The sequence below is a fragment of the Gossypium hirsutum genome, chromosome D01, assembly GCF_007990345.1.
Source record: "Gossypium hirsutum isolate 1008001.06 chromosome D01, Gossypium_hirsutum_v2.1, whole genome shotgun sequence".
Classification (NCBI taxonomy): domain Eukaryota; kingdom Viridiplantae; phylum Streptophyta; class Magnoliopsida; order Malvales; family Malvaceae; genus Gossypium; species Gossypium hirsutum.
The window spans coordinates 743451-811247 of record NC_053437.1 but is presented as its reverse complement, the minus strand read 5'-3'; the positions used below and the strand labels follow the sequence as shown (position 1 = coordinate 811247).

The 67797-nt window shown below is 32.7% G+C and overlaps 13 protein-coding genes and 1 pseudogene across 18 annotated transcripts; 4 read left to right on the top strand and 10 right to left on the bottom strand.

Annotated features, from left to right (window-relative positions):
* Positions 1-2296: 2296 nt before the first annotated feature.
* LOC107928838 (metacaspase-1) lies at positions 2297-6045 on the bottom strand. Its single transcript, XM_016860113.2, has 5 exons — positions 5601-6045; positions 4391-4721; positions 3475-3586; positions 3187-3375; positions 2297-2448 (listed from the first exon to the last, which is right to left on the bottom strand). The coding sequence occupies exons 1-5, from the start codon at positions 6034-6036 to the stop codon at positions 2389-2391; spliced, it is 1128 nt and encodes a 375-aa protein (XP_016715602.2). The 5' UTR covers positions 6037-6045; the 3' UTR covers positions 2297-2388.
* A 3525-nt stretch (positions 6046-9570) lies between these two features.
* LOC107928873 (14-3-3-like protein) lies at positions 9571-11918 on the top strand. The gene is made up of 4 exons (XM_016860147.2): positions 9571-10196; positions 10734-10856; positions 11415-11531; positions 11613-11918. Exons 1-4 carry the CDS (start codon positions 9711-9713, stop codon positions 11670-11672), a joined length of 786 nt encoding a protein of 261 aa, XP_016715636.2. The 5' UTR covers positions 9571-9710; the 3' UTR covers positions 11673-11918.
* Positions 11919-13681: 1763 nt separating this feature from the next.
* LOC107928870 (uncharacterized) lies at positions 13682-16061 on the top strand. The gene has a single exon (XM_016860142.2). The coding sequence runs from the start codon at positions 13982-13984 to the stop codon at positions 15965-15967; it is 1986 nt and encodes a 661-aa protein (XP_016715631.2). The 5' UTR covers positions 13682-13981; the 3' UTR covers positions 15968-16061.
* Positions 16062-17553: 1492 nt separating this feature from the next.
* LOC107928871 (phytolongin Phyl1.1) lies at positions 17554-19724 on the bottom strand. 3 transcript variants are annotated; one of them, XM_016860145.2, is made up of 3 exons: positions 19567-19724; positions 19093-19199; positions 17554-18613 (listed from the first exon to the last, which is right to left on the bottom strand). In XM_016860145.2, the coding sequence occupies exon 3, from the start codon at positions 18515-18517 to the stop codon at positions 17687-17689; it is 831 nt and encodes a 276-aa protein (XP_016715634.1). In that variant the 5' UTR covers positions 18518-18613; positions 19093-19199; positions 19567-19724; the 3' UTR covers positions 17554-17686. The 3 variants fall into 3 exon arrangements, with proteins under 3 accessions (XP_016715634.1, XP_016715632.1, XP_016715635.1); XM_016860143.2 differs by having other exon boundaries at positions 17554-18502; positions 19567-19709; XM_016860146.2 differs by having other exon boundaries at positions 17554-18632; positions 19567-19703.
* A 2049-nt stretch (positions 19725-21773) lies between these two features.
* Positions 21774-23560, top strand: LOC107928800 (INO80 complex subunit C). Its single transcript, XM_016860075.2, has 3 exons — positions 21774-22039; positions 22728-22795; positions 23109-23560. Exons 1-3 carry the CDS (start codon positions 21868-21870, stop codon positions 23238-23240), a joined length of 372 nt encoding a protein of 123 aa, XP_016715564.1. The 5' UTR covers positions 21774-21867; the 3' UTR covers positions 23241-23560.
* A 385-nt stretch (positions 23561-23945) lies between these two features.
* Positions 23946-28132, bottom strand: LOC107928910 (phytosulfokine receptor 1). 2 transcript variants are annotated; one of them, XM_041086638.1, is made up of 4 exons: positions 27894-28132; positions 27274-27347; positions 25758-26100; positions 23946-25676 (listed from the first exon to the last, which is right to left on the bottom strand). In XM_041086638.1, exon 4 carries the CDS (start codon positions 25670-25672, stop codon positions 24731-24733), a length of 942 nt encoding a protein of 313 aa, XP_040942572.1. In that variant the 5' UTR covers positions 25673-25676; positions 25758-26100; positions 27274-27347; positions 27894-28132; the 3' UTR covers positions 23946-24730. The 2 variants fall into 2 exon arrangements, with proteins under 2 accessions (XP_040942572.1, XP_040942571.1); XM_041086637.1 differs by having other exon boundaries at positions 25758-28122.
* On the bottom strand, positions 24081-24584 carry LOC121214069 (phytosulfokine receptor 1-like). The gene has a single exon (XM_041087811.1). It carries the CDS (start codon positions 24582-24584, stop codon positions 24081-24083), a length of 504 nt encoding a protein of 167 aa, XP_040943745.1.
* A 484-nt stretch (positions 28133-28616) lies between the features above and the next one.
* LOC107928909 (uncharacterized) lies at positions 28617-30907 on the bottom strand. The gene has a single exon (XM_016860200.2). The coding sequence runs from the start codon at positions 30648-30650 to the stop codon at positions 29046-29048; it is 1605 nt and encodes a 534-aa protein (XP_016715689.2). The 5' UTR covers positions 30651-30907; the 3' UTR covers positions 28617-29045.
* Positions 30908-32110: 1203 nt separating this feature from the next.
* On the bottom strand, positions 32111-37338 carry LOC107928962 (phosphatidylinositol glycan anchor biosynthesis class U protein). The gene is made up of 14 exons (XM_016860278.2): positions 36972-37338; positions 36819-36866; positions 36677-36737; positions 36546-36578; positions 36257-36381; positions 36019-36153; positions 35102-35178; positions 34737-34960; positions 34584-34640; positions 34334-34502; positions 33592-33649; positions 33427-33512; positions 33140-33196; positions 32111-32563 (listed from the first exon to the last, which is right to left on the bottom strand). The coding sequence occupies exons 1-14, from the start codon at positions 37123-37125 to the stop codon at positions 32468-32470; spliced, it is 1380 nt and encodes a 459-aa protein (XP_016715767.2). The 5' UTR covers positions 37126-37338; the 3' UTR covers positions 32111-32467.
* Positions 37339-39233: 1895 nt separating this feature from the next.
* Positions 39234-41602, bottom strand: LOC107928883 (transcription factor GTE7). The gene is made up of 3 exons (XM_016860160.2): positions 39957-41602; positions 39667-39871; positions 39234-39587 (listed from the first exon to the last, which is right to left on the bottom strand). The coding sequence occupies exons 1-3, from the start codon at positions 41373-41375 to the stop codon at positions 39529-39531; spliced, it is 1683 nt and encodes a 560-aa protein (XP_016715649.2). The 5' UTR covers positions 41376-41602; the 3' UTR covers positions 39234-39528.
* Positions 41603-47010: 5408 nt separating this feature from the next.
* On the top strand, positions 47011-49830 carry LOC107928944 (putative polyol transporter 1). The gene is made up of 3 exons (XM_016860256.2): positions 47011-47230; positions 47775-48121; positions 48670-49830. Exons 1-3 carry the CDS (start codon positions 47080-47082, stop codon positions 49747-49749), a joined length of 1578 nt encoding a protein of 525 aa, XP_016715745.1. The 5' UTR covers positions 47011-47079; the 3' UTR covers positions 49750-49830.
* A 1324-nt stretch (positions 49831-51154) lies between these two features.
* LOC107928945 (polyol transporter 5-like) lies at positions 51155-53319 on the bottom strand (annotated as a pseudogene).
* A 2011-nt stretch (positions 53320-55330) lies between these two features.
* On the bottom strand, positions 55331-59602 carry LOC107928950 (polyol transporter 5). 3 transcript variants are annotated; one of them, XR_005909146.1, is made up of 4 exons: positions 59270-59602; positions 57919-58265; positions 55655-57404; positions 55331-55559 (listed from the first exon to the last, which is right to left on the bottom strand). XR_005909146.1 is itself a non-coding variant. In XM_016860261.2 (3 exons), the coding sequence occupies exons 1-3, from the start codon at positions 59427-59429 to the stop codon at positions 56310-56312; spliced, it is 1602 nt and encodes a 533-aa protein (XP_016715750.1). In that variant the 5' UTR covers positions 59430-59602; the 3' UTR covers positions 55331-56309. The 3 variants fall into 3 exon arrangements, 2 of the variants coding, with proteins under 2 accessions (XP_016715750.1, XP_016715751.1); XM_016860261.2 differs by having other exon boundaries at positions 55331-57404; XM_016860262.2 differs by having other exon boundaries at positions 55331-57404; positions 57919-58284; positions 59270-59506.
* Positions 59603-60075: 473 nt separating this feature from the next.
* Positions 60076-63258, bottom strand: LOC107928949 (polyol transporter 5). Its single transcript, XM_016860259.2, has 3 exons — positions 62945-63258; positions 61522-61868; positions 60076-61421 (listed from the first exon to the last, which is right to left on the bottom strand). Exons 1-3 carry the CDS (start codon positions 63102-63104, stop codon positions 60318-60320), a joined length of 1611 nt encoding a protein of 536 aa, XP_016715748.1. The 5' UTR covers positions 63105-63258; the 3' UTR covers positions 60076-60317.
* Positions 63259-67797: the final 4539 nt, after the last annotated feature.

Genomic DNA, 67797 nt, shown 5'->3' with positions numbered 1-67797 from the left:
ACCAGATTCATTTGTTTTTTTGATAAGATTCGTTGTGGCAAAGTAACTTAAGTGCTATCCATAAAACATAGGATCTAAAGGGCGGTTCCTATTTTCTAAAAATTATTTATATTTATCTCTCCCCGTTACCAATTCAGTTAAGAAAAAAACTAATACATTCTTGCCGATTAAGTCTTAACTCGAATGGCATCAGGTATTATTATCAGTGCATGAGGACATTGGTTCGAGTACACTGAAATGCATTATCCTCCTATTTAAAGATTTTGGAGGAATTATAGGTAACTCTAAGCATTGTATAAAAAAAACAGATATTATAAGAACCGGTCGCATTTTATTATTATTATTATTTATATCTATACTTATTTATCCCATGATTAAGTTGGCGTTACGGGTTAAGTTGAGAAAAACTAAATTATATTACCCCTTCTATTAAATGATTACTAATTTTCTAAGACTTATATTTAAACACTTTCTTGTGTTGGTATCACCAGTAACCGAGTTACCAATTCAGTTATAAAATTACACAAATACTCCACCTGAATTCATTATTAAATAATTTTTAAAAGAAAATATTATATTCACATTGCGGGTATGATAAAATCTAATATTATTTATACTTGTTATATAAAACTTTTGATTGGGTTAGTGTCACGAATTAACTAAGTACTAACTCAGTTGAGAAAAGATTAACATGTTCTTTCTATTAAATGATTACTAATATTATCGTAATGATATTTTATTTTTTATATTTTTATATAATTTTAATAAAAAATTATCGTTGAATAATTTTTTCTAAAAAAATAAAATATTCTTATTTAATTTATTTTGAACAATAAATTCCAAAGTGCAAACTTTTGGATCATTATGGGGAATTAGATTCTGCGTTGATTTTAAACAATAGAGGTCAAATCATGACCTTTTTTCAACATTATAGGTAAAAACACTTCTTTAGTCCTTCTAAATATTTCAATATTAAACAAGTTAGTTTTTTTTTTTAAATCGAAGCCATTTTATCCTTTTCAATTTTGAATGCGAGAAATTAAAAATAACTAATCACAACAATTAATATTTTTCGTTAATTATACATAATTTTAATTGATATAATAATAAATTAAGTTATCAGTATTTGTATATTTTGTCAATTTGATCTTGATTCTAAAAAATAATCTGAAAAATGTATAAAATTTTAAAACATAAAGAATATATACAAAAAGATCGCTAGCTTCAAATATATATGTAAAAATAAAATTTTGAGGGCTAATTTTTTTATTAAAATAATCGTATTATGTAAAATTGACAGATTAACCGTCTTAAATACTCACTTTTGAAATTGAGAGAAATTAAATTGTTTCAATTTTTTTTAGAAAAATCAAAGGTGTTTGTTACCAACATGATACAAATTATTGTATAATAATGAAACTCACCATTTTAAACAACCATGGCAATTGGCTAAGGCCACTTGTGAATGAAGAATCAAACCAAGAGATACTACTTAGTGGAAGAGAAATCACTTTTGACTCACAAATTAGAATTTTTGGCATATCAATATATTTTCCTTTTTTAAATTTTGAGATCTGTTTTTTATACTTTAGGTTATCTCTTTCTCACTATATATTGAGGGTTAGATTTTTTTAAAATCAAAACTAAATTAATACGATGTATAAATATCGATGGTTAAAGTTATTATGTCAATTTTAAAAATTGTCATCGTTAGTCAACTGGTAACCTGAAAAGATAAATTTGAACCGTTGGGTGATCTTCTTGTAACTTTACATAGTTGAATGATCATTTTGTAACTTTTCATAGTTGGGTGACTGGAAACAAAAATTTATTAATAGTTGAGTGGCTACTAATGTATTTTATCCTTTATATTTATACAATTTTCAATAAATTAAGTTGTGTTACATAAATTATTGTCATGTTCTTATATTCACGTGTAAACGTCGAATTGGTTCTTTATTGAAAAATCATTTTTTAAAGTCGTGAACAACAAATCAGAGTAATGAAAGATGCTAATGAACTTAGTTCTTTATATAAGAAGTGAATAATAACATGTTAATGGGTAAAAGAACCAGGGAGACTCTTGTATTAAGAGTTAGATTGCGTTTTTGTTCCTTTTACTAAAAAATGGGTAAATTAGTCCCTGTATGTTAGATCAAAAAGTAAATTAGTCCTTTCTATTAAAAATCTCATCCATTATCATGTATGCATCATGCTGACATACAGTGATTTTGACAATAGAAATACGTGAAAATTTTAACAAAAATTGGGATTCAAATCCTATTAGCATATATATATATATAACCTCTTTGTATACAGTGTACAAAGTTTTCTTCCAACAGCACCCTGTTGCTTCAATGGCGGATCCAATATAAATATAAAATACAATTACAGTTTAAATTTCCTCTCGTAAACTGGAAACTCTTCAGAAGCTGAAAGCAGAGGCTTCTGTATACATTCAAAAGAAAACAAAGTGTCAAAGTCAGGTTTCTTAACTTAAATTTGAAATTATTTGATTCTTTTTAATAATATAAGGACTAAATTGAATTATTTAATAGTAGAGGGTTTAATTGGGTTTGATTCCCACCCGCAAAGTACATTCACCCTTATTATATTATTGCTATTGTTCAAAAAAGGTTAAATTATGCTATTAGCCCGTTTACTAAACATAAATTGTGGATATAATTTCTATACTTTGGTTTGAACATTTTTAGTCACTGTATTTTTTGAATTTCAAAATTTTATTCTTAATCAAACGGTAGTCGTTAAATTCATGAAATTCTACTATTTTCAAAATCTTATATCACAAATATATGATCACATGTACTAAATCTACAATTTTACGCATGATACAAGACTAATAGCTAACAAATTTAACAGCTACTGTTGAGTTCATGATTGAAAATTTTAAAATTCGAAAAGTATAAAAATTAAAATCGGCCAATTTAAACAGTATAACGACTAAATTTGATCAAATTAAAGTATAAAAACTAAATCCATAATTTATGTATCATACAGAATCATTTAACCTTAAAAAAACTATTAAACAATAATTCGGGTCAAATCAAATCAATCCAAATTCATAAATAGTTTATCTAGAAACTCTTGAATAAGTTTATGCACAAGTGATTGTATTATACTATTATACATATCTATCTCTCTCTCTCTCTATATATATATGAATACCTGACTGAGATTGGGACCAAACAATTTGCTTAATATTCTTGAACCACCAAAGCATCCTTGTTGGTTGGCATCTTCAATTCTCGTCTCAATTTGGTCAAGTAGGTCTCCATATGTTATATCTGGGTTGCCTCTCACAACATCTATTAAAATATATGTCATTGCTCCATTCATTGTATTTGAATTTAAAGCCTACATGTGTGTATATATATTGTTATTAGAAAGGAATTAACTCGAGACCTAAAGTCAATAAGAGATGAGAAACCAAAGATAAGTTGGGGAATTTCTTACAGATGTATCCGCAGCAACTTGATTATCTTCGCAAGCACTTATAGAATACGCTATGCCACCACTTGTTTTTTTTCTCACGCCTGATGGAGGACGATTATCAATCCATTTTCCCCTGATAAAATCTAGATTAGGATAAGTATCGGATATATATATATATATTTGAATATGTATGGGATGTAAATACAAAAATCTGATTCGATCAACCTAATTTAATCACAAAAGGTGAACAATTTGAACTCGTCTAACATGAATATGAAATTACACGGAATGGAAAGTAAATTAAACTCCAACAATTCAAACATGAAATCACCCGAAAACAAGATAACTCACACCTAAAATAAGCAAAACTTGAAATGATCTAAAAGCCTTTAATGACCTGAATCCAGAACAAGCCAAATCGAAAATGACTCAAATTTGAAGTATTCAAGACCCCAAATAATGTTAAACTTAAAAAAAAACCTTAAATAATATTGATTAAGTCTTGGCTCAGTCGATACTATTATTGTTGCAATAAACTAGAAGATTAGGGTTCGAACCTGCTTAAGCAGGCAATTTCCACCACTTTAAGATTAAAGGGCTTACAAGTAGTTTAAACATTGTATAAAATAACTCAAGTAATCTGAACCCAAAATGACACAACTAAAAAGAAAATCATGACTCAACCCCAAATGACTGGAACTCAAAATAATTTGAACCGAAATAATCCTATCCTAATCATTAACTCAGTATTAATTTGAATTGAACTAATCCAATATTTATTCCATGGATAAGTATATATAGTTATAAGACAAACTTTAGTAAAACTAGATTATAATACATGTATGATGTGAGTGAAAAACTTTGTATAAAACATATGTCTATCAAAAAGATTATATTAAAATAACTTAAAAAAAGAATTAGGGTGTCTTATACTTACTTGTCTCTTTCATAGACATGCTCTAGATCAAGAATAGTTCCGCTATGGCAAGCATCAACAATGGCGTGAAGCGTAACACCTTCCGATAATGGCTTAACAATGGTGGCGTAAATGTCATTGTCGACAATCATTCCTTCTCTAAGGAAATCAACAGGGCAAATGGTTTCGTCGAACCCATCAAGTTCATCATCGTTGAAATCAGGTTGTCGTAACCCGTGACCGGAGTAATAGAAAACCAATGAATCTCCCTTCTGACAACCGTTCACCAGCCATTTCAAGCAGTTCTCGATGTTAGCCTTCGTTGGAATCAGTCGAGTGTCTGATTCTTCCTCTGTGGGTTGAATCAGATATTGTTTTTTGTTATTAGGGTTGAGAAAAAAAACAAAAACAAAAACCGAAAATTGACTCTGGCCTAACAGTTCAACTATCAGTTTGGTTTAAAAAACAATAGTTTGGATGACTTTTAGAATTCATCCTTATAGTTATGGTTACCAAATCGAATCTTATTTTTATTTAATTTATAATTAGTTTTAAAATATTTCATTATGAGAAAAATATTTCGTATTTAAAATAAAGACAATAATGTAAAAAAGTATATAAAAATATTTTTAAAAATTATATAAGAACTATTGATGATTTTTATTTACTTATAATTTCTTTTTAGAAATATTAATGAAATACATTTTTAATTTTCAAAAGTTATAAAACAAAATCATTTTGTTAAAATTAGTCCAAAAATTTAAAACCTAAAATTACGTTAACGACACCAATGACTAGCATTATCAATTTAGATCTATTATTAACATTATGAAATAGAGGATCAAATCATAATTAAACCAAAATTAATTTGATTTTAAAAAGTTAATATATGCCATAAGTCTTTGTATTTTTTAAAATTTAAAATTCAGTCCTTATACTTTCATTTTTAGGAATTTAGTCTATTTACTTTTCAGATTTTAAAATTTAAATTTAACTGTTAACACTATTGGATTTTTTATTATTAAATTTGTTAGTATGACAATTTAAAATAAAAAATTATCACTTGGTAGCTATATAACTTAAAAATGGTATTGTAATGAACTTAATTTTAACAAAAAAATTAACCGTGTTAACAGTTGAACCTAAATTTTAAAATCTAAAAAATATAAAAACTAAATTCTAAATTTTCAAAAATACAGGGACTTATGACATATTTTAAAAAAATACTCACCTGTGAGCACTAAAATATTTCGCTCTAGAAATCCGTACGTTTGAGTCAATAAAGTTTTCATGTTCATCACATCGTTAATGGTCCCTTTAAGCTTATACTTCCATTTCTTGTAACTCACGCCACAAAGCACCGCTCGTTTCTTCGCCGGCAGTTGGTTGACGGAGTGGTCCAAAGCACAAAGCTTGGACGGCGGCGAGGATGATGACCCCGATGAACCCGAAAGTCTCTGGGTGTTACCGAGCAGTAATTTCCTCAGTTTCTCCATAGATTTGCCTATCAACGGCGGAACTATCTTCCCCTGCTCTCGGGAAGTCGCCGGCGACGGTTTCTTTATAATTGGATTGAGCTCGCCGCATTGTGGGCAAGTAATTTTCTCGGCATAGGCCGGCGCCGTTAGCTTTTGCCGGCAACGGAGGCACACGATTTTGATTACCATTTCATCGGATAAAAGGTTATATTTTTCTTGAAGTTCTAATTCAACATTTCAACTCATCTTATATTATTATATGAGCAGATGTTAAGTTTTAGCCTCAATCCCTGTACTCTTCCAACTTTTAAAATTTAATCCTTTTACTTAATTTAAAAATTAAAAATCTAATTAATATCACAATTTATACATGTTAAATTCGACTACGATTGAAATCAATCGGTATAATTCGCAAACGATGGCAATTAGACCTAATTTAGAATAAATACATATATTGGAACTTAAACCAAAATAAAATCCAGATTAAAAATCCATGTAACATAATCACACATAGTGAAATTTGAACTTGAAATTGCATATATATTATTGAATTATTGGACTAATTTTTAGATTTTGTAAAGCACAAAAGCCAAATTCTAATAAACGAAAATAGAAGGACTAACTTCTTAATTTTCATAAAATAAATGGACGGAATTAATAATTAGACCGGTATTTTAACTTGTAATCTACTTGGATTGTGAAATAGAAAAACACGTAACAAATATATTTATAATATTTACAAATAATGTTGGAATAAAACAATTAAAATTTATTTTTAGGTCCTCCATATTTTTGATTAATTTACATGTCATTCTATTATTCACTTATGGTGTATAGAACTGATGCACCTACGACATATCAAATATTTTTCGTTTTAATAATTTTCGATTAAGTTAATACCTAACACCAACTCAATTAAAAATTTAATATAAATATTATTTAAATAAAGTAAAATTTTCCACCAAACTTTTTTATTCTTTATTAATAGAATAAAGAGTAAGAATCAGATGCATTTTCTTTTTGAAAATAAGTTATTTTCAAATTCTATTCACATTTCCTTTTCTTCTTCTTTTTTTTTTCATTTTTCATATTTTTAACAAAAATTCCATTTTTTAAGTTAATCTAACTTTAATTTTACCCATGCCCTTCTGCATAATGTCAACCGAACTAAAACTCAATCGACATATTTAACTAAATAATTAGACCCTAGTTTTTTTACTTACGGTTGAGAAAATTCTAGTAATTATCTAATTAACAAAAAATTATATGATTATAAAAAATCTAATTTAAGAACATTTTAGATTGTGTTGAGTGTATTTCTTTTTCCTCTCACTTGAAGACGGTCCATCAAGAATATTCTTAATTTCTACGGGAAAAAATCAATCTAATAAGTTAAAAAACTATATTTATTTTATACAATTTGAATTTTTATTTAATTTTTAGGATATAAGAATAAATATATATTCAAAGTAGTAAAAATAATTTAAATAAAATTTTAAAAAAATATTTTTTAGTACAGTTTTTTTTAAATTTTATTAAGTAATATAAAAAAAATCATGACCATTTTTTGAAAATAAATAAAAGAATCCAATACTTAAATTTAATATGAAAAATAATAATAATAATAAAACTATGTCGAACCGAATTACTATGAATAATTCGAAAAAAACCCGATCCAACCTAACTCGAGTCGAGAGGGAGTTTTATAAGAAGAAACTTTAAAATATATAAAAAAATTAATCAATAAAAGATATATATACCTTACTTTAAATTATGGTCCACGTATGTATAGGCAACCGAATATTGTTGTTTTTAGTATTTCATGTGACTTCCCATTGCCGACACAAATGATACAACCATTTGTTATTTCAAATACTTCATAATTATGCCACGTGGAATAAAAGTTACGTAAATATATATTTATAACTTTTTTTTGATAAAAATAGGAATAATTTTTCTAAAATAATTGGAAGTCGTGCTTTTTTTATTTAAATATAAATTTATATAAAATAGATAATGTAATTTTTGGCCCCTAAACTTTACATTAAATCTATTTTGGCCATTGAATTTGGATTTTTATCAAATTGATTGGACTGAGATTTACCAGCTCAAATCAATGGGTTGAATCAATTGAATTAGAGACTGCTTGAAACTAGTAACAATCGAAAGTTAGGACAAAAACCAAGAGTTAAGAATGTTGAACCAGTTTAATAGTTTTATTATTTCTTAAATTTTAATAAAATTTTAATTATGTTTTATTTAACAGTTGAACCGATCAAACCGATTAAATCGAAAATTAATGGTGTGATTGGTTTAATTGTTAGTCCTATTACTAGAACATTGTTTGCGACACTTTAAGATTGTACTACATCCTGAAAATTTATATAGCAATTTTATTTTCAAGTGATGATATGGTACAATCTCAAAGTGTCACGTTATTATTATTTTTTCAAACAATTAAAATAAATCTAATTTCTAAGTTTAAATACTAAATATAAAATTGTCAAATTCATAATTCAGAAATTATATTAAAATATCTTTATAAAAATTGTAGGTTCCACTAGAAGGGTGAAAGTGCAATTAGAAATAGAGGTTAAATTCCTTAAACAAGGACTACGATCAATGGGATCATGACACGGAAAAAGGAAGATACATGATATCACTTTACTTGGATGTACCATTAACATGATTAATTTTTAGACTAAATTTTATAATAAAAGAGATAATTTTGGTATCAAATTGAGACAAAATAAAATTTTAAATACCAAATTGTTATACTCAAGTTAAAACAAAAAAGAAAAGGGAATCTTTAGTCCTTCAACTTTGCTATTTTTCTCAACTAGGCCCTTAAATTTTTTCTGGTCTATATTAGTCTTTAAACTTTACAACATTTTTCAATTTTGGTCCATGTGATGACATGGTATTCTAAGATTTTGCTACACCATCACATAATTTTTAATAAAAATACCATTTTTAGTTGATGGTATGACACAATTTTTGAGTGCTACGCTATCATGTGACCAAATTTGGGAAAAATCGTCTAGTTAAATGACTAATGTAGTAAATTGGATAAAAAAAATTAGGGACCAAATTTTAAAAATTACCAATTCAAGGACTAAATGTGGCTTTTATCTCAAGAATGAAAAACAAATAAAAATAATAAAAAAATTAAAGGATAAACTACACTCAAGGCCACTAACTATTAGTAAATTTTGTTTTAGTCACTTAACTTCAAAAAGTTATAAAATAGCCATTAAACTATTTGAAAATTTTCATTTAAGTCATTGAGCTATTTGAATTTTTTTATTTAAGTCACTGAGTTTTTTTTTTAAAGTTCGAATAGCAAGATCTAAGCAACAATTTGATGCTCGGTACGGTGGATCAATATTTATTTGCAAGTAGAAGAACATAACTTAGATCCAAGTCGATCTGACGGTTAGTGTCAAAGATCGAAGAAGAAAGTTGTTTGGATTTTCGCTTGCAAATTCATAACGTTCAAAGCTATTTCATGAAAAAAAAAAGTAAACTGTAGAAAAGAATGAGAAAAAGAGCTTTCGATTGATGCAAGTGGTTCGAACAAAGAATGTCATATAACAACAATTTTAATAGTTCAGTGACTTAAATGAAAACTTTCAAACAATTTAATGACCTTTTTGTAACTTTTTAAAGTTAAGTGATCAAAACATATACTTACCAATAGTTAAATGGCCTTAGGTGTAATTTATCAAAAATTAGAAAAAAGGAAAAAGAAACAGAAACAAAAAGTCAAAAGTTGCTTTCCCTTCTCCAAAACACAACCTCTCAAATCCCTCTGAAAAATCCTCTCAGATTTTCTTTCCATCCCAACATCCCCCAAAATCACCATGGCCGCTACTTCACCACGTGAGGAAAATGTCTACAAGGCGAAACTCGCCGAGCAAGCCGAGCGCTACGAGGAGATGGTTAAGTTCATGGAAACCGTCGTTTCCTCCGTCGTTGCTCCCGACGAACTCACCGTCGAGGAACGGAATCTCCTCTCCGTTGCCTACAAGAACGTGATCGGCGCCCGCCGTGCTTCCTGGAGGATTGTTTCTTCCATCGAGCAGAAAGAGGAAGGACGTGGCAACGCCGATCACGTCTCCATCATTCGTGAGTACAGGGCCAAGATCGAGGCTGAGTTGTCTGAGATTTGTGCCGGAATTTTGAAGCTTCTCGAAGAGAAGCTCGTTCCGGCTGCCGGGAACGGGGATTCCAAGGTCTTTTATCTGAAGATGAAGGGAGATTACCATAGGTACTTGGCTGAGTTCAAGACTGGAGATGACCGGAAAGCCGCTGCTGAGAATACGCTCTCTGCGTATAAATCTGCTCAGGTTTGTGCTCATTTTCGTAATTTGTTCATTTCCTTGCCTTGATTTGATGTAATTTTTTAAAATAAATTTGTGCTTAGATCTGGATCTGCTTTGAATTGCTTAGAAGACATAACATTGAATTACAATGGAAAGTTTATGAAAACTATCAAGAAGAAAATGATCTCAACACTATGGGTTTTAAATTAGTATTATATGGGTTTTCACCATTTCTATGATTTGAGTAACTGTAATTCCTGTTAGACCAAAGCGAAATTGTGTTTTTGTATCTAAAATGCTGAACCGCAGTCAGTCCTCTTAGACTCCACACGGCGTAAACTTCAAAATGCCTTCAGTAGTTTGTACTAATCCAATTCAAACAAAGATATTCGGTGGTTCAATTTATTGATCCTTTTCTTGTCTTGGTAATGGTTTGCCTTTGGATCTGATTTCACATTTTAATAGAAGATTTTACCGAAGTGATTATGATTTATGTGTTTTATCCATAGTTCCAGTCTTTTATTGCTTTTACCAGCATCTTTTTGTTCTGCTTTCTTTCAGGACATTGCAGTTTCCGAGCTCGCTCCAACTCATCCTATTCGTTTGGGATTGGCTCTGAACTTTTCTGTCTTCTACTATGAGATCTTGAATTCTCCGGACCGCGCTTGCAGTCTTGCAAAACAGGTAGGATAACAAAGCTTTGGAATTTTAGTTTACTCACTATATTCACGTTGGTCATCTAAAACATTTGAGAAGGGGAGCTTGGGGGTTTATACTTCTGAATTGTATTATCTTTGTTACTTGTGCTTTTCATTTTCCCAACCGTGTCATACATATTCGGATATAGGGATAAGGATAAACTACATTAGTAGTCACCCGACTATGGTTTTTTCTGTTTTAGTCACCTAATTTTGATAAGTTACAAAATGTTCACTCAACTATCTTGGATTTTTGGGTGTCTCCATTTTTACATTAGCCAACTGGTGATAAAAAAGACAAAATTGAATAGTTGGGTTACCAAAAAAGAAATTTACTAATAGTTGGGTGACTTCTACTTTAGTTTACCCTAGAGATAATGATCTTGCAAATATATGGAAAAACTTGCATATCATCGGAAACATACCCATATACGATACTTACCCAAGGAGTCCAAGTAAATATAAACCATTACAAATCTATATTTGCTCTTTATTTTTGTATTCAAATTCTATTTAGTCAACAATCTTTGTTTCTTTTCCTCAGGCTTTTGACGAAGCCATCTCGGAGCTTGATACTCTCGGAGAGGATTCATACAAAGACAGCACTCTGATAATGCAACTTCTTCGTGATAACCTTACTTTGTGGACCTCGGATATGCAGGTTAGAATGCGCACAGTTGGTTTTAACTTTTCTTATATCGAATTCTTTTATTAATGATTATTTATTTTTTTATCTATTTAGGAGGATGGAACGGAGGAAATCAAAGAAGCCTCCAAACCTGAGGATGAGAAACAACAGTAAAATCCGTAATCTTCGAGTTAGTATTTTACTTCTCTGGTTGTTTTTGTATGGAGAAGTTGATTGGTCCCACTATCCCTTCAGTTTGCCTTATATTTTTAAAAAAAAAAAACTTGAAAATACTGCTAAAAGTTTCTTGGTATTTCACTATATATATATTTAGTTGAAGCTTTCTAATTATAGTGGGGGCATTGTGCACTATTTTCCTAATTGTTTACTTCACAATAATGGAACTGATGATTTGAGATATTTTTCTAAGCTTAATGATTTTGATACTACTGTTGCTTGCATTGGATCGATCGCTTGGATGTTTGTGATTATTATTTTCAATTGAATGTTTGTTATCAAAGTCCTTTGCCTGGATCCAACACCTATCGGATCTTGTGGATGGAGAAAACAGTGCTGGTAGGACTCCAACCCTACTCCGAATTTAGTACAGATCCAATGTGACCATTGAATACAGAGTAGTCTCACATGTCTTTTCTTGGGGATGAATCCCAACTGCTTGGTCTTTCTATATTATTTTACTTGGCTTTGAGTACGAGTGTTGGATATGAGTATGTGATGGGTATAGGTATATTTAATATTTCCTATTGTTTTTCATGCATTTCGAGGATTCTTGGATAATCTTATTATCATACTTATGTCCGATTATGCAGAGGGAATCGGGGTTGGACACATCTATATATATAATGTGTTTGATTGGGTTATTCCCACGAGGTAATTGGATACTTAATTCAGTTGGCAAATAATTTAAACCTTATTTCAGTTACAAAGCTCTTTATTAAGAGTTAGATTGTATTTGACTCTTCTACTAAAAGCTTGACAAATTAAGTAGTGATTTTGTTAAATTTTTTATTCACTTTTACCAGTAAAAATAAATTATTATATGTCCAAGGTATATGTGGCTTGTCACATGTAACTGATTATTAGTTATTTTGTCAATAACGCTAGTTTTTAACAATAGAAATGGATAAAAGTTTTAATAGATTAATTTTTTTCTTTGTTCTAATGTACCAGGATTTTTTTTTTTAAAGATAGTAGCCCCCAAAATATTATTTCCTTTTTAGATTGTTTTTATTTTATTTTTATATTTTATATAAACTCTACTAAAATCAATTAATAAGTCTCCTTAAACTACCCCCCACTTATTCACAGAACTTCTGTTTATATAACGTCCAAGCCATACTTTAGTCCTGGTTGAAATTATGTTTAAGAGATTAAACTCCTGAATATGGATTAACTTTTAAGCATATAAAGAGTATTAGAAATTTCATCGAAATTTAGATACACAAATTTATAATATAAATGTGTGTCTACAAAAAACAATAAATAATAAAATATATGGTTTAAAATTAATTAATAATAATACATGAAATATGTACAGTATTAAAATAAAAATTATTAGATTAAATTGTTTAGATATGCAATTGATGGATATAATAAAGCGTGCATAATAAATTAAAATGTATAAAAATAAAATTTTAATTTAATGATAAATTAAAATTTTTACTAATGCAATTCGATTCAAATCTAAGTGCAAATATATGCAATTCAGTGTGGTTTGAGAACCATATGAGTTTATTTTAATAAAAAATAATTATTCTTCAAAACATATGTATATAATATTATTTTTACATTGCGGGTGTAACAAGTTTTAAAATTAAATTGTTTTTAGTAAAGATTTAATATTTTTTCTATAAAAAATTAGGTACTTTATTGTAAAATTTGGAGGGTTTTTTCCTTCACTTTTATTGAAAAATAAAACTGAAATTAATGCTAAAAATGAAAAAATAAAACTAAAAAGATAAAATGATGTTTCTAATCCAAATATTCATTGTAAAATTTCTAAGTTAATTTTCTTTCTAAAAAAATTAAAATTAATTTTTAAAAGAATAAAAAAAATTAAAAAAAGTAAAATGAGTGATAAAAAATTTTATTAAAATTGAGTGACAGAAATAAATGTATTTAACTGTGAGGGACTAAAATGATAAAAGCATATAATCGAAAAGAATAAATTGTAATTTTTTTATTTTTATGCCTAATATCAGAACTTATGAATCCAACTTTGAATTTACCTTTTTTTAACATTAAAATTTAAATGACAATAACACGCCTATACAGTTATTTATATCTCATCCAAGCCAACCATAAACCCCGGTTAATTGTCTGAAAAAGCTGTACTTTTTCGTCCACCCAAAAAAAAAACCCAGAGGCCACGAGCTTTGTCCTTTCCTTACCAAACAAATAGTTTCCCAAAAAAGAGAGAGGGAGAAACGGAAAAACCCTGGAGAGAGGAAAGACTGGTAGACATGGACGACGGCAACACCACCGAGGCGGAGCGATGGCTAACTATAGCGGCGAAGCTACTCGCTTCCGGCGACTTTCACGGCACCAGGACTTTCGCGATCCGAGCTCGAGAATCGGCACCTGTCCTCGCCGACCAAATCTTAGCTGTCACCGACACTCTCTTAACCGCTCAATCTAACCCTCGTGACTGGTACGGTATCCTCCAACTCGTTCCTTTAACTCAATCCATGGAAGTCGTGGAGAGTCAGTATAGGAAACTCGCGATTCTCTTGAACCCTGTGAAGAACACGTTGTCTTTTGCGGATCAAGCGTTTCGGTTCGTTTCTGAAGCTTGGAATGTGTTGTCGAATCCTTCTAATAAGCTCATTTACGATAATGAGTTGAGGTTTCTTCAGTTTGGTCATGTGAGTCAACTCGGTCAGCAACATTATCAACAAGAACAGCCACAAGTTCAGCAACCGCAACCGCAGACGCAGACGCTATTTATGCAGCAACCACCACCGCCAAAAGAAACGCAAACGCTATTTATGCAAACGCCGTTGAAAGAAACGCAAGCGCAAGTTACGCAATCACTGTTTGTGAGAAGCCCTAGAGATAGTAACAGTGATGGAAATGCTACATTAGAAGGAGGGGAGCAGTTGGGTTTAACTAATTATTCTTCTGAGTCAACTTGGACGAGGCAGATTAATCAGACTGGTTTAACTCAGCCGAGTCAGATTAACCAGACGGGATCTGTTGGTTCGAGCCAAATTAGTTGGCCGGAGCCAACACGGACTAGCCAGATTAATCAACCTGAGGCTGTTGGGGCAAACCAGATTAATCAGACTGAGCTGACTCGGATGGATCAGATTAATCACTCAGCAGCTCCTGCTCCTGCTCCTACTCCTACTCCTACTCCTACTACTCCTACTAAGGAGAATAGTCGGGTAGAGCCAACTGGTGCGAGTCAGGAAACCAATTCGGCTCAGGCTAGTCAAGCTACCGAGTTAGAGGGATCAACTTTCTGGACAGCTTGTCCGCACTGTTACTCTCGTTTTGAGTATCCGAAGATGTACGAGAATTGTACACTAAGGTGTCAGACTAAGGACTGCAGGAAAGCTTTCCATGCGGTTGTGATACCTTCTCCACCTGTTCAGACAGAGCCAACTGATGTGTCTCGGGCTAATCAAGCTATTGAGTCAGAGGAACCAACATTCTGGACGGCTTGTCCGTACTGTTACACACTCTGTGAATACCTGAAGCTGTACGAGGACTGTACGCTAAGGTGTCAAACTAAGAACTGTAGGAGAGCTTTCCATGCAGTTGTGATACCACCGCCACCGATGAACGGAAAGGACACATATATCTGCTCCTGGGGTTTTTTCCCTATAGGATTATCTCGTAATGGTAATTTCCCAAATTGGTCACCTATTTCGACCGTGTTTGCTTGCCCTGACAACAAGAATGCTGGAAAACAAATGAATACCAACAAGTCTTCTCCAAAGCTGTTTTATGATGAACAAGATGTATATGTAGAGATATCTGATTCGAGCATGAGTTCCGAGAATGAGGATGATGATGATGATTGGCGAAATGAAAAGAGGGAGAAAAAGGTGAACAATTCTAAAGGGAAAGGATCTAGGGGGAGATATGCAAAGAAACCACAGAGTGAGAGAGTGAAGCAGGGGGGTGATGACCAAGTTAGTGCGGATCATGGTGGGAATTCGAGTGGTGCGTCCATGGTGCCGGACAGTGTGTCAACTGCTGAATCAAGCAGAAGGAAGCAGATGAAAAGAGGAACGAAGGTTTTGGGGAAGTTGGATTTGAACGTAGAGTTTCGGAACGAGGCAGAAGAGCCGGTGGCAGGGAGGAGTAAGGGGAATGATGCTGGAAACGAGGAAGAGGATAACAATGAAGGGAATGGTTTTTTCGAGGGTCTAGATGAATTTTTCAGTAGTTTGCCTATACTCTCAGTTGTCGGGGATGATAAAGTTAAGGCTTCTGAGTGAAGTAAGATCGTTTTATCCCCGCACGGTTGTAGTCACTTTAATTTTATGCTTATTGTATTTTAATTATATGGAAGGTACTAAGGATCTCATTTCATAGTTCTTCCCTGACCTGAATTAGACTGTACATTTTGCATCATCATGTTTTGTCATTATTTTCCTGTTTGGTAAGATAGGTTAGAGAACTTACTGTACATACCATGAGACATTTTCCAGGTTGAAGATTGAATATTCTGTTTACCGTGATACTTGCAGAATCGCATGAATGGATGGTAAGTTCTCTGACTGTTCTTTTTCATTGAGTTGTTTAGGCTTGTTAATATATCTCTGGAGAAAGCTTCACTGGATTGTGGATTAATAGCAGAATAAAATTTGTCATTATGGATCATTATCGATTTAGTTATCGATGCTTATGTTTTCGGCATTATATGCTTATGTTTCCGTAAGTGGTTTTCGCCTACCAATCTAAAAGATGCAGAACTGTGCCCATCCTTTTACTTTGCATTTGTCATGAAAGCTTTAACTGCTGTGTGAGTCTTGCTCAGCGGCTTTGGGTTCTCTCACTCTCTTTTATCCAACTATTAGTTATTTACCTTGACCGGATACTTGGTACTGTTACTGACCCGGAATTAGTTTCGAAGCTGCAATTCTGCCCTTCTTGTCACTTCAAAAATGGCATTTCTTTAAGTTGTTTCCAGCTCTTATTGTATATTGCGAACTGAACCACCCAAACCTTATGAGAACAACGTCTAGTCCTTTAGGCCTTACGGTATGAAAGACCTTATTTATAGTCTACAATTCCTTTTGCAGGTTGAAAACATTTTAATCATCGGCAATCGCTCTGCTGTGGCGACACTGGCATCCAATACCCTCATGAGGATGCAAGACGAGGTAGATTCAAGGTTTTCTTTTTCTTTTTTCGGTTATCTATTTTTGGGTTTAGTGTGTCTGATCATGTGACTTGGTTCTTTTTGGTGAACGTCGAATATACGAGTGCTGGACATGAGCACTTTTTAACGACAAAATGAAAAGTCGAAATAACACAGTTGTTTTGAGTCCGGTTAAACTGCTTAGTCCAAGACAGTTCTGCTTTGAGCTAATTTCATGCCTGTTGTAAATGTTACATTTTTTCATGTGATGGCATCTTTGGCCCGAACCCTCAGGTATACGGTAGTCACATTCAAGGATGTTCGAACCAGATCGGATTGTTCGGGAGATCAAGGAAATCCAAAAGCATAAAAATGTTTTGAAAAATATTTATTTCAATTACAATTTAAAACAAAAGATTTCATTTCCAAAATGAAATAGTAAATATTAATATTATTTGGAATAAAAGATTAATTTGAGCACATTAATATTTTAAAATTTATAAATTATTTTAAACACCAAAGAGAACCAAAATGACCATATGATTACTTAAATGGTTATCGATTTTGGATTCAAACTCGGATGAATGCCGAATGTCGAATCTGAAATGATCGGATTTGAAAACCAAGTTAAAATGAAGCTTTCAAGTATATCCGAGACAGAAACGGCATCGTTTTCGAATCTGCAACTATAAGCATTATATTAAATGGCAGTGCAGAATATGGTGTTAAAAAAACTCAAATAAACAATATGATAAAGATTTACATAAGCACCACGAAACTATACATAAGTAATTTCGAAATACATACCGACTTCCGATCTCCGGGGCTGTGGCATTGGAAATCGGAATATGATTTATCGGGTGCATGATATGCCATTACAAATTGACAGCCAAATCACTAACAATACTAAACAAATAGCCACATCAATGGCGAGAACAATACGCACTTGGCGACACCATTTCTTACGCATGTTTTGAGATCCGGGTCTGATCCTTGTCGAACCCAAGTCCTTTTGTAATGTGATTGATGAACTTGCTCCGTTTTGGTTACTTGGATCTAATGTGGTTGAATCAGTTTTTACTCTATCTGTTGATTTCCGATGTTCTTCCAACTCGATGTCTCTCACTGCAACTATGTGATCCTTATTTTTCTTCTCTTGCTTGCTTGATTTTCCCAACAAAGGGGCTTTCGTGGAACTAGCAGCTTCAAGTTTGGCATTTTTATTGCTTGAAGATGGGGAGTGACTTGGATAATCCGATACTGGAACCTTGGTTTTCCAGTCATTGTCACTATGCGAAACTTGCTCTAAAGAAGTTATCAAGCGCTGAATAACTGGGACTAGTTGCTCTTCGACACCGATCGAACTCATACCTGAGAAACTACTTCTCGAACCTTTCCTAGCAAGGGTTTTAAATTCATCTCTCATGTGCTGTAGGAACCGAAGCACCCCATGGTTTTCGACAGCTTTATCGGCGATCGCGAAATAAACACACCCGTCTTCGAATAAAAACCCGAAAGTCCATTTACCTATAGTCTCGAAATACCATTTGTGGAACGACATAGTCCTTTCTAAACACAAGGCAGCCATATTTTCAATCTCATGATCTCCCCTACTATATTCATATAGAGTCCTGTTAGCCTTCGAAACACAACAATAATGAACCGTATTCTGAATTGATCCCATCACAGCAAGACCCGGAAAAAAACACTCAAACCTTCAGCTTCCTCCAAATCAAATAAGTATTCGATATCGAAATCCCAAAAAGTCGTCAACGGCAATCTAAACAAGATGAACAGAACTACAACACAATCAAAAAGGACTTGAACCTTTCAATTACTAACTCAAATGAGCTTTCAGTTTCAAACCCGAATGGAAAGGACTCGCACCTTTCGCTTACTAACTCAAATAAGCTTTTAGTTTCAAACCCAAATTTCATCAACAATCCAGATGAGGCAAAACAAGATGAACAAAGCTAAAACACGATCGAAAAAAGGACTTGAACCTTTCGACCACTAACTCAAACAAGCTTTTGATTTCAAACCCGAATTTCGTCAACAATCCAAGCAATCAAGATAAGGCAAACGAGATGAACAAAGCTCTCAAGCAAGGTTTTAAAACACAACGAAAAGGACTCGAACCTTTCAATTACTAACACGAAGAAACTCTCGATTTCAAACCCGAATTACGTCAACAATCTAAGCAATCAAGATGAGGCAAAACAAGAGATGAAATAAGAACTCAAGGAAGGAAATTAAGACCTGGAAGAACGCAATAAATTCCTCAGCAACAATGTCGAAAGCTTCGAAAAAATACCAACACAGATCTTCGGCAAAGTACTCAAATTCAAGAATGAAGTTCCTCATACCTGTAATTTTACAAAATATATACAAATCAGTCAATCACAAAATAATCAAATCATAATATCAAAGAAATTTCATGGATTGATAGATAAATTTCTAAAAAAAAAAACCCAACACTCCATAAACTCTCTTAGAAATTCAATTACTTAAACCAAAAAAGAAAAAAAATAAAAACCCAGAAATAACTATCAACCAAAATCAAAAGATCCACTTAAAAACCTTAACTTCAAGCATAATATAACAATTGAACTAAAAAAAAGTTTTGACCTTTTCACTCAATTATTATTATTTTTTGAAACAGATCGATTAAAGGGTTTTTTGTTTTCTGTTTTTTTTTGTTCATTTTAGTAATTTAAATCGTTATTTAATTACCTGTGAACGATAATGATCTTCAAAAATCTTTTTTTTTTGGGGGGGGGGGAATTGAAGCTTTACATGGAGAAATTAAGAACTGAGAGAAGACCAGAGTGCCTTTGAGGAGTTGATACTTGAAAGAGAATTTAAGTTATTGCTTTAAAATAAGAAAAAAAAAAACCCAAGTATTTTAAACTTGTACGAGTAAATAAGGGATAAATTAATGATTAGTCCCTAAATGTGATAATTTTTCACTTTGGTCATCGATTTTTTTTTTCATATTAGCCTTGGAGCTTGGTAGTTGTTGAGCGGAAATTGGCTCTTTTATTAAAAGAAAATTTTGAAGTGTCATCTTCTGAGTAGTCAACTCAAACTTCAAACAGTGGAGATATTATATTCGAGGTGCCTATGCTCGGTTTTAACCTTAGGGTTTTGTCTTTTGACTCCAAGAAGAACCCAAAGAGGTACATGGAGTTTATCAAGGAATCCCTAGGTACACCAAGAAAATGTTTTATCATTTGAGCCTTGGTGGAAGTCCAAGCCCTTAATGGGTCTTAAAAGGTTAGAACATTGCTAATATATTGGAGTTGCAAGACAAACCCCGAGACTAAAATCGAGTATAGACACAACAGATACAATACCTCTATTGTTCAATGTCTGGGTCGGTTGCTTAGAGGATGACACTTCAGAAATTTCTCCCAATAAGAGAATCGATTCCCCCTCAACAGTAGTCTCTTTTAATTTGACCCTTAAACTTGAGTTTCATTAGAGTGTCGTAACACTCTAATATATTATCACTTAAAAATTTATAATTTTTACATAATTTTTAGATTTTATATATAATTTTTTAAAAGTTTTAAGTAAATGTGTGATACATTGCACTTTAATAAAATCTAAGTTTAAGGATTATATTAAAAAAATTATCAAATTTTAAGATTAACTTAAAAAATAATTTAAAAATCAAATTAAAAAATATTACCAAATTTAGGGATGAATAAATAAAGTAATAGATTATAATTTGATTTATTTTATTTTTGTTTTACTGCTTCAAATAATGTCGTGTTGTACGTTATTTATGGCTTTTTAGAAAAAGAAAAAAATAAAAAGTAAAAAGAGAGGAGAGCCCGACGTCGTTTAGTTATGCTTAAAGATTAGGATGACGGTGACACGATATCTTTTTTTATTGGTCAAATGTTTCTATTAATCCTTGTATTATGCGTAAGTTATCAATTTGGTCATTTCTAACCCTTCTGCTGTTTCAAATTATGAAGTTTCAGTCCTAAACCAAACAATAGAAGTTAAATCCACTAAGTAAATTCCTGATATTAGTATCGTATTATAAGCAAGTTGTGGATTTAGTCTCTGTTTTCTAATTTGATAATTTTTAGCCTTTATATTTTTTGAGTTTTGAAATTTTAATTTGGTTTAATTCTGCTACTAGTCCCTGTACTTTGCAAAAGTTGTGAGCTTAGTCTTTATACCGTAATTTGATCAATTTTAGTCTCTGTACTTTTCAGATTGGTACATTTTAGTCGTACTTTTCAAATTTTGAAATTTTAGTATTGGCCCAAACAGAAGCAGTTAAATTTGTTTGATTAAATTCAATTAATAGTCTTGTATTATGTGTACTGTTGTAGATTTAGCCCATTTTCTCTAATTAGATCATTCTAAGTCCCCATTTTTTTCGAAATTTTAATTTTCTTTAATGAATAATATGTAAAAATAATAAGCTGGCATAACATTACATACATGATAATAAAGACTAATAGCAGAATTTAACATTTTAATTTTGATTCAAATGGTTGTATCCATTAACTAAAATGACATACCCCTTGCCTCCTGGAAAATAACAAAATTGCTTCTAAGGTCCTTAAAAAATATAAATTTAAATTAATATAATAATTGAATTGTCTTTTGATCCCTCTCAAATATTTATAATTTAATTTGAACCTCTTTAAAACTTTTTAGACATCTGTCATTACACATGATAATATATTTATCGCATGAGATTCTAAAAATAGCATAATTTAACTTAATAATTTTTAATAGCTACCATTTGGTTTATGGACTAAAATTTCAAAATTCAAAAAAAAATATAGCACTAAAAATATCAAATTAAAGTATAGTGACTAAATATGTAACTTACGAACAGCAGAGGGACTAATAGTAGAATTTGACCTATTTATCTCGGTCCTAAAAGATAAGCGTACGCATTGACCCAAATCCGGCGTCGTATTATTCACCTAACCCCCCCCCTTTTTTTATTTGCCCCTCGGGAAGTCTGAGTTTATTTAGGGATTTGAGATTATTGGGAAATCAATGGAAGCAGAGGTGATAAAAGCAGAGTTGGTATTGCCAACGCATATGAGTTTCAAGAGGATTCAAATGTATGAGAAATACCCAAAGGGCCAATCGAAAGTGAGATGGAAACAGCTCAAGCAAATCCTTCAAGCTGAAAATTGCCAGAATTACTCTCCTGATGAACCCAATTGTAAGCCTATTTCAATTTTTTTAGGGTTTCTTTTTTGTGTTCATTTGTGTTGATTTAAGTACATTGAATAGTTAACAATTGGATCAATCTACGGTTTTTTTTTCGGAAAAAGTTGGATTCTATTGTTAACTCAGTTATTTCTTTGAAATTATAATGAAATTCCGTAGTGGAAAACCTTGACATGATGTTATTTTGAGAGGAATTCCATGATTAGAAGCTTATGTTGCTGTTTTAGTATTTTTTTTTGCAAAGAATCCTGTAAAAGTACAGGGCTTGTACTTCGAATTACATTTTGCTCCTCTTCTCAAAAAATAGCAAATTAGTGGTTGAATGTTAGATCAAAGAGCGAATTCATCATTTTGTTAAAAATTTCGTTCATTTCTAATCTTAAAAACTGATCCTTGTACGTCGAAATGAGATGTACTAGGCAAGCTATGTGTGTAAATATTTGGTTATTCCGTCAATCATAAATTTTTAACAATAAAAATAGATAGAAAATTTTAATTGAAAGGACTAATTTTCTCTTTAATTTATCATATAAAGACTGATTTGCTCATTTTTTCAGTAAGGAGCAAAATGCTATCTAACTTCTAGTACTAGGGTTTCCATGGTACTTTTACCCAAAGAATTCGATGGCAAGGTTATTAATGATGAAACTATTTCCTTTGTGTAATTTGGATTTTTGCAGATGTTAATATCGAATCACCGCCTTCGATGCAACCGTGCAAAAGAATTTGTGATATAACGGGATTTGAGGTTTGTTTCAGAACATATGCTTTAAGCTTTGCTCCTACTATTCTTCGTTTTTTCTTGAAGTATTGGTGTCTGACACTTCTGTATGACATTTTCAAACACAGTATGGAGATATAACTTGTCGGGCATATATGTTTCGTAGATAAAGAATGCTTTAGTTAATAAAAGTGATAGTTACATTTATCCCATAGTTAATCCGATTGGTCTTGATGCACACATCAATGGTTTGGATTCATATATGAAACTTGTGATGTAAATGGAAAAATTCAATTTCCGGGAACAAAATAAAGAACAATAAACTTGTAATTTTGTGCAGGCACCGTACCACGATCCGAGGACGAATCTCCGCTATGCAAATGCCGATGTTTTCAAGCTTGTGAGATCTCTTCCCAATGAGTATGTGCAAAGGTATCTAGCTCTAAGGAAAGCGGCAGTGGTTTTGAGGTGAAGTTTGCAAACCTGGGGACAGACTCTGGTCTTGGATCGAACATTTAGTTTACAATTAGATCAGTCTTTACTTATATGAATCATCATAGAGATTCTCATGATGTTTAATCTACAATTAGATCACGTATTCTGTTCCGTTTTCATCCCCAGAAACCTCTGCAAAGCTGAAATTCGTTGGATAGTTTTAGGGTTAGTTGTAGCATAAGATAAACTGGTTAAAGCAGTATTGTTCTATGGCCTATGTGAAATGATATTTGCAATTCTCCAATCTGTTTTATGCGGATTTTGGTAATGAGAATTCCGATAATATTTGGATTCAAATATTACTGTTATTGTCCACAGTTGATTCGGATTGGAATGTGCAAGCATTTACTTATGTGGTTGATAGATCATTACGATATATATATTGACTTTGTAAAAGAAGCATCTCTATATACAGTCTACAACGGTGAAAGTACCATGGATGCCTTATACGAGTTGGATTGTATTTGGTCTTTTTTACTCAAAAAATGAGAAAATTTTTCCCTATACATTATATCAAAAAAGTAGATTGGTCCTTTGTTAAAAATTCTATCAATTTCTACCAACAGGAGGTATATGTGACACGTCATATGACACTTTGATTATTCTACTAATCACATTAGTTTTTAACAATACAAATGGATAGAATTTTTTTAATAAAAAAGATAAATTTTTTCTTTGATTTAATGTAAAGAGATTAATTTGCTCATTTTTTTGAATAGATTATACAAAATGTAATCTAACTCTTGGTACAATGGTTTCGAAGATACTTTTAGCAGTCTACAACTTGAAAAGCTGTACAGCAGACATCGAAAAAAAGCTAGTCATGGTGACTGGATTTACTTGTAAAGCATCTATATTTGAATGTTGTCTTTCTTGGAAGGATCCAACCAGACATAAAGCAGACGATAATGGTGAGAACAAAGCCAGTAGCAACACCGAATCCGAATTGTGGACCAAATACTGTCATTGCTTCACTTGGAGATTCATCAACAGGAGCCTGTTGAAGTGAGCATGGAATATAAGGTCCACCACAAAGGCCATTGTTCCTTTGAAAGCTTGAAGATGGGAAAGTCATGAACTGACCTCCCATGGGGATTTCCCCATAAAGTTCATTATGCCATACCGAACTTGGACAAAAAACTGAGCTGCACAAATGATTCTGGTACTTTCCAGATAATTTGTTACGAGATAAGTCCAGGGTTTCCAAGTTTTTCATCCCTGACAAAGACTCTGGGATCGAGCCTCTCAAGCGATTCTTGTTGAGGTTTAGAACATGAAGCCTTCTCAAGTTGCCAAAACTTGGCCAAATGGTTCCACTCATGTTGTAACTCAGGTCCAATGTTGGTAAGAAACTTATGATGTTATTGTAAAGAAAAGTTGCACCGTCTATACCGGTGCTGAACAAAGGGAATCCTAAAGAAGTCCCTAACAACGAAATGTCAATGTCGATGAGGGCCTGTAGTTGAGTTAACCCTTTTGGTATCTCACCTGTGAATGAATTGTTTGACAAATCCAGGTAAAACAGGTAATGGTTCCGGTCAGATGGTTCGTCAACAAGTCCAAGAATTGTAACCCGCCGCAGCCAAGCAACCATGGTGAGATCGATCCCCGCAGTTCACCGTAGGCAATGCTGAGTACCTTGAGGCTTCTGAATTGAAAATAAGCATCACCAGGAATCTGTTCGCCCTGAAAATTTTCAGGGAGCATCAAAACAGTCAAGTTTTTGAAGTGCTGCAGAATCTTAAGGGTGGATGAGAGGTTGACCAGGTTGGTCCTTGAGAGTGAAAGCACTGTGAGGGCATTGAGATTCTTGAAACTTTCAGGGATTTGACCATCAAGGTTGTTGTGGCCAAGGTTGGGTATGTTCAAGCTCGTGCAAGGGGAAAGGCTATGGAGGATTGAACCATAGAGCTTATTAGACCCAAGGTGAAGGGATCTGAGCTTGGTCATGGCTGTACAGTTGAGGTTAATTGGATCATTCAAGCTGTTGTTGTGGAGATCAAGGGTTGTAATTGAAGGTGAGTTGGGCAATGAGGTTGGCAAAGCTCCATTGAAGTTATTTGAACTTGCAGAGAATTTCTCAAGCTTTCCTAGGCTCCCAAACACATCTAGGAAAACCCCTGTAAATGAATTAGAAGAGATGTCTAATTCAACAAGGTTTGAAAGATGACCAATCCCATGATCCAATGTCCCTGAAAAGCTGTTGTTTTGAAGATGCAAAACTCTAAGATTTTGCATCATTTGGAAGATACCCCTTGGCAAACTCCTGAAATTGTTGCCATTGATCATGAGATATTGCAATAAAGTACAGTTTGACAGGCCTTGTTGAACTTCCCCAAAGAAGTTCATTGACATATCAAGAACCTCGATATTGGATGATGATGAGTTTTTGCAGAGATTTTCACCCATGGAACTGAACAAACCATTCTTCGAAACATTAATGTACCATATAGACGATGATAAAGGAAGCTCTTAAGGGATTCTATAAACGAACCTGTTGTCGCTTACGTCAAGGATTTCCAGTTTCTCAATGCAAAAAAGCTCGGTCGGAAGTGAACCATGAAGTGGTTATGAGAAAGGTTCAGGATTCTCAACTGGTTTAACCCTACAATGGAATCACAAATTGTTCCATAAAGATTCTTTTGACCAAGTTCCAAAGCCACCACCATTTTGCTCGTGGAATCGTTGCAGGCGTCCAAGTGCAGCAATCCGAAACAGAGTTGCTGTTGTTCCATCCAAGAACATTTGGTTCCAGGCAGCTTGAAAATCCATTCAAGGCCTTCAAATCATTGGGGTTACATGGTGTTTCTTGTGATTTCAAGACCCATAAACGGAAACTGAAGAACAATGATGAAATGTAGATCAAATAGAGATTTGGGGAAGACACGGTGTACTTTTCTGCAAATGGCTCAGTTCAAGTTTTAATGACAGAATCATTGTTTGTTTTGTTATTCGAATTATGGATCCAATTTTCCTTGAATAAAGGATCGTTGACTTAATAATCAAAAGGCCGGCATCATTTGTTTCGTTGGATCATCGTGGTTTCTTACCATATGAGATATTTATCACAAGCATACAAATCTAAGTGTACTATATGAGATACCTATCACAGGCATACAAATCTAAGTGTACTATATAATATATTTATGTTTTAGTCATTTAATTTTAAAAAATTATAAAATGGTCACTGATTATTTGAAACTTTTCATTTAAATTATTAGACTTTTAAAATCAATGTTATACGGTTTCTCTATTTGCATTGTTTGTACTAATCAATGTTTTCCTCATTCTCCATGGTTTAGTTTTTTGCATGAAAGAACTTTCAACATTACAAATTTACGGGCTAAAATCTAAACAGCTTTCTTTTCCTATCTTTAATACTGATCATTAGATCGACTTAGATATAAAGTAAATTTTTTTACTCACTCAAATCATCATTTAGAGCTCGCTAGCCAAACTTTCTTTTTAAACAAATAACTTAACAGCTCAATAAATTAAAATATAACCTTCAAATAAATTAATAATTTAAATGAAAACTTTTAAATAATTCAATAAAAATTTTGCAACTTTCTAAACTTATCGATCAAAACATATAACCTTGATATAATTTACCCGAATTGTAATTATTTGTATAATTAAATAATATTCATATTATATGGGATTTTTATTATCTTGTGTAGAATACAGAGTATACAAGTACAAGATTTGTAATAATTTATATCAGAATAAGTTATAAGTTTACTCGTGTATAATTTAAATTACATTATGATTATCGAATTTTAAAAAATCTAACATATGATCATTAAATAAATGATTTGTTCCATTTTTATCATTAAGTCTCACATGGCACCATTTAATGCGCATGTGGAAAGTACGTATATATAATCCAACACAAATATTAAACACAGATAATATGATACCAAAAAGAAAAAAAAATCAGACCAAGAATGTAAAGTATGTGCTTCCTACAGATATTGTTTAGAACATAGTAATTTGACAGAATAATTTACCTTTCTTCCGGTTTGACTGTCTTGGTGAAATCCCGAAACTTGATCGTTGATGCCGTGGTAATAAGATGTCCATGCTGCAATACCGAAATCTCAATGCAGGCAAAAGAAGAATGTCACAAGCGAATGTAATAACAAACAATCCTAACCCACCTATGTTACTCTGATTCTTCAGTTTCGTATCCGATACATATTCGAATACAGGAATGGATACGTACAAAGCTTTAGAAAAAAAAATTAAGTATACCGTACCAGAGATTAGAACCCCATATTTCCAATACAACCAGTGTCATTCCAAGCAATCAATAATGACCATAAAAGGCAACAAATACTGATAGTTACAAAAAAATACCCTAAAAGCAATGAATCCTCTCCAAACAAGAAGGAATTTGCCAACTCTGACATTCTTTGAAACAAATCTAATAGGTATAGTGGGATCAGTTGAAAAAAAAAGGAAGAAAAAGAAACACCAATCTACCGGTGATCATGCCTCATAGAATTACGTTTAGAAACCTGAGTTTACTTTTTAACCAATTCAACCAATTTCAACACTAAAGAAGGAGACAAACTGTTTTCCAGAAAAAAAACATATACGGTAACAAATTTAACAAGTTCCAACTCACCAGCACAAGTTCCTAGTTTCTGATGTGCCTTGATCAAACGGCTACAGTCTCTTCCATTTCTGTCCTTTAACAGCAGTCGTTGATTTAAAAAAGATCCTTCAGAATCCCACAATAATAAGATCTCACCTTAGACATTACTCAAGAAAACAACTTACTGTTATACGAAAAATAAACTCATACTCCACACCATCCATAAACATCAAATTAGAAACCATAACATCTTTTTAGTTCCAAAAACTCGTACCATAATTTGGTTCTCATCAGCAAAAACAACATAACATTAAATAAAACTCAATCAAAATCATAAATTGCCTCACCTCAAATTAATCATGATTCATGATAAACCCGATAGCAAAGAGAACAGATTATATATAATAAAGAAGCTTTTACTATGGAATGGAAAATAAACTACGGCATGACCAAATAATAAAACCACGAAACAAGCAAAAGTAGCAATTCAAAATGCAATACCAGATCGAAATAGACAGAATATCAGTGAATATAAAAACCTGAAGTAAAACCCTTGCTATACAACAATAACCATAACATATTTTTAATTGCTACAATAAAGTAGCTTTTTACTATGGTATGGAAAATAAACTACGGCACAACCCCGAATAATAAAGCCACAATGAAAGCAAAAATGGCAATTCAAATTGCAATACCGGCCCAAAATTGACAGAATATCAGTGAAAATAAAAACCTGAAGTAAAACCCTTGCTATACAACAATAATCCTAACATCTTTTAATTCCAAAAAACTCGTACCATAACTCATTATCAACACACACCATATAAACAAAATCATAAAAAACGGACTATATACAACAAAGAAGCTTTGACTACAATTGAAACCCCTAAACCAGTAAAATATAGCAATTCAAATTACAGTACAAGACTGAAACAAACAGAAAAGCAGTAAACATGATAACCTGAAGCAATTTAGGAGTATTTCTCATCCATGGCCTCTAATGTCCATCAAGTTTTCAATAGCCAATTATTTACTACAATTAGCAGAAAGACCAATATTAAACTTGGTCATTACTCATTACTCCCTTACTTCAGTCTATGTTTCTTTGCATTTCTCCCCCATAGATCCTTTACCCTCAGCATTCTCCGCCTTCTTTTTTTTGTCGTTCTTTCATTTTTCTGGTCATTCATCATTATCCTCAGAACCCATACTCGGATCAGAAATCTCAACATATACATCATTTTCATCATAAAACACTCTTGGAGCAGATTTTTTGGGGTTCTTTTGTTTTCCTTCATCCTTGTTGTTAGAGCAAGTAAACACGGAGGAAATTGGTGACCAACTGGGAAATTTACGGCCCATATTCTTACCATTCCCGGAAAATCCTAAGGGATAAAACCCCCAACAGCAGAAATATGTGTCATTTCCGTTGAATGGCGGCGAAGGTATCACCATAGCATGGAAAGCTCTCCGGCAGCTCTTAGTCTGACACCTAAGTGTACAATCCTTGTACGCATTTGGATACTCGTAGAGAACGTAACAGTACGGACATGCCGTCCAGAAAGCCGGTCCTTCCGACTCAGTAGCTTGATTAGGACGAGCCGAATTTGTTTTCTGAGTCACACTAGTTGGTGTCCAGAAAGCCGGTCCCTCTGACTCAATAGCTTCATTAGGACGAGTCGAATTTGTTTTCTGAGTCACACTAGTTGGCGTCCAGAATGCCGGTCCCTCTGACTCAGTAGCTTCATTAGGACGAGTTAAATTGGTTTTCTGAGTCACACTAGTTGGCTCTGCCCGACTACGCTCCGTAGTAGAAGTAGGAGGAGAAGGATTAGGAGGAGGAGAAGGAGATGCTGTGTTATTGATCTGACCCGTCCGAGTCGGCTGAGTCAGATTAAACTGACTAGAGCTAGATGTTCCTGGCTGATTAACCTGGCTCGCCCGAATAGGCTCAGGCCGATTAATCTGGCTAGGCCGTATAGGCTCCGGCCAACAAATATGGCTCGAACCAACTGATCCTGTCTGATTAACCTGACTCGGCTCAGCTAAACCTAACTGATAAATCTGCCTCGTCCAAGCTGACTCAGCCGGCCGAGTTGACTCAGGTAGAGTATTACTTAAACCCAGCTGTCTTCCTCCTTCTAATTCCGCGTTTCCATCTTTATTATTACTCCTAGGACTTCTCACAAATAGTGACTGCGTAACTTGCGTTTGCGTTTCCTTCTGCGGCGTTTGCATAAACAGCGTTTGCGTTTCTTTAGGCGGTGGAGGAGGTTGCGGTTGCATGAACAGCATCTGCGTTTGCGGTTGCTGTTGCTGTTGAAGCTCTGGTTGATGATGGTAATGCTGCTGATTGAACTGGCCGAGTTGATTCATCTGACTCACCGGACCAAACTGAAGAAATCTCAACTCATTATCATAAATAAGCTTCTTAGAAGGATTAGACAACACATTCCAAGCTTCAGAAACTAATCGAAACGCCTGATCTGCAAACGAAAGCGTATTCTCCGCAGGATTCAAAAGAATAGCGAGTTTCCTATACTGACTCGCCACTACTTCCATGGACTGAGTTAAAGGAATGAGTTGAAGAATCCCGTACCAGTCATGAGGATTGGCTTGTGCGGCTAAGAGAATATCTGTCACGGCGAGGATTTGATCGGCGAGGACAGGAGCCGATTCTCGAGCTCGGATTGCGAAAGTCCTTGTCCCGTGAAAGTCACGTGACGCGAGTAGCTTCTCCGCTATGGTCAGCCACCGCTCCGCCTCCGTAGAGTTGCTGCCGTCCATTTCTCCGTCTTTCTCTCTCTAGGGTTTTCCCTCCCTTTTTTTTCTCTCTCTTGCTTTTTTCTGTTTGTGTGCGGGCCGGGAAATTATTTGCTTGGTGACGGAATGAACCAGACGAAAGTGGCAACTCTTTTTATTGGGTGGACGGAAAAGGACGGTTTTTCAGTTAAATTACAGCTGGTTTCCGTTAGTCTGTATGGGGATATCAAATGTTATTGTGCGTATTATTGTCATTTAAGATTCAAAAGAAACTGTTAACTACATTATATCTCGACTAAATCAAGAGTCGGGTTGAGCCAAGTGACATAACTCTTCAAGTTCTATTTTTTGTTGGAATCGAATTATATTGATCAATCAAACAAGAACTAATAAATGAGTGGCATAACTCTTCAAGTTCTATTTTTCATAGTCGTTGGAATCGACTTGGATTGATCGATTAAACAAGAACTAATCGATATATGAATCCAAATAAAATGGTTGAACTGATTGAGTCGGGAACTAGTCAAATTACAATTAATTTTCATTAGTTTGTATGGGGATATCCAATGTTGTTGTGGGCATTATTGTCAATTAAGATTCAAAAGAAAGTAGAGGTGTTTATGTTAGTGCAATTTTTTTTTTCGGTACCCAATAGTTACATCGGACATCGATTAAATCGAAAGTCAAATCGAACCTTAGACCTACTTAAAACCTTTTATACCACTCGATGTGTAACATTATTCTATTATGTACTCAATTGGTAGCAAAGGCTGAAACTTCGGACCTTGAATATTTGAATTTAAGTTTCACCATTAATTATAATTAATTATAATGTGTGGGTTTCATTCTGGTTTTTATACCCGCAATGTTAAATTATAATTATCATGTTTGGTGAAAGTATTTAGTAGATTGCTTTATTGTACCTTGTCAAATTAGTCTTCTTGTTAAGTTTATTATAATGTCATTTTTTAGATACATTGCTATCAAATGTGTATTTATTTTTAATTTCAAAATGCTACATATTTAACAGTTGGATTTGAATTTTAAAATCTAAAAATTAAAAAAAAAACTAAATTAGATATTTAACCAAATAAAGGAATATTAGTGACCGGGGACGCATCCATGGTGAAGGGCGACACTTAATATATACTCAAATATGAACATGTAAATATGATCTTCAAATATATAAATATAAAAAACATTGAACAGACACTCAAACTCGAGTTTGAGCGACCATTAAATCATTAGTATGTTGGTCAGATGTCAAACAACCATTTCGGATACATACTCATATATAAATATTATAATAAATTTTATTATTATTATTATTATAAATAATAAAACAAACATTCGAGCCGATCAAACCTAAACCGGACTTAGATAAGAACAAATCCAAAAAGGTTTTAAAAAAATCCAAACCATGACTCAATCCAATCCATAAACACAACTTGGCAACACAATTTGAAGGAAATTTTCATAAAATGTGGAAAAAAAGCCTCTACTCTCTATTGAAAAGTTTGAAGGTTTTAACAACACAATTTGAAGGAAATTTTGACACCTTTAATGGGTGATGGAAAAAATTCAGTACTTTTTTAGGTTATCAACAACCATTCATCATCTAACAGATGTACCGAAACAAACATGAATGAATGATCATTTTCCGACAAACTCTAGTGACGGTGATGGTAAGCAATGATCTTGATACAATACAACAATGCTGAGAGCAAAGATATGGTGGTGGGCACAAACCTGCCGGGGAAGGATCATCATCTTCGTAGTAGTAGTAGTGCCAAAATAATAAGCTGAAGAAACCGGAGATAGGTATGGTGCATGAAAAGAAATCAAGATTTGGCATCTTGGGGCTTGCCGGTTATTCGGATTCTCAACTTTCTGTCGTGGTTTAACACGGCGCTTACACCCTCAACTACTAAGACAATCTGCAAAATAAGGTCAAAGTAAGGGGCATAATCATGTCTTCATATCCTCGAAAACAAAAACTCTCCAACTACCATGGAGGTCCTTGTACTAGAAATCAAATTGCATTGTCCCTTTGACTTAAAAAATAGACAAATTAATCCTTGTACGTTAGACAAAAGAGCAAATTGATCATTTCTATTGAAGTTTTCATCCATTTCTATAATTAAAAATTAACATGGCTAACAGAAAAACTAGACAATTACACTGACATGCCACATGTACCTCATTCTAACCTAGCCCAATTTTTAATGGTAAAAATGGACAAAATTTTTAACAAAGAATCAGTTTGCTCTTTGATCTAAGATACAGAGATTAATTTGCTCATTTTTTGAGTACATGGAGCAAAATGCAATCTGACTTCTAATACAAAGACCTCCATGATACTTTTATCGACTAAATTACAATTTCGAATGCCATTTGGGATATCGTCCATAAATAACAAGAAAGCTAATTTGTTGACATTGGAATTTCATTTTCAACAACTGATAGCAAGTTACAGATAAAAAAACAATGAATCAAAAATAGAAGTAACTCACCTGCAAGCAAGCATAAACCATAGCTGTCGTGAAGTAGAAGTTTGCATTGCCTGTGCCCTGTAAATTTCAGTACGTCAATAGCAGTCCTAAGCTACATTGGTCAGACTTGTGTGAGCGTTGGATAAGGGTATGTGTCCTATGTGTATTTTCATTTGGAGAGCCTTTGGAGGGTCATATCCCATACCCATGTCCGAGAATATGTCAAGCACGGATTTCAAACATGGGTACTTAACGAAAAATGAAGAGTCGGAGCAACATAGATATTAAAGAATTAAGAAGAGATGTACCCTCCATATCCATAGGTTGTGCATGACAGGGCTAAGAAGAGAAACCCCGACATATCCACAGAAGAGGAAGAGAGAGAATTGCATATCTGTAAGGAAGAGATAAGGCTTAAAATACGAAACAATGATAATTTTCATTCAATATCGGAAAAGATTCTATTAACTTGCCTGCTAATTCGTTAACAAACCAACCCAACAAACCCAAGTACAGCGCTGAATCTCCAACCTAATTGATATTAAAGCACAAAAGGTTAGGGAATAACCAATCTGGTTTGTCATATTAAATAAACCAAGTTCTCATGAATAGGAAAAATAACGTTCCAGAAAGAAAATGACACTGTACAAGCCACAATCTCGCCACAGTTACTTACTACATGCATAGGTGATGCAATGTGAACCAAGACGAGCAATATTTAGATCTCATCTCAAGTAAACTTACATCATTGAAGCTAGTGCATTCAAACTAGAATATAATGTCAATAAAGTATGGCAACATTCGACCAACATTGAAGGATGCTTTTGGTTTTGGATATTTAAATAATATTCATGCTCAAGGAGGGTGGCACAGGCAGTCATGTTTCCATATCTGACATTGCCAATTAAGGCATGAGTGACATATTTACTCACTCAATGTGGATTTTATCCAAGATACTATCTGCTACAGCAATCATCATTTAACCAAGTGCATTACAAGCATCTAGAAAAAAAAATAAGTGCACTTCATCATCTACCCTAATTCGAGGAACTACTTTATTGCACCAACTATATTATTATTTAGCTCATGTCGCATGTATGGGTAGTACATAACTAAAATCACAAGTTGATGGTGTTGCATGTTAAAATTTCATAAAATAGTTATGAAGAAAAAAGGTAAAAGTAGAACAGCCAAAAAGATACACTGAGAACTTACTGATGGATAGGACTTGAGCATGGAACATATGGCAACGTATACAAAAGCCAAGTAGCAGGGCCGGTGTCGAAGCCGAATTGCTAATGGCAATATCATAAATAAAATATTGACATGGAAAACTATCAAAAAGAAGTTCCTGAAAAATTCAAAAACTTCGGCAAAGAAGTACCTGCCACAACATATCAGGGACATGAGACTGTAAGTTGTGATCAACTTAAGCTGTGTATCCCAAAGATAAATTTGAACTCACCATAAGACACCGATATTTGGAGATAAATCTTCCACGGTGAGGATGAATCCATATGTACTACAAAACCAGCCACACATAATGAACAGTCAATTTTTTATACGGCAATCTAGTTTGAGTTATAAGCAATAAAATGTCAAATGACATAATTTGTACCTTTTAAACATCTCCCATAGACCACCAAACTGTTTCAAAGAAATGCCACACAGAACCAACACATAGACTGACCACAGAAAAGCCCAAAATGCAAAATGAATGATTGGTCCCCATGAGAAACCAGGAGGGAGCTTCGACTGATTCAACACTTCTTTTTGTTGGTGCCTTTGCAGAAACAATTTCCTAGGAGGAGAATCTGGACCACATCCTAATAAAAAGATCACCTGTGAGAAAACTGAACAATGAATATATGTCTTGGAGATTTTGTTATGTTGAGGAAGCTGAACAAAGAAATTTGAAAACTATCTCATGCATGTTAAGCAATTCTATGGATACAGATAGGTATAACAAAAAGAAAGATGTACCGGAATTATCAGAATAGCAGGATAAAGAGACAAATGAGTTGCAATGACCCACCCAAAAGCCGCCAAGGGAATAAGTCCTGCAATCCATAAAAAGCATTATTTAGTACCAAAATATGCAAGAAGAGTACAAAATACACACTAAATCCATATGTACGTTAATAGTTGCTAATCCCAACTCATAATTTCACAGAAAAATTTCAACAAATGATGATCCAAAAGTAACCACGTGTAATAATTTCCATTTATAGCGACATTAAAACGTAGCAGCACACACATAAACACTGTTTCAACAAATAGATACAGGCTGGAAACATCTCCAAAACAAACGAAATGTTGCCCAGGCTTGACTCTGTCCCTCAAGTAACATTTAACATTGAGCTGCATCTCAACCCTGCCACTTATGTGCATTTTTGGTTACCCTTAATTAAAATGAACAGTTGATTATTTGAAACACTTATTGTGAAAGTAGGTTATCATAAAAAATGTAAATTTGTATGATGTTTATCTACTCCATATGCTAAAAATTTTGAGGATGCTTGCGTCAGACACTCCAAATGCATGTAGATACTTGATATCCATGCCATTTTTAACTCGAGATTAAAGGTTGTGATTAACAAATCAGGTAGCATAAGGATATGAGATGGGAACAATGAACAGAAGTTGTAGCAGAAACAGATATAAAGGGTTTTAACCACCATAAGAATGAACTCTCAATCCATTGGTTTACAAGCATCCAAGAGATTAGCAGATATGAATTTATTTCTCAAGAACAAAGTGACAAATTCAACGAAGAAACAGAAGAGGAAATCAAAACAAAGTAGAATAGTGTTCAAAGAAAACACACCCATACACATACACATAGAAGCACAGTAATCAACTATCAGGAAGGACATTGCGGCCTTTTAGAAATCTCTTACGTGAACATGCTCCATAAAGGCACAGAATAACAGCCATATTTTCAATTGGTGATGTCGACAAGCCCACACATGCAACTATCGTGAAAGGATTACATAAGTAGATAAGAGCGGCAATATCTCCCGAAAAGAGGAACTCTGGTTGAAAAACAATAACTAAGTTCATCAGCTTCAGACAAGAAAAAAAAGAGAGGAAGTAAACATACATTTAACTATAATTTTCACATACTGAAGAATTTACCTGAAACATCTATTTGTTTAACAAGGTCTAATGATTCCAAACCACGAAGATAAGCGAGCCGAAGGTTTTGCCCAGTAGCACGAATAAGCATTGCACTAACAACATCTGCAATCACAGAAACCAAACTGTATCCAAAAATGTGTAGGTATTAACTACCTGAGCAAACAAATACACAATTTTTATTAAGAAACAACAATGGCCATACTCCAAAAGTCTAAAGAATTTATCAACATTTTGCCTTAAAACACATCAAAATTATCACTAATGCAAATAACAGAAAAGGTTTTACCTGTACAAAAGATGATTTGGCTGTCCTTCAATTCTGAACCACCCAAAAAAAAAACCCAAATTACTAAAATCAATAAGAACTGTAAATTTAAAAAAAAAAAGATTAGAGTCAGACAATAAGCTGAATGGCACCTCTTAACGGTGAGAGGACCAAGAAGAGACAATAACAAAGGTGAACCATGGTACATAGATCCTGAAAAACATAAAACCAAAAAAAAAAAATCAAGTACATTTCTAATTTTTTATCGAATTAATATGAAAATGTTGAACAAACCTGCATAAGAAGACATAGACGACTGCTTTAACCAGTAACCTTCAGCCACTGCACCCAAAAAATTCAAAATAAAGGGGGGAAATTAAGCTAAAAAGAAGAGGGAATTTGATTTTTTTTATAGTGAATGAGAAAAGAAAAAAAGAGGATGATTACGGCGGCGGAAGCTGGTGAGCGGAGTGGAAACTTCGGGACGAGAAGATAGATTGAGGTTTTTGGGGAAGTAAATTAGAATCAATCTGAAGATGATCGAAGCTATCACCCAATTCCAAAACGAAAACGATCGTATTTTCTTCTTCAGTTTTTCCATTTTTTTTTTTGCTTTATGATTGATTGAATTGATTTCAGAGTGAAGAGAGAACTGGGCTCGATGCTCGAAGATGAAGATCACGACACACACAAAAAAGGGGTAACTGGGAATTTGCCGGATCTCAGTGAAAACGTGGTTTAGAACGACGACGCCGCCGTAGCAGATTTGAGTTTTTTGAAAGGTTTTTGATCTTTGGGTTATAACCTATATGAAAATTTTGGGTCAATAAAACATGGCCCAAATTCTTTACTATTCAAATGGAATTAGATCCGCCATTGATTTCTTCCTTAATTTTCATTTCAATGCACTGAAATTAAATAATAATAATAAAGTAAATTTATCATAGAGTCCTTGTATTATTAGTTGGATTGAATTTTGTCTCCCCTACAAAAAGTATAGGCAATTTTCATATATATGCTAGATCAAAGAATAAACGGGTCATCAACAATTCTATCCATTTTTATTATTAAATATTGATCTTTATATGTTAAGATGAGGTATATACAGAATACCTTCAAGGGCATAACCAAATAGGCACGCAAGGGCTTTGGTCCCTTCTTGGCTAAATGGAAAAATTATTTTATAACCCTTTCTAAAATTAAAAATTTCAATTTAATCTTTTTCTTAACCTTTGATGAAATAGAACTTTTAAAATTTTAGCCCTTCTAAAAATTTAATAATTTAATTTAAGCATTTTAATACAAGATTTTTAGCTTCCCCTCCCTCAAATTATATCATCTTGGCTCTACCTCCCTTAAACCAAATTTCTAATCTCGTGCATGCCATGTAAAATTATCTAATTATTTTGTCAACCATATCAATTTTTAATAGTAGAAATAAAATATTTTTATTAAAAAAGACTACTTTGCTCTTTAGTACATAGACTTCCACGATATTTTTATTAAAAATTAACTTTTGTATAAGAAATTATACATATGAGTATAAGTGTGACCATCAATTAGATTTTTATTTGCTTTTCGTTACGAAAGTTGAATTTGTTTATTTGTTCTTTACTTGAATATATTATTTAAATTGAATAATAATAAATATTTATGAAAAGTGAGTCAAACCTTGAGAATCAAAGGCCTCATGGGCGCAATCACATTTATAATTATAATCATTGTCCAATAGGTCATATGTAATAACAAGCTTGACCAATTAATTATTGAACCATAATACCACGAGGTTGATGCTTTTAAGCACTTTGAGTCTTATAAATGGAAACACAATTTTACCAAATAATAAAACAACACTTCACATTTGACTAGTGAATTAATACAAACCCATTAGATTGAATCCAGAAGACCAAATCACTTGTAACATGAAAATCCATATCAGTAAAACATAGGAAAGTTGCATATATACAAAACAAAAGCTAGGCTTGTATATATCATGTCCCATCGCCAGCTGAGAATCCGAATCAAGCACAAAAAGGCAAGCAAATTAAAACATACTCCAACAACCTCATTCCACCTCAAACTCAACTTTGAATCCTAAATTTCTCAACTCTGAGTCATAAAGTTTCAAGCCAGCCAAACCCAACTCATACCAAGCTTTGAAGAACAAACCCTGGTTTCCATTCTCTAAGATGCTTGAATTCAACTCCATCAAACCCTAATTCTCGATTACTTGGATTCAAATGCAAAATCCATGTTACTCAGATTCATGTGCAAAAGTCAAGGACTACGTCTAACACAAGCACAAATCCGTTCCCTACTAAACATTTTCAGCTATTCAAATACATTATCCTAAACCTACATCCATCCAAATACATGCATAAGCACCAAGTTTCTTAAGATTAAAAGAAAAAATAAGAGTCGAAATAAAATTAAATACAACCAGTATCAAATCTATAAAACAATTGCATTTAAGCCGATTGACATAGTCATAGATCACGACTGCTACCCAAAGAATCAATCAAGAAGCAAAATATTTAAAATTGTAAATGCCTCTATTGATGCTGAAAGATCTCAAGTTTTAGGGTTTTAAGCATACGAAGTACTTTATAATTCCCCCCCCTAACTATATTTTTAGCTACAAAAATATCTTTCTTCTACCAAATTTTTTCACTAGATTTTGCCAAAAAAACCCACAAATTCAATCATTCATTTTCTAGCAATGATGACCCCCATTTTCCATTTCCATCAGTTTCTTTCCTCTAAAGGGAGCAACAACCATTACAACTCACACAATACACTTAAAAAACAACCCACCCTGTACATCAACAAAAGATAAAAAGAAGAAAAAAGGTTCATACATTCAACATTTAATACACTGAAAATCCACATCTAAACTTTTTTTAATTTGTTAGCAATGTTAGTAAATCTACCTCATCTATAATCTCCACTTGGATTTCCCCTCAAAATCTCAGCTGTCAAGCTTCGAAACATGTAACTCATGCCTTTATGACCGAGCATCATCAGCATCAGAATCACTTCCCGAAGAACTCCCAGAATCGGAACCTGCAATAACAACAATCAATCTCTTGTGCAATTTCGGCCCATCATTCCAAAAATATGGAATTGAGTTGGGTAATCATACCGCTTGACGACGATGAACCACTGCTTGAACTGCTGGAGCTGCTTGAACTGCTACTGGCACGGTCATTATCTTTCTCGATCTCCACAGGTGGAAAACTGCTCATTGGCATTTCATCCCCGATGTCAACATCTTCATCGCCGGCATCACCTTTCTTCGGCTTCTTCATATCCATTGCAACATCCATCTTCTCCACAGTTGTTTCTCTCTGTAATTTCCATCATTCTCTAATTAATTTAAAAATACAAATCATCAAATTCATATAAAACAATCACAATATGGTTAGCGCTTACCCTATTGCTGTCATTAGATGCAACATTGTTCGCCATCAAAGCTTGTCGCTTGATCTTGCTGACCATCTTCTTATAATTAGTGACGAACCGATCCAACTCCCACAGTGTCTCCGTATCCATTGCCTCGATATCGAGCTCAATCTCATCCCCATCTTGCCTCAAATGCCCGTTCCTTTTCCTTATAATATGAACAACATTATCCATCTTCTCCTGTGGTAAGCTCTGCAATCCAATCCCCAACTTTTGCTTCTCCTCCATTGTCATTTCCCTCTTGTTTGGATCCTTAGCTTTCGGCTTTGGCAGCTTCACTGGCTTAACCGGTGGAGGCCTCACCGGAGAAGCCATCCTTTCTGGCGGCTGCAACTGCATCTGCGATGGTGGTGCATTCTGGTTCGACACAGAGCCCGAAACCCCTCCAATTTTATCAGATCTTGACGCAATGTTAATGGAATCTTCCTTATCAATTTCCCAATCTTTCTTCATTCTCTCAGCTTCCCCGTGATCCCAAGAACTTGCTTGTAACTCTTCCTCGTAATAATTCATTTCTTGTGGATCTTCTTGCTCTTCCAATTTCAAACCCAAAGGGCGGAACAATTCCTCGAATCTCGCAAGAAGCTGCTCAGCCAACGCATAAACCTCATGCCCTTTTGGATTATACAACATGGCATTATTGAAAGTCAGCCTTACATCAGCTGCGAAATCTAATGGAGACCCATAAAAGTTCTTCGTCAGCCTCGATTTAACAGTGCCCAGATCCATGGGGTTCTTGATTATAGCATAATAATCATGAAGCCCCAACCCAACGACATCCACCGGTGAATTGAAGATATACCCATGCTTGTGCTTCATCAATTTGCTCAAGATTTGAGAACAATTCTTCATCAAATGAGCCCTAGAAGCTTTCCCGTTCTCTTGAGGGTTCAATCTCTTCAATTCTTTGCTGAGATTTGGAGGCAAAGGCCGTTTGTTGCCAGAAATGTTCTTTTTGGGCAAGGGTTTCTTCGTGGAGCTGAATCTAGCGTGAAAATCATTTGATTGGATTCGATTCTTAAATTCACGAATCTGCTCCAACTCGGAAATCAACCGATTCTTCAGATCAATCAACTCCTTCCTCGTAAATGAGCTGATGGGGAAGCTAACATAAGCGCCGGAGCTGAAATCGTTTATTTTCCGATTAATCGACGACGCATCATCAGAAGCCGCGGATTGAGTCACGGCAGGGGGGTCATCAACGACATGGCCTCCAACGTCATCAAGTTGCGCGAATTGACGGTAGATATGACGTTTCTTGTTGAATTTAGGGTTAGGGTTTGGTTTTTTCGCTGTAAAGGGAGCTTTGCCCATGAAATCGACAACACTGTTCTTCGGCTGTGGTGGCCAATTTGACTCACTTCGATTCGCCAACACTGCCAACGCCATTAAATTCCCGAGAGCCGGTAGGGTTCCGGCGAGGGTTTCCCAATTGGGACCCGAAAACTAGAAACATGAAATCGATCAAGCGCGGCCTCCACGTGCCGATTAACCAATGCAACCAAGAATTCAACAAAGGGAAAAAAATTCAAAAATTTAATTTCTTTTCTTTTAATAATCTAAAAGTAAAAAGATTAGGGTTTCGGATCTAACCCCTTTCGAATCGATAGAGCGAGGAACAATCGAAGGATAGGGTCGCTTCTTAAAGGCGATGAGATCTGCCCGTTTGAGTTTCGGGCAGTATTTTGGCCGTTAGATGGAGTTTCATTTTTGATCCAACGGCTGTTAGTGATTTGGAAGGTGAGGAGAAGGCTGGCCATGTGATTTGGCATGGACGGTGTAGATGGGAAGTAGGAACACGTGTAAAAAGGAGAGTCCGTTGATGGGGATCGTATATTTTGGGTTTAGTTTTGGGGTGAATTTGGGGTGCATGTGGCGTGAAATTTAGGGTTTTTCATATGGGTGCGGGGCCCACAGGGGTGATGACGTGGATTATAAAGCCGAATTTTGATGGTCCGGCTCAAGCCGGAAGCCGCACTTTGGCATGTGTATTCCGCACGTGGGGATTTTGACACTGTAGTACTGTAATAGTTTAGTGTAAACTACAGTAGTGACTCAGTTATGGTTATTTTCTTTTTTGGTCATCCAACTATTAGTAAATTTCTTTTTTGGTCACCTAACTATGAAAAGTTACAAAATGGTCATTCAACTATTCAAATTTGTTTTTTTATGACCCAACTATCTTAGATTTTTGGGTGTTTCTACTTTTACGTTAGCACATTGATAATCAAAAAAGACAAAATTGAATTGTTGGGCGACCATTTTGTAACTTTTCTCATAGTTGAGTGACCAAAAAAAATTTCTAATAATTAGGTGACCCTTTTGTAACTTTTCATAGTTAGGTTACCTCTACTGTAGTTTACTCGATAGTTTTAAATGTTAAATTCTATTATTAGTCTCTATATTTTTTGAAAATTGTGGATTTAAATATGCATATACTGAGATTTAAACCTGCGCCAATTAGATTAGTAAAACATTAAATTCACCACTCAACCAAAGTCTCATTTTCATGTATTTTATAGATTTTTATTTTAATATGCACGATTTATTATCTTAATCAGTTGTATATTTTAATAATGCATTTGATTGAGTTTGTGTCATAACTTAACTCGATATTAACTTAAGATTGATGACAACACAATGATAAATAATTTAGTCTTATTTTTTTATTTTAATATGGTGCATATTTCATGTGTTATTACTATTAATTAGTTTCAAACCATTTGCTTTATTAAACTTTGTATGTTGTTTTCAAACACACAATTTATTCTAAATTTGTGGTTTCCACACGCATACGCACGTGATATGATTTATATTAATAAAGTTGTTAATTGAGTTTGTATCACAAGTCAACTCGATACTAACTCACAATTGATAACAATGCCCTAATAAATAATTATAGTGCATTTAGTATTAGGGTAAACTATCAAAACAGTCACTTTTGTTTGACTCAGGTTACATTTTAGTCACTTATGTTTGAAATGTTACGTTTTAGTCACTTACGTTATCGTGTTGTAACATTTTAGTCACTGAGTCGTTAATTGTCGACAATGGTGTAACGGTAAGTTGATGTGACACGTTAAACTATCATTTCAAACGAAAATTTTAAGTTAAATTCTACAATTGGTTCATATATTTTTTCATTTTCAACAATTTAAAAAATTTCTTTTATGTTCTTCTAACTTTTTTTTCCATTCTCTTATGCTTCTCCCTCTATTTTCCTCCCTTTTTCATTTCTTTTAACATAGTTTTTCTATGCTTTCCATTTGTAACTAGTCCACAAGCTCGCTTCACTCAAAAAAATTAAATTGTTCAAAAAAATAAAACATAGAAAAACTATGTTGAAAGAAATGGAGAATGGAGGAAAACAAAGGGAGAAGCATAAGAGAATGGAAAAGAAATAAAGTTAAAAAAACATAAAAGAAAAAAATTAAATTGCTCCAAACGAAAAAAATATGGGGACCGATTGTATAAATTAACCTAGAATATTTGTTTGAAATGATGATTTAACGTGCCACATCAGTTTATTGTTACACCATTAACAAAAACTAACGGCTCAATGACTAAAATGTTACAACATGATAACATAAGTGACTAAAACGTAACATTTCAAACATAAGTGACTAAAATGTAACCAGAGTCAAACAAAGGTGACTATTTTGGTAGTTTACCCTTAGTATTATTAATACGATGCATTTATGTGTTTAAATTTCATTATATTCACAATTTAATTTATTATTTTATTTTAATATCGTACACATTTCATATATTATTATAATTATTTAGTTCAAAATCATATGCTTAATTGTTTATTGTATGTTAATTTTAAACACACGTTTGTGCTTTAAATTTGTGGTTTCCACAGGTGATAGGATTTCTCTTATTTTTTCTAAGGTATTCACTAAAGCAAGCATAGTGATTAATTTTCCGCGTTCTGTAAGCCGATCAAAGAAGTAGACATTGACCATGAATTATAAAGCTGCTCCATACTCAAAACGAATATTTTTAATTTTTTATTATTTCTTTTGAAATTTTATGGTGTTATAATATTGTTTTAATTTTTAATTATTTTGTAATTATTCTTATATTGAGGCTACTCTTTTTTTGTCTAAGTTGACATTGACCTAGTCAATTGATTCTATATTGTGGTTTGAACTTAACAATTGTTCCTACATCGAGTCTAAAATTTGGAGCTTTCAAGAAAACATCAAACCCTGATATAAGAATAATAGCAAAGTTCAGAGATTGACTTGAAAAAGAAATTCAGGCCCCAATATGAGATTAGTTGCCAAATTTAAATCCCCAAAAGTAATTTAACCCTAAAAAAACTCAACTTGAGAGTAGAGGCAAGGGTTATTCACATGGGTTTTTTTTTTTTGAACAATTTTATTATAAGTTTTAATTATATCTGATCTTTTTTATGCAGTATTTAAAATTACCTATAACTCCTCTCTAACTTATAAGTAGAAGGATAATGTGTTTCAACACACTAAAACTCATATCCTCAATAGATAATAATACTCAATCGACTATTCATGATTTTTAAAAGCTTAGAAAAATGGAGAGAAAATAGAGATGTTATCGCAAATGCCGAATGTGTGAAGTAAAAAGGCCGTAAAATATGGTAATAAAATGGTCCTTTGTTGGGCAACCCCTTGGTTTGGGTTTTTTTATTTATTTATGCAATGGGCCAAAATCGTGTGGAGATATTAGTTTCTTTAATGAGCTAAAAATGGAGTTTTATATTTAAGTCCTCAACAGTAAATTAATCGAAAAATTACAGGAAAAAATATTTTTTATAAACTACGTAGGTTGTTAAAATATTAGTAAGGTTACATTTTAGTCATTTAATTTTAAAAAGTTACAAAATTATCACTTTTGTTCTAAAGTTTTTATTTAAGTCATTGAGTTGTTAAAATTATTGTTATTAAGGGTGAGCGTTGATAGAATCGAGTGAAAAAATTTCGAGTTGACGAGCCTCATTTTATCATCCTAAGTCAATTTAAACTTTTTATTTGAGTCAATTGAAATAAAATTCGAGTTGAGTCAAATCGAGTGAAATTGTTCAAGTTAAATTAAAAAAAAATTAACATGTCAAATTAAAATCTTGTTATAGTATAACTAATCCCATGCTAGAAACATAAATTTGAAACCGTATATATTTGAAAACTCTTTCAAAGTAGTTTCAAAGTAGAATAAGAGAAAAAAAAATAAGATACTTTAGTATGATAAGATTTACCTATTTAGTCCTCAAAATCATTATTTGGAATTTTTTAACTTTTTATATATTATTTAGAATTTTTATTTTTTTTATTTTTATAAATATTTTGAATATTTTAAAACCATTTTGATTTTTTTATATTTTTTTGTTAAGAGAAACCAATTTGATCATCTTTTATATTTATAGGGGGCAAAGGATATTTACGCAAAATTGTTATTCGAGTTATTCAATTTGTAAAATTCAACTCGACTCGAACTCGAAAAACTGAATTACTTATTTGAGTTGACTCGAAAAAATTAAATAACTTGAATAACTTGATTCGATTAACTCGAAATTTGAAAAAATAATTGATTTTTTCGAGTTAAATTAAGTTTTGCTCACCCTAGTTTGCACCGCCTCCATCAATCAAAATATATCATTTCCCTTCTCTTTTGTAATTCAGTTTTTTTTTTTCATGAACAATTTTAAACTTCACAAATTTATGAACCAAAATTTAAATGACTTTCTTCTTCGATATTTGACATTGACCATCAGATCAATTTGGATCTAAGGTAATGTATGTTCTTCTACTCGTCAATGGGGACTGATCCACCATATCAATTGTCAAATTATCGCTTGATTCTTGGTAGCTGAATTTTTTTTAAGAAAAAAACTTAACAACTCAGTGATTTAAAGAAAAACATTCGAATAGTTTTGCAACTTAATGAAAACTTTCAAATACTTCAGTGACCATGTTGTAAATTTTTGAAGTTGAATAACTAAAACGTAAACTTATTAATAGTTTAGTGACCTTGGTGTAGTTTACCCTTTTATAATTAAGTCTTTAACATTAATTTGGTTGGAAAATTACGAAAAAAGAAGTTTTTTTTATAACACAATAAATATTATTAATATAATAATTTCATCTTTTCTATATTTTTTTATATGGAATCTATAAAAATTAATTTATACTCATAATAATAACTACACATTATAAGACTTAAATATATACAATGATAAAATGGTAATTTCATCTAGTGAAGCAGGGTGAGGTGATGCAATCAATTGTCATAACTGTTCTATACGAATTATTAGAAAGAAAATCCACTCTGTCTCACCCCACATCCACTTTTTAAAAGAAAAAGTTCACCCTACTCGAAATGGATCGGTTTAGAATTCATGGGGCGATTTGGGTTTTACTATCCCTAATTGAATATGGGCACCAACCCAAGTAGATCTTGGCAAGTGTCGCATAGCCTATAAATGATAACTCTCACTAAATTGACCAAATATGATAAACAATTATTTTTCATTGCGTTAAAATATCTGAGAGGTCCCCATATTACAAAGACTTGATCAAATTAGCTTTTCTATTATTAAATGGGTCAATTTAGTCCCTAAACCATTAAAAAAGACCAAAAAATTCAAATGGTAACAAAACCAACATTTACTATATAAAAAATGTATTGAAAATTCGACCCCTTTTAGTACCCTGTAACCCGACCCACAAAATCGACATCAACCAATATAAAATCAAAGGGATAACCCACTCCTCCCCTTGGAATTCGTATTCAAATTGATAAGAACATAAATATACAATCTTCTCAATCATAAAGAGACGTATTAATTGTAAGTCTTAACAAACGGACCACATCCTAAAAAGATTAGCTGAGCTCATGCGTGATTTTCCCAACACAGACATGAGTGGTATCAAATTGCTTAGTACAAGTCAACAACATGTTCACTTCCAACATATACGACAACAATGTCCTAATTCGATGTAACCCTTTTGGTTGTATACTTTGTATTTTAGTTACCCATTTTTCTATTTATATAAGCAAACTCTATATCTCAATCCATGAGGGTTGCAGCACCTTCAGAAATACAAGAAAGATGGCTGGTTCAGGACATGAAAACGGCGCCGTTTCAATCCGACCGGCGGACAACCTTGCCGTTTTCGAGGTTTCCAAGAAACCCAAGAAGAACAAGTTCGCTCTTGGTTGTGCCATGCTTGCTTCTTTGACATCCATGTTACTCGGTTATGGTAAATCAATATTCCATTTTTAAGTTTTCTTTTGGTAAATTACACCCAAGTCACTAAACTATAGGTGGGTTTATATTCTGGTCCTTAACTTAAAAAAGTTACAAAATGTTCATTGAACTATTCGAAAGTTTTCATTTAAGTACCTAAGATATTTGAAAGTTTTTATTTAAATCACTAGGTTGTTAAGACGATTTGACTATCGGTATGATAGATCAATACTCATTAATGAGTAAAAGAACATACATTAGATCAAAGTTGATTAGAAGATTAGTGTCAAAGATTGTAAAAGAAAACTATTTAGATTCTTGTTACAAATTCATGTCAGTCAAAATTGTTTTACTAAAAAACCTAAGCTGTAGAAAAGAAGAGGAATGAGAATTTTAGATTAGTGAGTTAAATGAAAACTTTCGAATATTTTAGTGATTATTTTGGAACTTTTTAGAGTTTAGTGACTAAAACATAAACTTATTAATAGTTTAGCGGCATTAGATGTAATATACCCTTGTTATTTCATTCTTAATTTGTATATATATGTATGATATAGATATTGGGGTGATGAGTGGAGCTATAATATTTATAAAGAAGGATTTGAAAATCAGCGACGTTCAAATTGAAATCCTCGTCGGTGTACTCAACTTGTATTGCCTAGTTGGTTCGATCGTTGCTGGAAACATAGCCGACTGGATCGGTCGTCGGTACACCATCGTGTTGGCCAACGTCATTATCTTCGTGGGATCTCTCTTCATGGGTTTCTCCGTCAACTATGCTTTCCTTATGGTCGGCCGTTTCATCGCCGGTATTGGCGTCGGCTTTGCCATCATGGGTGCTGTTCTTTATAATGCCGAGATCTCCCCCGCTTCTTCCCGTGGTTTCCTCACTTCGTTCCCAGAGGTAATAATTTGATTAATTTTCTAAATTAAGATTATAATTTATAGTTGGGATATTTTTTCTCTAATACTTAAACTTGACAACTAGGTCCGTTTTAGTACATAAACTTGAAAAATATAAAAGTTTGTTGATGTGATACAATCTTGAAGTGTCACATTCAGTGTTTTAATAATCGAATTGGTGGGTAATATGTCAAATCATCGGATCTTGATTCAACTAGTTCAATTGTCGAACCAAAAATAATTAAAATTCATAAAAATAAAAAAAATGTTAAATTGATTCAACTATCGATTTTTATTTCGTTTTTCAATTTTTACTAATTTCAAATAATTTCTGAGTCAATTGATTCAACTCATTTATTTGTATTGTTATATAGATTAGTTATTGGTCCGTTTACTCCGGTCATATTCCAATAACACTAGTCACATCATCAAATCTTGACAGAAATCCAAGTTTATTGACCGAAATGGATCTAGTTGCAAAGTTCAAGAATCAAAGGGACCTAAATACAATTATTCCTTTATAATTAATAATTTTTTTAATGTTTGTAGGTGTGTATTAATGTGGGGATATTATTAGGCTATGTTTCAAACTATGCATTTTCAAAGCTACCGACGAGGATAGGTTGGCGGTTAATGCTCGGCGCCGGAGCCACCCCATCAATTTTCTTAGTTTTCGCCGTTCTAGCCATGCCGGAGTCACCACGTTGGTTAGTCATGCAAGGTAAACTCGGCGAAGCCAAGGTAGTACTTGAAAAAACCCTCGACACCAAAGAAGAAGCTCTGCTCCGGCTCAACGACATCAAAGAAGCCGCCGGAATACCTCAAGATTCCACCGGCGACGTCGTCGTTGTCCAAAAACAAACCAACTCAAACGGGGCATGGAGAGAATTACTTTTACACCCTACACCCACCGTCAAACACATTTTGATTTGCACCGTCGGAATTCATTTCTTCCAACAATCGTCCGGCGTTGACGCCGTCGTATTATACAGTCCAAGAATTTTCGAAAAAGCCGGCATCACATCATCAAACGAACAGTTACTCACAACAGTAGCCGTCGGAATTTGTAAAACGATCTTCATTTTGGTAGCTACGTTTTTGCTTGACAAAAGTGGCCGCCGTGCTTTGCTCTTGATTAGTACCGGTGGCATGGTGGTGTCGTTAGCGACGTTAGGGTTTTCTTTAACGATCATCAACCATTCTGAAGCGAAATTAACATGGGCTATAGCGTTATGTATAACAATGGTTTTGTCTTTCGTAGCGTTTTTCGCCATCGGAATGGGACCCATCGCCGGGATTTACACGTCGGAGATTTTCCCTTTGAAGCTTCGTGCTCAAGGAATTAGTTTAGGAGTGGCAGTGAATAGGGTGACGAGTGGGATCATTGCCATGACTTTCCTTTCGTTATACCAAGCGATTACCATCGGCGGTGCTTTTTTCTTATTCGCCGGCATCGCCGCCGTTGGATGGTTGTTTTTCAATATATGTTTGCCGGAGACACGTGGAAAAACATTGGAGGAAACTGAACGGCTTTTTGGTAATTTGGTAGGTTGGAGGGAAGTGGATAAGAAGATGAATGAAGATAATACTAAACGAACCACTCATGGCCAAGAAGGTAGTGATGGGTAGTGGAAGGATAAGCTTTCATAGATTAGATACCTTAATTACACAAATAAAAAAAAAATTGAATAAAATTTTAATTTGGATAAATTTTGATATTAGTCCTTTACGAAAGTTGTGAATTTAATCTTTATACTTTGATGATTAAATTCTGATGTTAGTCCATATACATTGTGAAAGTTATAGATTTTGTTGTTGATAATAATAAAATATTCTTTTATATTAAAAAACAAGTATCGTCCCCCCTTGGTGGTGGTGGAGGAGGAAAAGACTCGCCACAAACAATTTAAAATAATGAAAGAAAAAAATTATGTCAAAAATCTTGATCAGATGTCATGATAATAATAGGGTTGATAGATATCAAGGGTATATATATATATAGTAGTAGTTAGGTACGAACCAATTTGTTAAAAGATAATCTCTATAATAATATCCTATAATATGAGTTTTTTTTTTTAATTTCAAAATGTCACATCAACAAATTTAATGAAAAACTTTAATAATATTAACAACTGGATCTGATTTTTAAAATCTAAAAAATAGGGGACTAAAAATAAATGTAGAAACATTAAATTTCAAATTTGTGAAGAGTACAAAGACCTATAGTATATTTTAACCAAAATTAATCATTTAATATTTGGAAGTGAACTTTAAAATGTAAAAAATAGAAAGATTAATTTTTTTTAAAAATAATCTAAATTAAAAATTTGTGAAGAGTATAGAAATGTATGATATATTTTAACCAAAATAAAAAAAAAATTCTGTCAAAACCAAAATTCTTAACATCAGAGACTAATCGATTTATGAGAAGTATTGTTTTAATAGGTAAACAATTTACCATGAAATTAACTGTAATTCCATTAGAGACAATCATTAAGGACGAAGGGCCAGTTCTTCATTATTTAAAAAAAGCACTTCTGATTCCAAAAACACTTTTAAAAGAAAAGCTGTGAAGAACAAGCTGCTTTTGGCTGAAATTTTTAATTTTTCAGAAATGCTTTTGAAAAGCACTTCTGAAAAGGGGCTGAAAATGAGAAGCTAAAAATTTTAGCTTTTCCTCTCCCAAAAGCACATTTGGTGCTTAATTACTTTTTCACCCCTCCAATAACATGGTTTTTTTTTATTTTTTTCTTGGTGCTTAATTACAATTGTGTTAAAATCATTAATTAAAAATATTTTTTTTAAAATACTAATTACAAATATTTAATGGTTATATTTAAATATTTAAAACATAGTTTATATATTCTAATTAACTTTTATAAATAATTAATATTTATTGCTTAAAAAAATTTAAAATTTATATTTTATATATTAAAATATTAACAAGTTATAATAATTTTTTTATATTCTTACTAAAATATAATAATATTAACTAATTTAAATATTATTTAAATGTATATTTGTTACTTGATAATAACATATCTAAAATAAATATTTTATTTTTCAAAATCACTTTTTTACAGGAATGCTAAACACTCAAATTTTAAAAAATATTTTTTTACAGTATTTTTCAAAAGTAATGAGCAATAACTTTGCGATATCTTATCCTTCAACGGTAACATCATTCATTTTCTTAGATGCCTCCTTCCAACCAACCATTTTACCGAAAAGACATTCAATTTCCTCGAGTGTTTTCCCACGCGTCTCAGGCATACACACATAGAAAAACACCCATCCAACGGTGGCGATGCCAGCGAATAAGAAAAAAGCACCGCCGATAGTGATAGCTTTGTACAAGGAAATAAATGTCATTGAGATGATCCCGCTCACCACCCTATTCACCGCCACTCCCATACTCACCCCTTGTGCACGTAGCCTCAACGGAAAGATCTCCGACATGTAAACGTTGGTTATCGGCCCCATTCCGATCGCAAAAAATGAGACGAAAGCTAAAACCATCGTCATACACAAGACAATGGCCCACGTTAGTTTTGTCTCCGAATGGTCGGCGATCGTTAGGGAAAACCCGATTGTCGCTAGCGACACTGCCATGCCTCCGACGCTGCTTAAGAGCAAAACACGACGACCGATTTGGTCAAGTAAAAGCGTTGCCACCAAGACGAAGATTGTCTTGAAAAACCCGATGGCTATGGTTGCGAGTCGCTTACCATCTGATGATGCGATCCCGGCTTTCTCAAAAATCCTCGGACTGTACGAAACAACGGCGGCTATCCCGGATGATTGTTGGAAGAAATGAATCCCGATGGCACAAATCAAGACGTGCTTAACAGCGGGTGTGGGGTGTAATAGTAATTCTCTCCAAACCCCTTCTCCGTTGCCGGTGGTAGAATCTTGGGGGATTTTGGCGGCTTCTTTGATGTCATCAAGTCGAAGTTGAGCTTCTTCTTTGGTGTCTAAAGTTTTATCAAGCACAACCTTGGCTTCATCCAATCGACCTTGCATGACCAACCAACGCGGCGACTCCGGCATTGCTAAAACCGCAAATGCCAAGAAAATCGACGGGATGGCTCCGACGCCGAGCATCAACCGCCATCCGGTCTTCATCGGAAGCTTCGAAAACGCATAGTTCGAAACATATCCCAACAATATCCCACTATTAATACACACCTACAAATATCAAAACTCTTACATTGCATACAATCTAATTCACAGAGAAAAAGGAAAAAAAGTGAATTTCATTTGGAGGTCCCTGTATTATACATAATTAAATTAATCCTTTTACTATTAAATAGATTAATTTATTTAAAAGAATCCAGACCAGATTGAAATAATTTTAATATTCACTATTTAAAAATTATCAATTAATATTTAACAAGATTTTTTTATTTATTTTAAATTGGAAAATTGATTTTTAATATATTTTATATAAATTTAAAATTTTATTTTTTAATGCTACAAAGAATAAATTGATGTATTTAGGATTTATTTGATTTATTCCCGCAATACATAAAAAGCCAATCAAATTACCTCAGGGAATGAAGTGAGGAAACCCCGGGAGAAGCCGGGGAGATTTCGGCGGTATAAAGAACGGCACTCATAAGGGCAAAGCCGACGCCGAATCCGGCAACGAAACGACTGACCATAAGGAAAGCGTAGTTGACAGAAAAGCCCATGAATAGAGAACCCGCGAAGATAATAACGTTGGCCATCGCGATGGTGTACCGACGACCAATCCAATCGGCTATTTTTCCGGCGACGATTGAACCAACCAAGCAATACAAGTTGAGTACGCCGACCAGGATTTCAACCTGAACGTCGTTGATTTTCAAATCCTTCTTTATGAACATTATAGCTCCACTCATCACACCTATATCTATATATATATGAATTTAGCCCAGAATCGTCACTGAAAAAGTACCCCAAAAAAGCTTTAAAAATGGAACATAATTTATTTACCATAACCGTGTAACATGGAAGTTAACGAAGCCATTACAGCACAAGCAACAGCAAACATCTTCTTTGGTTTCTTTACAAAAGCTGCTTGCTGAGTTGAAACGCCACCGTTTTCGGGTCCTAAACCAGCCTTTTTTGTCATCTCTGCAAGACAAAAGAAATATTATCTCCAAAGTTTTGGAATTTGGGTTTTTTTTTTAAATAAAAGGCCAAATTAATTATTATTACAAATCAAATTTGGACATAACTGTCGCATTTTGTTGACTTGTATGGAATGTAAATATAAACAATTGTGAAATTATATTTTGGTCCTTCAACTATGTTCAAATTTTAGATTCAATTTTTGTATTTTAATTTAATATAATTTAATTTATCTATTTTTATAATGTCAATTGTTAATTAAAACAGATAATACCTTTAATTATCCCGATTAAAATGTTGATGTCCTTTTTTTTGAGTGTTGGAATAGTGTTGAATATTTTAATATGGATGAAGATAGGGGATAAGGCCTTAGCCCCTTGGTAAAATAGGATATTGTTTAGTCCCTTGACAATTATTAATTATCAATTTAAGTCCTTATAACCTTTTGATTAATAGAAATTTTTATATGTTTGGTCACACCAAAATATTAAGAATTCAATTTAAGTTCTTTTAACAATTTTTATCGAGCTTTCTCCCTAAAATTTTATATTTTCATCTCGATCTTCTTTAAAAATTTCAGGTATCATCATTGATTTTAACTAAAATAATTAATTGTGTTATTTACTTAGACTAACTAATGATATTATATAAATAAAAAACCCGAATTAAGTCAATTAAAATATAAGGACTAAATAAAAAATTTAGGCATGGCAAAAGGATTAAAACTAAAATTTGATCTAAAAATCATAAGCGAATAAATAAAAACTTTCAAATAATCCAATAATAATTTTATAAATTTTTAAAATTAAATAACTAAAATATAAATTTATTAATAATTTAACCACCTTTCCTATTATTATTATTATTATTATTAGAAATTGAAACAAAAAAGCAAAGGTTACGTCAATTTTGGACATTCTTGTCGTATTTTGTTGACTTGTATTCAATGCAATATAAACCTTGATGAAATTATGTTTTGGTCCTTCAACTATGTTTAAATTTTGTATTATTTTAATTTGGTATGATTTGATTTATCTACTTTTATAATTTTATGGTTCATCACGATTAACTTTTTCGATTAATTTGTTGCCTTTCTTTATGTTGGAATAGGTTTTTTTTTTCTTTTTAAATCGTCAGGGATAGATAAGGGCCTTGGCCCATTGGTAAAACATGATAATGTATGTAATTCAAGTCCCTACCAATAATTAATTATTTAATTTAAATTATTTTAATAATTTTATTATTATTCCCCCCGAAATTTTAGAATCTTATTTATCTTATTCCTTCTTAAAAATTTTCTAGCATCATAATTGATTTTGATTGAAATAATTAACATATGTTATTTATTTGGAGTAACCAATGATATTATATAAATAAAAGAACCAAATTAAGTTAAATTAAAATATAAGGAACAAATCACAAATTTGGACATACTAAAAGGACTAAAACTAAAATTTTACCAAAAATCATAGGTGGAGGACCCATTTTAATAATAATGATAATAAAACCGATCGCCCACCAAACCCTGATGCAGTCAATAATTAAAAAAACACATCAATTTATCTTATCAATAAAAAAAGAATCAATTTAGACCACACACATTCATGTTTTGTCTCAAAGAAGAGAGAGTATGGGACCAAAACATCACATGCTAGCTTCATTATTGTCCCATCTTTTCTTGCATATCTCATGCATTGTCCAAGACATCTCTATCCCTTTATCACACCTCTAATGCAAATGAAAATCCCTACTTTTTGCCTCTCAATTATTGGAGCTTGAAGGGCATGTTTAGAAATATATTGTATAACTATATATTAATTATATATGATAATTTGAATAAATTTTGCAATAATCCAATGTTTTGATGTATACTATACACAAGGTTAACAATCATATAAATATATGTTTGTAGTCTTTGGCCCCTTTTTGTATAGAGGTATTTGTGTATATTAATAAATTATAATATATATGTAGATAAAAGATGACAAGATTGATTATTAGTGAGATTTAAAATTTAAATGTATTGTATATTTATATACTAGTAGAGCAAGATGTGGTTAGTTGCCTAGTGGCTCGTGATTGATCATTTGTCGAATTAGTTTGCAGATGGTTTGCAATTCATTCCTCGTCAAGGCTGCTTGGGTTTAACCATTTCATACAACCTTAAGGACAGAGTTGTCATGCTAGGACAACCTACGACATAAACAAGACCGAGCTACATTTACGACGATTGGCTTGTAATAACAATCTTGTTTGGCACTTGACCACTAACGCATGACTAACCCAAGGGTAAAATCACGGGGCTGGCAGGGCCCTGACCCTCCCTAAAATGGAAAATTTTCCATTAGGCCTAGTGAAATTTTTTAAATTTTAAACTAGTAAAGGTAAAATTGCACTTGACCACTAACACATGACTAACCTGCACAACAGTTCAAGCCATCGTACAAATCACCACGCTGCATTGCGAGACAAGGAGTAGCCAACCTAAGTGCACAAAGGAATAGGGGATCCTTCTCCCTTCCATCATCACCATTAGCTTCTTCTCCTATAATCATCTCATTCTTTTCTCCTTCTTCTCAAAAAGATCTAGCCTCCTTTCTTCCTCAACCGACTCTTCACCTTGATTAGGTGAACTAGTACATCCCTATCCTTCACCATCTCTCATTTGTTGGTAAACGATATCAAAGAAATATGAAAAAAATTTGAGAGGGCCGGAATTAAATTGTATATTTTTATGATAGTAAAAATACAATTTCATCATTTTAATAACCTATATCTTTATAATTTTTAAAAGGTTAAATTTAAATTTTTATCAAATTTTGGGAGGCAAAATGCAATGTTACTATTACTAATTTAAAATTTTATAGATTATAAAAAGTTTAAATTAAAAAATTACCATTTTGCCCTGGGTCTCTACTATACTCCCTCACTCCATGAATCATAAACCTTTAATTTTACTATTTTTCTAAAAAACTTCAATTATTTTCGATATAAAATTTAAAATAAATATGTTTATTACATAAATTTTCACACTCACGTTGATGTATTTTTTACCTAACATGGGCGGGGGAGTGCTATATTTTCCCTAACTGGATTTGATCGTTACCTATTCCGTCACCGCTAGCTTCATTCCTCTTCCTCTTCATCTTTTTAGCCTCTTCTCTCCATCCGACCAATTTACCAAAAAGCCCTTCCATTTCCTCGAGCGTTTTCCCTCGAGTCTCCGGCAAGAAAGTGAAGAAAAAGAAAAACGCCACCAACGCAACTCCGGCGTACAAGAAAAATGCTCCACCAATGGTAATAGCTTTGTACAATGAAATAAAACTCATAGAGATTACACCACTCATCACCCTGTTAACCGCCACTCCTAAACTTGCTCCTTGTGCACGTAGCCTCAATGGGAAGATCTCTGTGCTATAAACCCACGTAATAGGTCCCATCCCTATCGAGAAAACTGCCACAGAAGATAAAACCATGGTGATGCACAATCCGACGGCCCAAGTTTGTTTCTTGTCCGAATGACCAATGACGGTTAATGAAAGCCCTAGTGTAGCCAATATAACGACCATGCCGCCAGAACTGATGAGGAGCAACGGACGTCGTCCGATTTTGTCTAGTAAAAATGTGGCCACTAAGATAAAGGTTGTCTTGGAAAATCCAACGGCCATGGTGGCAAGTAGCTTATGATCTGACGATGTGATCCCAGCTTTTTCAAAAATCCTTGGACTGTACAAAACAACAGACTCCAAGCCTATCGCTTGTTGGAAAAAATGGATCCCAATTGCGCAAATCAAAACGTGCCTAACAGCTGGTGTGGGGTGTAAAATTAATTCTCTCCACACGCCTTCGCCGTGGGTCTGCTTTTGGACCTGGACAATGTCATCAGTGCAATCTTCTGGGATTCCGGCGGCAGCTTTGATGTCACTGAGTCGACCACGAGCTTCTTCTTTGGTGTCTGAAGTTTTGTCGAGAACTGTCTTAGCTTCACCTAATCGACCTTGCATAATCAGCCAACGAGGTGACTCAGGCATTGCAAGAACCCCAACAGCCAAGAAAACCGACAGAATAGCGCCGGCACCAAGCATTACCCGCCACCCTAAGTCGGCTCGCAGCTTCGAAAATGCATAGTTGGAAACATACCCCAACAATAAACCAGCATTAATGAAAACCTTCAAAAGAAAAGTTCGACAAATACATCACATTTCACTCATTTAATATTCCTTGACACTGTCACGAAATCATAGTTCTTGAGTTCCATTTAATATTCATTATTTTTAAAATAAATCAAAATAAATATTTTCTATTTAAATTAATGAAAATTATTTTTAATGATAAATAAAAATTAATTTTTAAAATTTTTAAAAACTAATAAACCGAACAAATTCAAACCCATTAAATTCGGTTTGGGTTGATTCGATTATCTTTGATATTTAATTAAATTACATATTAATTAGGTTTGATGTTATTATAAGTCTTGAAATTAAAAAAAAAAGATTAAATAAGTCATTTGATTGACGTTGACAGTCAAAAATCAACGATGTCATAAACATTGCTGTTAAACATTTAAGTGTAAAAAATTTTAAAAGAGTTAATTTATTTATTTTTAAATGTTCCTATTAATTATAATTTTATATTAAGATAATATAAAAATTAAAATTAAAAAAAAGTCAGTGGATATGGGACCTCAGGGAATGAGTTGAGAAAGCCACGAGCGGAAGCCGGAGATACTTCGGCGGTGTACACCGGAGCAATCAATAAGGCAAAGCCGACACCAATTCCGGTGACGAAGCGGCCGACCATGAGGAAAGTGTAGTTCGTTGCGAACCCCATGAGCAAAGCTCCCACGAAGAAGATGGAGGCGGCCACGACGATGGTGTAACGGCGACCTATCCAGTCGGAAGTCCTACCGGCGACGTATGCTCCGATGAGACAATACAAGTTTAGAATTCCAACGAGGATTTCAACTTGAACGTCGCTAATTTTCAGGTCGTCTTTTATGTAAAGAATAGCCCCACTCATCACCCCAATATCTATGCAAAAAGAAAGAGTCTAATTATACCATCAGTCCCTGTACTCTTTACTATAAAATCTAGCCCCTCTACTTTCAATTTTAGCAATTTAATCATTCAAATTATCTGATTTAGAAATTAAAGTTAATTTAATAACACTTTTAAGTGATTTTTTTTAAATTTAAATATGTTTTATTAATTAATATTTAAATATTACATATTAAAAATCCAACGGCAGTTTATTAGCATTATTATGAAATGAAATTTTAATTTTTAAATCAAACATGGTAAAAATATTAAGGTTTATTTCTGAATTTAATCCCTCTACTTTATGAAATTTGAGAACATAATCCATTACTTTAATTTTGTAATAATTTGATCCTTATACTTTACAAAAATTAAAAAGTTTGTCCAATGTTGTTAGACATTTTTATTAAATCGTTGTCCTAAAAATCAACAGTTCAATAATCTATACGCAAGAAATTAACAAAAAAATCATTTTTATTCAACAAATTAGCAAAAAGTAGTAATTGTTTAAGTTCATATGTTTATCAATAATTTGATTAATTTCTTAATTTTCATATAGTAAAATGATCAAATTTTAACAAATTAAAATATATGATCTAAACTTCTCGATCTTTGGTATAAGGATGAAATTTAGAATCAGACCAAAGATTAAATATTTGAAATTGAAGGCAAAGATCAGACTAAATTTCAAGGACTAGAAAGTATAGGGGGTACTGAGAATAAATTAAACTTTATTCTTTAATCTCTACCACTGACTGTCAGATCGAATTGAATCTAAGGTATGTCATTTACTTGCCAATAGGTATTGATCCACTGTACCGACCGTTAAATTATCACTTGAATCTTGCTAGCTAGACTTATTTTTTTGAAAAAAAATATTTAACAACTTTTAAATCATTTAATAATCATTTTGTAATTTTTTAAAGTTAAGTGGCCAAAACGTAATAATAGTGAAATTGGTTGTTAGTCTACCTGGCGGGAAAAAGAAAACAACTCACCATATCCAAGCAAGATAGAAGCTAAAGAAGCAAGAATGGCACAAGCAAAAGCGAACTTGTTCCTTTTAGGTTTCTTCAAAACCTCAAAATCTGCAAGAGTTTTATTGTCGACTGCAACTGAAATGGAGACGCCATGGTTGTCTGCTTCAAACCCAGACATGTTTTTTTTTTCTTTAATGTTGTAAGTATTAGAGATTCAAGCTATGGTGGCAGCCATGAATCTCCACAAGTTTGCTTTTGAAGAAGCCATTGTTGTCTTTAAATAAAACAAAAAAGGAGTTAACATCAAGGTGGACCATATATACGATGGAACACTGTCCACTCTTCCATATTATCTTAAATTTATTTATTTATTTTCTTCCTTTTTCATAATTGTAGTCATAATATTTAGGTTAAATTGTGCCATATGTCCCTGTATTATGTGAAAATTGTGGATTTAGTTCGTATACTTTAATTTGATCATTTCGGTTTATGTACTTTTTGAATTTTAAAATTGTAGTCTTAACTAACTGGTAGCTATTAAATTATTTAAGCTAAGCTCTGTTATTTTCAGAATTTGATGCGGCAAACATATTGTTCTATTTGAAATATCATGTCAACTTACTGTTTCCACATATTGTTCACAAAAAAATTGTTAATGGACTTAATGATTACCATTTGCAACAAGATCAAACTTCCAGAACTCAAGTGGACTAAATCTACAACTTTAAAGATAGTATAAGACTAATAGTAGAATTTAACCGAATAAATTTAGCTACTACCTTAGGACTAAAACTTCAAAAGTCGAAAAGTAGAATATCTAAAACTAATCAAATTAAAACATAGAGACTAAATCTACAACTTACACAAATTACAGGGGCTAATTGCATACATGAAATCCATAATTTAAAGCCCTGAACCTTAGATGCACAATCTAGAATTTTAAATCTTAAATCTCGAACCCTGACTTTAAATTCGAAATTTATAAGATGAAAAATATCATAAAATAATTTGTGGGTTTAGAGTGATTGGATTGAGCGAAGTTGATTCATAAGCTACAATTTATTTCCTAACATCGGCGATCTGTAGTTAAATTATTGCCTAACTGGATCTGATGGTTAGCTTCATTCATCTTCCTTTTTCTCTTCAATTTTTGAGCCTCCTCCCTCCATCCCACCAATTTACCAAAAAGCCATTCCATTTCCTCAAGTGTTTTCCCTTGAGTCTCTGGCAAGAAAGTGAAGAAAAAGAAAAACGCCACCAACGCAACCCCGGCGTATAAGAAAAATGCTCCGCCGATGCTAATAGCTTCGTATAATGAAATAAAACTCATCGAGATTACACCACTGGTCACCCTGTTAACCGCCACTCCTATACTCGCTCCCTGAGCGCGTAGCCTCAAGGGGAAGATCTCCGTGCTATACACCCACGCAATGGGTCCCATCCCTATCGAGAAAACTGCCACAGAAGATAAAACCATGGTGATACACAATCCGACAGCCCAAGTTATTTTGTTGTCCGAATGGCCGATGATCGTTAATGAAAATCTGAGTGTAGCCAATATAACGACCATGCCACCAGAACTGATGAGGAGCAACGGACGTCGCCCGATTTTGTCAAGTAAAAATGTCGCCACTAAGATGAAGATCGTCTTGGAAAGTCCAACGGCCATGGTGGCAAGTAGCTTACGGTCTGACGATGTGATCCCAGCTTTTTCAAAGATCCTGGGACTATATAACACGACAGAGTCTAAGCCTATAGCTTGTTGGAAGAAATGGATCCCGATGGCGCAAATCAACACGTGCCTAACAACTGGTGTAGGGTGTAAAAATAATTCTTTCCATACACCTTCACCATGGGTCTGCTTTTGGACCTGGACAATGTCATCGGTGCAATCTTCTGGGATTCCGGCGGCAGCTTTGATGTCACTGAGTCGACCATGAGCTTCTTCTTTGGTGTCTGAAGTTTTGTGGAGAACTGTCTTGGCTTCACCTAATCGACCTTGCATAATCAGCCAACGAGGTGACTCAGGCATTGTAAGAACCCCAATAGCCAAGAAAACCGACGGAATAGCACCGGCGCCAAGCATTACCCGCCACCCTAACTCGGCTCGTAGCTTCGAAAATGCATAGTTGGAAACGTACCCCAACAGTAAACCAATATTAATGAAAACCTTCACAAAAGGGGAAAATTACATTAGAATATAATATTATTAAGTTGATTCAATTATAAATTTTAAAATTAATTCAATAAAAATTCAAAGGATATGAGACCTCGGGGAATGAGTTGAGAAAGCCACGAGAGGATGCCGGAGAGACTTCAGCGGTGTATACCGGAGCAATCAGTAAGGCAAAGCCGACGCCGATTCCGGCGACGAAACGGCCGACCATGAGGAAAGCGTAGTTCGTGGCGAACCCCATGAGCAAAGCTCCCACAAAGAAGATGGCAGCTGCGACGACGATGGTGTAACGGCGACCTATCCAATCTGAGGTCCTACCGGCGGCGTATGCTCCAATAAGACAATACAAGTTTAGAATTCCGACGAGGATTTCAACTTGAACGTCGCTGATTTTCAGATCATCTTTTATATAAATAATAGCCCCACTCATCACTCCGATATCTATGAAAAAAAATTAGATATATATATAAAGTAAATAATTAAAATTTTAAATATGATAGATTTCATGCTATTTTCTATTATAATTACTTGAATTCTAAATATTTTTATTTTTATATTTTAAAATTATTTATTGGTATGACATATAACATAAATAATTTTATGTTAGCATTAAAGTATATTTAAACTGTAATGTGAGTTATCAAATCAACATCATTAAAAAATAACGTGTTATTAAAAAAAATTGACCTTTTTAAAAAGTTAAGGATGAATTTTAACTAATAAAAAAGTTAATGATTAAATTAAAAAATATATAAATATTGGGGGCAAGTTTGACATTATGCCTAGTTTTAAAATCATATGGTAAAAATATGGTCTACTTCTAAATTTAATCCCCCTACTTTATAAAAATTAATAAATTAATCCTTACTTTAATTTATCATAATTTAATCCTTATATTTTATGGAAATTGAAAACTTAATCCGGTTAAATTTTCTTTATTAAACAATTGACCTTCAGTACAAATTATCAATTTGTTTATCAACAATTTGACTAATTCCCAATTTTTATAAAGTAAAATGACCAAATTCTAACAAATTTAAAGTAGAGGAATTAATTAACTTCTCAAAAAGGTTTTCAGAATCGGATTGGTGGTCGAACTGGTCATGCCGCCTGTATGTCAATCCAACAGCCTGACCAATTTAATTAAATAAATCATTAAAAATAAAAAAAAATCTAATTCAATTGTCCGGTTCAACCAATCTAATGATTTTCTCTAGATTGATACCCAATCGATTTTTGGTCTAATTAGTCCAACTGATCAGTCCAATCCAATTCAAACATATTTGCTTCTCACATTTGGTATAGGGATGAAATTTAAAATTAGACCAAAGATTAAATTCCTTAAATTTAAAAACAATGGGACTAAATTTCAAAAGTCTAAAAAGCACAGAGACTGAAAGCAGAATTAAACTAGAAAAAAAACACAAAAGAAAACTCTTCTTTTTTCTTTCCAAAAAAGGTGATAAAAGCTTTAAAAGCAGACATTAATGGAGGTTCCAAAAAAAAAAAGAACTCACCATATCCAAGCAAGATAGAAGCTAAAGAAGCAAGAATGGAACAAGCAAAAGCAAACTTGTTCCTTTTAGGTTTCTTCGAAACCTCAAAATCTGCACCAGTTTTGTTGTCGGCTGCAACTGAAATGGAGACGCCATTGTTGTCTGCTTCAAACCCAGACATGTTTTTTTTTTTTTTGGTTAGAACTGCTGTGATTTGTTCTTTCAAGCTATGGTGGCATCCATTAATCTCTACTAAGCTTGCTTTGAAGAAGCCATTGTTGTAACATAAAAATAGCTTTGCTTTAAATAGATCAAAGAAAAGGTTAACATCAACATGGACCATACTCTATGATGAAATAAAATACAAAATTGTTATGAAATTTATAGGAGGGTAAATTAACCTAAGTTTATATTTTAGTTATTTAATTTTAAAAAATTACAAAATGATGATTAAACTATTTAAAAGTTTTCATTTAAATACTTGAGTAGTTATGAGTATTAGTTACACCGCTTTCACCAATCAAAAGTTCCCCATCTCATTCGCTTATATATGTCCATTTTAGATGGGATGTTAAAAAAAAATTAATGTTATTAATAATATATTAAATATCAATTTTAAATAACTTTTAAAAATTTAATATAATATTTTTTAAAAATTTAATTTGAATATATAAATAAAAAATTACATGCAATTATAACTCTAACAAATTAATAAAATGTTCATAATTTATTAAATAATTGACAAAAATTATTATTATTTGTTTTTTATATTGATATTGTCAAATCATAAAAATATTGTTTAAATTTAAATTTTAATATACATAAGGACAAAAGAGTAAATTTATAATTTTCTATCAAACGAAATCTGAATGTTTTATTCCATGAAAAGTCAATTTTCAAGGAGTTGATAGTAAATTAACTATTAGTAAAAAAAAATTACCATTCAAATATTAAAAGTTACAAAATGATCACTTAATTATTTTATTTTATTTTTATCACTAACTGTGACTTCTTTTTAAATTGACATAATAACAACTTTAACCCTCAACATTTATACATTATGTCAATTTTGTTTTGATTCTAAAAAAATTAACTCTCAACATTTACACATTATGTAGTTTTGTCTTCTTCTTTTTTGTAGTTTTGCTTTTCTTTGTGACCATTTCATCTTAAAAGTGAAAAAAATTATCAACTAAATTTGATAAAAAATATACCAAAAATTCAAGATAATAATTTTAATATTTTTCTCGTTGTTTTAAAATTAACCATTACTGTCACAAAGAAAAGTAAAACTACAAAAAAAGACTAAATTACATAATGTGAAAATATTGAGAGTTAAGTGATAAAAAGTTTTAATAATAGTTGAGTGACTACCATTGCAATTAACCCTTTTATTTTTGCTTTTAAGTCAAGCAAGTCAACGAGGGACTCAAATAGTCAACAAAGACAGCCCAATCTGTCAAGTATGGGCCTCACTCTTTGATACAGGTGACGTTGTTTAATTGATTAAATATTCATTTTACAAGTTAAGTCCACCGATAAATTATTAACGGAAAGATAACTTTTTGTCAGTACAAGTATGAGTACAGGTGTGAGCGATGACGGAGGAAGTAAGGTGAGATGTAGAGAAAATGACTTGCCAAATTTAGTCCTTACTATTTATATTTTTATAATTTTATCTTTAATTTTTTTAAGTTAAATTTGACTATTAATCTTTTAAAATAAGTTAAATTATTTTTTAATATAAATACTAGTTAAAATATTAAATATTTTAACGATGCTAATGTGATAATTTGCATAACAAATAATAATTTAAAAAATTAGCATTATTGTATTTAAAATTTTAAGGTTTTTGTCAATATTTTTATTTAAAAAATAATTCAATTCCTTTTAAAAGATTAATGGTTAAATTTATTTTTTTAAATAAAAATAAATTGATAAAAATATAAACTAAATTTAACACGTAAAATGCCCAAAAAGTCACATACTTGGAGTAGTAAAATTTGCGTCCTTTACTTAGTCCAATTCACGTGCCTTTGAAATTTGCTACACTGCCAATAATTACGCTCTGCAAAAAGATCACTTTGAATTGCCAAACTCAAATATTTGTCATTTTCCCCACCACACACTTATATACAAATTATTATTTAAATAATAAAATTTTAATTTTAATTTTAATTTATTTTCTTGGGTAAATATAAATTATTAGTAAATTTATGTATTAGTCATTTAAATTTAAAAAGTTACAATATGATCACTAAATTATTTGAATGTTTTCTTTTAAGTCATTAGACTGTTAAAATCGTTGTCACATGCACAAAGCTCTCATTTTCTTTATCTTTTACATTTCAGTTCTTTTTTTTTTATAAAACTTTGAACAACATTAATTTATAAACTAAAATCCAGACAACTTTCATCTTTGATCTCCGACAGTGATCGTCATATCGACTTGATTCTAAGGTATGCTCTTCTACTGATAGATGGATATTAATCCAAACATTAATAATGTTAATGATTGAACTTAATTTTTTAAACTTTTTAAGTATAAGGATTAAATATCAATTTTCGTAAAACTAAAAGTATTGAAAACATATTTTAACCAATAATATAATGATTTGATTTATCAACTAATGAATTGTTGATTGAGACAGTTATTCTGGTAGGATCTGTGGAAGAGATACAAAGTTCACAACTTAATGCAAGAAAGTCGCCATTGTTATTGCGAAAACAACGTCTCATCAAATTAAGGTCTTAGCTTTCTTAGAATATCGGTAAAAATATTATGGAGGTCCCTGTATTAATAATTATATTATATTTTGTTTCTTTTATTTTAAAAATAAATAAATTAGTTTTTATACGTCAAATTAAAGAGTAATTTAGTTTTAGCATTAAAAATAGATAAAATTTTTAATAAAATTAATCAATTTATTTTTTATCTAACGTACTCTTTTTTTGTATAAATGAGACAAAACACAATCAAATTTCTAATACAAAGGTCTTCATAGTACTTTTACCAATATCGGAAAGAAACCGAAATGGAAATGTGATTCCCGGTATATTTTTTGCTTTCATGTATTTGAATGTGAAATTAAAAAACTATCTTTTAAGTATTACTAATATTGGGTTTTTTTTTTTGGCAGATGTTTATAAAGATTAATTTTTTTGCAACTCGTGATACCCCTCCCAATAACATCATCTCTAGAGGTGTGCGTGGGTCAAGCCGGATTCAACTAAAAATTTATGCCTGTTTGCTAGGCCCAGGCTCGGCCTAAAAATGAGCCTATAATTTTACCCAAGCCCGACACGGGTAAAAATGTTAAAAATCGGGCTCAGCCTGACCTGCCCATATTATTTTTTATATTATTTTAAAATATATATAATACATCAAAAATACTAAAAACATCAAAATAAATATTTCTCAACAAATTGAAAATAAATTTTAAAAAATATGTATACTTAAATAACACTAAGATAGATGCAACTTAACAAGCAAATGCATATAAAATAATAACAAAATTAACAAATGTCTTTAAAATAATAACAAAATTAACAATAAAATAAGTTTTATACAATATCCAAACAATAACAACATAATAGTAAAGTGGTAGCAAAATAGGGAGAAAATAATAAAAAAAAATATTAAAAACAAAAAAGAAAAGATTTTTTTTTATACTTTAATGAATTTGAGCCGGGCCGGGTGGCCCGACCCATGAATAGGTCTAATTATCTCCAATATTTGAACTCGGGCCTCTCTCTAGAAATATAAAGTCTCACCACGTGTAATCTCATTCATATTTATTCTGGTCTTAAATCTAAATGTATTCTGATTATTGATCTATTTTTTTGTGCATGTAATAATTTGATTATAGTCGTAGTTACACAGTTATATTAATTATGATTATAAATTAATTTATGAATATAATTGTAGTTAGCACTTAATTTTACAAGTTTGCTTCAAAAGAAACTAATGCAAAAATCAAACATTAAAACACAAAGTCCTCAAATGAAGAAAACCCTAAAGGTACAAATCGCTTTCTTCAAACCTAAAACCATTAATAAATAAACCTTTCTTATCATACATTTGAAGCAACCATGGAAATTTTTATTTTTATTTTGCAAATTAGTCCTATTTTTTTTTGTTGGTAAGCCATTACGAACTCGAGTGCAAGTATTTGATTCCGGTGTGTTAACTTTTGTATTGTATTTGAAAGGTTTTTGGAATATCGTATCGGTTAAATCGAGGTTTCTATACTTCTACTATACTTGAACATGTGATTTAATCTTTGTATTTTAATTTGATATTTTTATTTTTATAATGTCATTGGTTAGTGTAAATAGTTAAAACTGTTAACAATGCCCGGAAATAGGTCAGACAAAAATAGGATAAGATAAAGGGCCAACCCAAAGGGGCTACTGGCTTTGGTTTTGGCATCTGGATAAAATAGTGAAATTTCATTTTTGGCCCCTTCTAAAAATTTATAATTTAAGTTTTACCTTTTTAACATTAAATTTTTAGCTTTGGCCAGTTGAATTTATATATTTACCTTGACTCCCAATAAATTATTTATCGTAATGTTTTAATCGGAATAGTTAATGATTTGAACTAACCAACAATATTATAAACGTAAAAAGATCAAATTATATCAAATTAAAGTATAAAGACTAAATATCAAATTTGAGTACAATAAGAAGGACCAAGACCGTAATTTGACTGATCATATCTCGTACCCCATGTCCCAAAACAGGTCAAACAAAAAACAGGATGGAGAAAGGGCAAATCCAAAAGGGATAGAAGCTTTGGATTTGGTACGAGATAAAATGGTGAAAATTCATTTTTGGCCCCTCTTAAAAATTTGTAATTCAGATTTTGCCAT

Bases quoted from the DNA above. Each gene is read 5' to 3' on its own strand.
- LOC107928838 (XM_016860113.2), bottom strand. From the start codon at position 6,036: ATGGTAATCAAAATCGTGTGCCTCCGTTGCCGGCAAAAGCTAACGGCG. The intron at 4,722-5,600 runs GTGAGTATTTTT...TTCAACCCACAG, and splicing joins AAATATTTTAGTGCTCACAG to AGGAAGAATCAGACACTCGA. The intron at 3,376-3,474 runs GTAAGAAATTCC...ACACACATGTAG, and splicing joins AAGTTGCTGCGGATACATCT to GCTTTAAATTCAAATACAAT.
- LOC107928873 (XM_016860147.2), top strand. From the start codon at position 9,711: ATGGCCGCTACTTCACCACGTGAGGAAAATGTCTACAAGGCGAAACTC. The intron at 10,857-11,414 runs GTAGGATAACAA...TCTTTTCCTCAG, and splicing joins CTTGCAGTCTTGCAAAACAG to GCTTTTGACGAAGCCATCTC. The intron at 11,532-11,612 runs GTTAGAATGCGC...TTATCTATTTAG, and splicing joins TGTGGACCTCGGATATGCAG to GAGGATGGAACGGAGGAAAT.
- LOC107928870 (XM_016860142.2), top strand. From the start codon at position 13,982: ATGGACGACGGCAACACCACCGAGGCGGAGCGATGGCTAACTATAGCG.
- LOC107928871 (XM_016860143.2), bottom strand. From the start codon at position 19,197: ATGAGGAACTTCATTCTTGAATTTGAGTACTTTGCCGAAGATCTGTGT. The intron at 18,503-19,092 runs GTCTTAATTTCC...GGATCAATTCAG, and splicing joins AATTTATTGCGTTCTTCCAG to AATACGGTTCATTATTGTTG.
- LOC107928800 (XM_016860075.2), top strand. From the start codon at position 21,868: ATGGAAGCAGAGGTGATAAAAGCAGAGTTGGTATTGCCAACGCATATG. The intron at 22,040-22,727 runs GTAAGCCTATTT...GGATTTTTGCAG, and splicing joins CTCTCCTGATGAACCCAATT to ATGTTAATATCGAATCACCG. The intron at 22,796-23,108 runs GTTTGTTTCAGA...AATTTTGTGCAG, and splicing joins GTGATATAACGGGATTTGAG to GCACCGTACCACGATCCGAG.
- LOC121214069 (XM_041087811.1), bottom strand. From the start codon at position 24,584: ATGAGTGGAACCATTTGGCCAAGTTTTGGCAACTTGAGAAGGCTTCAT.
- LOC107928910 (XM_041086638.1), bottom strand. From the start codon at position 25,672: ATGGGTGAAAATCTCTGCAAAAACTCATCATCATCCAATATCGAGGTT.
- LOC107928909 (XM_016860200.2), bottom strand. From the start codon at position 30,650: ATGGACGGCAGCAACTCTACGGAGGCGGAGCGGTGGCTGACCATAGCG.
- LOC107928962 (XM_016860278.2), bottom strand. From the start codon at position 37,125: ATGGAAAAACTGAAGAAGAAAATACGATCGTTTTCGTTTTGGAATTGG. The intron at 36,382-36,545 runs GTAAAACCTTTT...TTTTGGATACAG, and splicing joins CCAAATCATCTTTTGTACAG to TTTGGTTTCTGTGATTGCAG. The intron at 32,564-33,139 runs GTGAGTTACTTC...CTTATTTTGCAG, and splicing joins TGGTTTATGCTTGCTTGCAG to ATTGTCTTAGTAGTTGAGGG.
- LOC107928883 (XM_016860160.2), bottom strand. From the start codon at position 41,375: ATGGCGTTGGCAGTGTTGGCGAATCGAAGTGAGTCAAATTGGCCACCA. The intron at 39,872-39,956 runs GTAAGCGCTAAC...TGGAAATTACAG, and splicing joins CATCTAATGACAGCAATAGG to AGAGAAACAACTGTGGAGAA. The intron at 39,588-39,666 runs GTATGATTACCC...TTGTTATTGCAG, and splicing joins TGGTTCATCGTCGTCAAGCG to GTTCCGATTCTGGGAGTTCT.
- LOC107928944 (XM_016860256.2), top strand. From the start codon at position 47,080: ATGGCTGGTTCAGGACATGAAAACGGCGCCGTTTCAATCCGACCGGCG. The intron at 47,231-47,774 runs GTAAATCAATAT...TGTATGATATAG, and splicing joins ATCCATGTTACTCGGTTATG to ATATTGGGGTGATGAGTGGA. The intron at 48,122-48,669 runs GTAATAATTTGA...TAATGTTTGTAG, and splicing joins TCCTCACTTCGTTCCCAGAG to GTGTGTATTAATGTGGGGAT.
- LOC107928950 (XM_016860261.2), bottom strand. From the start codon at position 59,429: ATGTCTGGGTTTGAAGCAGACAACCATGGCGTCTCCATTTCAGTTGCA. The intron at 58,266-59,269 runs GTGAGTTGTTTT...CTTTTTGCATAG, and splicing joins TTCTATCTTGCTTGGATATG to ATATTGGGGTGATGAGTGGG. The intron at 57,405-57,918 runs GTCCCATATCCA...TTTCTTTTGAAG, and splicing joins TTCTCAACTCATTCCCTGAG to GTTTTCATTAATGCTGGTTT.
- LOC107928949 (XM_016860259.2), bottom strand. From the start codon at position 63,104: ATGTCTGGGTTTGAAGCAGACAACAATGGCGTCTCCATTTCAGTTGCA. The intron at 61,869-62,944 runs GTGAGTTCTTTT...TTTTTTTCATAG, and splicing joins TTCTATCTTGCTTGGATATG to ATATCGGAGTGATGAGTGGG. The intron at 61,422-61,521 runs GTCTCATATCCT...CCTTTTGTGAAG, and splicing joins TTCTCAACTCATTCCCCGAG to GTTTTCATTAATATTGGTTT.